Consider the following 72,089-nt stretch of genomic DNA (forward strand, 5'->3'; position numbering starts at 1 on the left):
CATGAAATAGATTTCAACCTGCGAGGCTCTTTTGTCACTCCATCCTAGAATGGGGCTGGCTCTGTGACATAGAAGTTTGGGACCTCTGAGTGAGTGGGAGATACTCGAAGAAAGAGAGTGCAGTCCTGAAGCAATTATTAAGTGCTCCAAAATTGAAAACCAGTGTGATTGTGTACAGATAGCCTGATGTTGGCCATATAGCAGAGAGGTTAATGTGCAGCTCAGTCTGAGCCTGGGTGAAGGTGTGCAATAGTAAAGAGTCTCTTCTATGTGGGATTTTGATCATGAGCTCTTTCTGTCTCATAATAGGGACACCATTGTTGAGCTATGCCTGTGTTCCTAGTAAAGTGATCACCTGAATATTCTTTTAAATGGATTGGCTGTGATTACCTTAACTTCAGAGGAGATGATAAATCAGCACTGGATTGAGTGGCTGAAAAAGTCGCATGAGGTGTTATTCTGTCTTCACTAATAGAGGGCCAACTGGAGTATGCTGACTTGGCTACCTGACAGGCCCACATATGCATTCTCATGGGTGTGAGACACAACTTGCTGTACCTCAGAAACAGTGTAGACAAGTGATCAGTAGCAATGTGATTGTTGTTCTTGTCTGACGAGATGCAAAGACATCATGTACTTTCCCCTCTTCTGTCCACGTTATTAAGATTTGAGGAGAGGGTGGTTGGTCCCAATAACGTGTTCAGTGTGCCATAGGCACTATATGTGTGATTTAATCTCTCTCATCAATTTTGGAACTAAACACAACTCATACAGATAATCAGGCCTGGTCTGGCCTTCCAGGATACCAGAGGTTTTCCCCTCTGTAACATAGGGCCTTTGTTTCTGTGCGGAGGGATACAGTAGATTGCATCACACATTTCCGAGCCCTGCTGCACATGTGAGAGGGGCTTGTTTGAATTGATTTAAAAAGTGGAAGCCAGAAACGAATCCTAATGAATCTATAAAAAAAGAAACAGAATCAAGCCAGCACCGCTCCTCGAAATGATATATGGCTTAGCAATTTTTATTTATTTATTTAATTAATTTTATTTGATTTAATTGCATAACAATTTTTACAAAACAGCAAATAGGTGCCAAAAGGTAAATAAAAGGAAAAGAAATCCGTCCTCCTAATTCGTAACTTAGCAGTTCCAATTTGTGTTGGTTTGGTTACACTGATTGTCCTTCATTTACTTGGTCTGGCCGCCTTCCAAGTTTCTTACGCCAGGCCAATTTGTTTAAAAAATAGAGCCACTGCGATTGACCATTTTGTGTTTTCGCCGCTCATTAATCCAGTCCACCATGAATCCTCATCTAAGGTTCTTCCTTACTCAAAAATTTTCATGAGGTAGGTTTCTCTAGCTCCTTGTGTACAGGGACACTTCAATAGTAAGTGGAGTATTGTCTCTTGCTGCGGGGTCTCGCAGAATCAACATGCGTTCGTAGGGGATTCCCCTCTGATAGCCATGATTTCGTTTGTCCGTATCAGGTTCAGTTTGGCTATGAAGAAAATTATTCCCAAGTTATTATCTGGGTATTTCTTCAGGTATACTCTTGTCTCATTCGGTGGATCGGTAGGTTATTTGTCACTAAGTAAGTAGCTGCCTTTTCTAACGTTTTGATCCAGTCTAATTCCATCACTTTTTTCCAGACTTTGACTGGCTTACCAACGAGACACTCTTTCGTCATTGCTATTTCGTCCAGGAGGCCACCAATTTGTTTTCCACATAAACATTTAATTCTGAGACAGGGACTGCAAGTGAGGATTTGGGTGTGGCATGCTGTGCTGTGCTGTCCATGCCTGCCCACTATGCCCATTCCCCTAGCACGACCTGGGGCTTCCACTCTTCCTTACTCTCCCTGGAGTCCTAACGAGATGACAACTGCAGGACAGAGAAGACGGGAGGGAGAGTCAAACGGCTCATGCAGCAGACGTCAGTCGGGATGTCAGTCTTTCTCAATCTTGCTAACTGCGATCAGCTGCCTAATCTCTTCGCTGGGGACAAGTGGGCACCACATATCAGAGCTACAGTGGCTGATTTATAACATGTTAGGATGGCTGTGTTGCACATTAGAAGAGAAGGGCAGCATGCTTAGCATTTACAAACTAATGAGCCTGCAATGCAACTCTGTTGGACATTAGCAATAGAAAATCAATACAGACTGCACCCTGCAGTGGCCTGACCTCAGTCTGGAAAATCCAAGAACACCAGGTGCAATGACATGAGGCCATTCCTTACCTTTTAACATGATCAGATACTGTATGCCTTTCTCTTGCAAAAGAAAAAGTGGTATTATGAAGTTTGAATCCCTACATGTGTTCCTGCTACAGAGATAGCATATTGTTTGTTCATGTTGTCAGTTTACCTGTAGTGATTGGATCTGGTGGCGTTTGGGACTGGCCTTTAGGGAAATTAGTATGTTCTCAGACAAGTGCATCTGACGGCAAGGCATGAGTGGCTTTGTTTGCCATTCCAGCAAAACGCAGGCCATTCCAGCGTTCATTTGGAACTCGTTTTAACAACCCTGTTGCAGAGACATGCGGGAGAGCACACATGCGCAAGGGGGAACACGGAAGGATACTATATATCTATCTATTAGATTCTTATATTGCACCAAACACCCGTGGGCTTCAAGGCTCTCACAAAACAGTTACAACAAAGAACAAAAAGCAGTTATCAGGAGAAGGAGACTGCATAGATAGAGTGCAGCAAAGTCATAGCCCAGGTCAAACAAATACGTTTTAAGTTGTTTCTTGAATTGGGCAGTTGATTTGCAATCCTTAAGAACAGAGGGGAGCTGATTCCCGAGATCCGGACCCAGGCATGAAAGCCTGAGCCATCAATCCTCTTCAACAGAACTTGTGGTTGCTGTAGAAGAATGTCTTTGTTGGAACAAAGGGCTCGCCAAAAGGGAACTCTGGTAATTCTGGCTGACGGGTAAGTTGGAGCTTTACCTGTCAGGCAGTTATGAACTAACATGGCGCCTTTGAATCTGATTCTCTGACTGACAGGCAACCAGTGTAGTCTTCTGCGAGCATCAGTGATATGGGTGCGTCGGCCAAGGCCGCAGACAGCTCGGACTGCTCCATTTTGGATCACCTGTAGGTTTTTGACATTTTCCTAGGCAGAGCCAATAAGCAGGCTATTGCAGTGATCTCATTTGGAATTGAAAATGGCAGCCACAATCATAGCCCGATTGGTCTCAGGAAGGTATGGACGAATTTGCTACAAGTAGGTATAGAAGGAGCGTGACGATTTGAGGTAGAGAACATGTTTCTTAAATGAAAGATGTGAGTCAAAATAGACCCCTAATGTTTTGACATGATCAGAAACCTTAATGATGTTACCTGCAATGTAAAAACTACTGTAAGATGAGTCAAGATGATTAAGATTTGCCGGTGTACCCAGGATAAGCAATTCGATTTTCTTGTTGTTAAGGGCCAAGGAATTTTCAGCCATCCAAGATTGTATGGCACGGAAAATGGCATAACCATACTGCGAGAGAGAAAAGCGAGATGGAGAAAGTGCCCGTTCCCTGCGCTCCTTTTATACATTTAGTTCATGGACTTCTTTTTTGGCTTTGTAATAAAGTACACCTGCCATCATATAACCACTGCTTCACTGCCTTCATTTTCCCAAATAATTGGCGACGAGGACCAGGAGCAGACCCATATACCCATGATGCAGGATGCAACACCACGTAACCTTTCCCAGTCTCCAGGAAGACCTGCAATCCATGACCTCAAAGGGAGCTGCTGTTCACCACTTACCACAATGCTGTTGGGGGCACTGACTACTCCCCAGCCAGAAAAAGGGCCATGTTGCCATAGGAGTGCAGGTCAGAGAATGTTTGCAGTGCTAAACCACGAAGTGACAGAAGATTAAGACGATGACGTGTTTAAAGAGGCGATTAGGCGCATAGTGAGGAGATTATCCAACAATGGAAACACTGTGCTGCACAGGATAACATTTTACACCTGGAAGCAAGAAGCTATGGAGCCGGTGGACGATTACGCCATGAGTATGAGAGAGCTGGCGGCTTTCTGTGACTTTGGGAATCACACCAAGAGCATGATTTGCGACATGCTGGTGGTCCTCACCAATTTGAGGATAGTACAGGACAAGTTCATAGTGGAAAAGGAGTTTGCACTTCAAACCAATCCAATTGCCAGAGCCGTTGAGGAAACCTCAAGCAGGCACTCGACATCTAGTCAACAATAGAGACTACCCCGGTCGAGGCAAGGAATGTTCAAACTGTAAGAGAATAGGTCACATAGCAATTGCCTGCAGATGGAGAAATAATAAAATCATAGTGCTAGAGGCAAGTGGTGATGCGTGGAGTGATGAATCGTCAAAGGAATACAGGCCAACCAATATCATGGTTACCAGCTCCACCGCGAGGAGAGACCACAATGGATGATCAGAGTTGATGATAATGAGACCAGGGTCATGGCGGACTCTGGTTCCTATCTAACGTTTTGTCCATTCGCACTTAGAAGGAGATGGTGGGTAAGGACAATGACGAGGTGCTCAAAATGAAACTTACTGGGATACATCAGAAGCACCATTGAGTTCAAAGGGAGGAAAACACACACCAAAGTGTACTTCGCTGATGAAGGTCCAGCAGTGTTAGGGTGGGATGACCAGGCTAGGTTAGAAATAAAACTCGACCCCAGCACAGATGATCAAGTTCTATCAATTATAGTGGAAGGAGCATCGGTAGTGAAACAGAACTTTCCGATGTTGTTCTCCAAGACTTCCTAACAACCTGTCAGCAGTGCTAAATTGGAGCAGGTAAGATGAAAAGCTCCATTCAAATTAATTGGACAGCCACATCTGCTTCTTCTGTAGTTCTTGTGCATCAAATAACGTGTGCAGATCCTGACCCCCGTTGATAGTTGATGCATTGTGGTGTGGGAGGTGTGTTGGTGTCTGAGGTGACTGGATGTCTGATGCTGTGTTAGGTAGCCTTTTACATTTGAACATTACACTGAACCTTATAAGTAAAGCACCCCTTCAGAGTGCTCCTGGACATGGAGGCCAGTGAATGAGACTGCACCCTGTCTAACGACACTGTCAGCACATAGAGTGAGTGTGCTAAGGGTGCCTGAAGTGAGGCAGAAGCACAGAAAATAAACACTAAGTCTCAGTGTTAGGAATGATATCCCTAAGGTGCACCCCACCAAACCTTTTGCTTTTGTTTGGCTTACCTAACCTGACATTTTCCAGTGGAGCACAGTCTTCCGCTGCACTTCTCTGGGCTTTTGCCCATTTGTTATTGGGAAACTGACACGTCCTGCAGGCTGTCAGTCCTGGGAAACTATGTTTCCCTTAGTCTTTGACTATGTGCCATTTCTTGGTAACTTTCTATCTGTGTGCCAAGTACCTTACAGTAGTGCGCATAGAGGTCCTTTTGTTTTATGGCACTAGTCACGCTCTAAGGATTTTTTTGGTGTTTGTAAAAGTGTGCCTAGGATGAATTGGTGGCAGCAGTTTACTTTTAAAGTATTTTTACTTCATTTTTATGGACCATACCGCGTTTACCACATTTAGCCTAAAACTGTGGCCAGTGCCTTAAATGACCATGCCACAAAGTCTTTTGTCCTATCCTTTGGCCATTTTGTTGCTTTTGTCCCTTTGCCTTCCCCCAGGTTGAGAGACCCAGGTATTCCCCATTTGGGCATGCAGCCCCCCACGAAAACCACAACCTTTGCAGGATCCTGCATGTCACGTGTGCTAGTGCTCAGGAAGAGGGTTGGGACTGTCTGGTCCCAATACACACTACTGGTGCCAGCATGTCTGGTAGGCCTGAATGACTGGAATCACTGTGAGCCACGATTGGCCCATGTCTGGCGTGCATGCAAGAGAGCAGATCTTCCATCGGCTATCAGAGATTTGAGCACAAACCAAATCTTGGATAAGAGAAGGGGATTTGCATCCATTCCAGGTCAATCTACTGAGGTTCACACCAAACCAAATCAGGAGCCAAGTATCCTTAACAAGAGAGCAGACTCAAGGAAACGCCTGTGACGTGCTTGGAAGGTTTAGCACCCTGATCCCACTTTGGAGTAGTGGGAACAACTGCTCTCAGCTTCTCCTACTTACCCTCGAAAAGAGCCTCTTCAGAAGTGTTCCTGGCTGACCAGCTCAAGCCCAGGGTATCGCAAAGGAATGCTGCTTTTCTGAGTTGAGGCTCGAGACTCTGGGAATCACTAACGTTTGGTCCTCGGCCCTCTCCTGCCAAAACTTGTTGTCCTTGCTCCTCAGGGTCACGATTTAGTGTGCCATGCCGCAAGCATTTGCGGTCCTTGCATCACCTCACTGTGGTGACCATCACTGAAAGTGCATGCCGTTCTTCCATACCGTGTCCTAAAACGTGCTGCACTGGAACTATCCTTCTTCCTCCTTCGAGAGCTGAGTAAAGGCTACTGTCCCGCCATGGATGATCATCCCGTCCGGAAGCCACTGAGAGCCAGAGGGTCCTGAAACTGCAGGGTTAACACCTACAGGAAAAGTGGGCTAGACTGCCAAAGCTTGGTCCAGACTGTGTCGAGGGTCAGTGAGTACTTGTCTAACTTACCGGTGGGCTGCTGGCACATCTATCCCTTTTTATGCACGAGTGCCCCTCAAAAGACACTCACCTTGGCTGGGATAGCCTGTGCTCCCGAGCTATTACCGAACTCCAAAAGTAACTCCACGCTCTATCCACAAGGGTAGACCCTCCTCTAGGAGTAGGAACAAGTTCTTCATCACCTCAAGCCCCTTCCGAAGCAGCTACAGCCCCTTGAAGAGAACCCACTTTTTCGTTTACGCACAACCGTGCATTGTTAACGAACGACTGTACTTTGAGCGCCAGACTCCTCACTTCGTAGGGCTGGACTACATAAGTTAGGGATTGTTGATGAAGGATTGCCTAAACTGATATATGGGTTGATTTAACGCTTTCTGTTACAGGTTGTGGTTATTTTTCCCCCCCATCATCAGCCTTAGGCTAATTGCATTATTGTATATATGTTACATAGTGAATAAGCGTGTGTGGTAATTGTTTTATTGATAACTCTGGTTTAATTGTATTTTTGTTATAAACGCCTACAATAAATGTCTTTTTGATACACATCTGTCTAAGGGCAATCTATGCAGTTTTACTGTGGGTGCTTATTGTGGGTATCCGATCACTATCACCCCTCCTGAGACTTAGTCTTCACTGCCTGCCAAGCTACTGTAGATTGGTCTTGTTTGTCCAAATGGTTCCCCTGTTCCACTAAACTAGGGTGGCCTTCTAAACTTCAGCCCTCCAGGTCAGAGTTTAGAAATCCATTGTAAAACTTAGGAACCACAAGGCTTTGCTACAGGTAAGTACTGGTACTGTATTAGTAATTGCATGCTCATATTGATGTTTGGCAGTGCTACAGAGAAGTAATGGTGATGTAATTTTAATGTATGCTTGGGCTACAGATAATCACCTGACCTGTACTATTAATGTATGTCAGTGCCAGAGAGAATTACTGGTGCTTTTCTATGAATGCATGCCAGTGCTACATAGAAGTACCAGTGCTGTACTATTAATGCATGGCAGGGCTACAGAGAAATACCTTTCCTGTACTATTAATATATGTCAATGCTATAGAAAATTACCAGTGATGCTCTTTTAATGTATCGCAGTGGTACCAAGAAGAACCAGTGCTGTACTATTAATGTGCTGCAATGCCAGAGAGACTTACCTTTGATGTACTATTAATGTATGGCAGTACATAATAGTACATATTACGTACTATTCAAACATCAAACCTACAAGAAAATATAACCTGAAGAAATCCCTCTAGAATTGACACTGGAGAGAAGAGAACATCTAATAAACAAGCCCATTTAGTGACAGGCTTTACACATTGCCAAACAGAAAATGAGAGGTACATATTCATTTAGCTAAACCAAATCTTTTATAGGCAAGCATACATGTGCTTTAAACAAGCATGGTAACAGTTTGCATCAGCTTAAGAATTACAGAAAAGGGTGAGTAGAGTTATAAAGCACAGTAGTGCTGCCAGTTCACATTGGCCAAACACATTGCATGAGAGTTCCACCTCCAGACAGCTTTTTCTCTCTCTCACTCTGAGCATGAAATAACAAGCAGGCTTTTATGGAACCACACACACACATATTATATACATTATATATTGCATTTGGAATATAATCATGTGTTTTTTAGCTTAATTAGAATAATGACATTTTAGTTAGAAAAGACTGTAGTGAAGTGGGAGAATGGAAGACCAGGCTCCCGTCCTTCACCTCTCGCGCTTGGCCTAGAGGGTCACGGCCCAGACACCCGCCGCGAGAAGAGTTTGTCCATTTACCAGACAACCAGGTACCCTGGTACAGGAACATACGGATGTGTCCATCTGCCTGCCCAGCAGCCCGCACTGGCCATGCCGACACCTGCGGCTCGGATCAGCTAGACTAAAATCCACACGTCGTTAGAGATGCCATGACGACCTAGACAACGGGAAGCACATCTGTACAAATATACACACTGAACATTTCCACACCAATCTACACGAAGAACATACTCAGTGCTCTGACGTAGGCGACAGGCATATTCACGGACGTGCATCTTTATTATTTTTACATAGGCTTCCAGAATGCAGAAACGCAAGACGCATCATGAACTCATCTATAACGCTTGCTCACGCTTCTCTTGAAACCCGTTACCACCATGAGAGGTATAATGGAAACACGATACTGGTCATGGAAATATATGCTATTATAACCTAAAAGCACCTATGCACCAAACGGACTATTTATGCACCAGGCCCGAGTAGGCCTCAACCAAGAGCTCCCGTGGACATTAACAAAGCAAGAGTCAGGTTGCTGATCCTGCAGAAAGAACCCGGTGGAGCAACCAGCCAAGGTCGCAATGTTGCAAACCCACATTCCAAGAACAAATCATCAAAGGCACGATGTTGCAACCTCGCACTCCGCGCCCCAACGATAAAGTCACGCCGGCAAATTAAACCAGACGCACCGTAGAAAAAACAATATTAATTGTGCAGAATTCTGCCTCTTTCACGGTCCCTCCCCACGTGACCAAGCCGAACTTGACGAGATGCCAAAACCCAGGAGAGAAAAGGCGTCTGGGTCCCTCGCTACGAGACACAGGCCGATACACTTGAAAGGATCAATGGACATCTGCTACAGTGGGAGCGGTCAGCCTTCCACCTATGAATAAATCCTCACATTGTCTGCACGTACCCATATTGAAACATTGTTGCAATCACAGGTACACCGAGAGCTGGGAACAACGGTGGTCCCAGGCTGGGAAGCTCACGAGTGCACCAATCAGAACATGGGGCTCTTATCTCAGACGTCAGTAATATTAGCCAATCCTCAGGAGTCTTCATGTAACAATTCTTATGTATCTAATTGTAGGGACAACCCAGATATACCACCTGACTACACCTTGTCCACTAATATCATTCTCTATATGTGTACTATACTAACCCTACCACTCGAGCAACCAATTAAGAGTGGCGATAGGTTTTTTGTTAACTTTCTGAAGTGACGCAAGTAGCGCGTCATAATGCAGTAAAAAGGGCCTGCGAGCCCCACGATTGTGTGTGTGTCAGGACGAACGCGTACGCTCCTTGACCCATCCCTGCCGTTTTGTATAAATAAACAGCAGAGTCACCTTGCTCCTTGTGTGTGTCTCATACTCTATCTCATCTGGGATATACGGGAGGAGTTGGGGCCTCCCTGCCCGGAGGTCTGCGGACGGCCCGGCCGACCCCGGCAGAATTTCCCCCCGACAGTAGGAAGAGCATTCATTATTTCAGTTTAGCTAACTGCAACACACACACAGGCCAGAGTTGAGTCAATTTCTCTTCAAGTACACAATCCTTCTTTTAGAGCAAGATAATATACAATTAATTGCAGAGCTTGCAACATTGCATAGATAAGCGTAATGTTGCACGGGCATTGACAGTGCAACAATTGAGAATTAAAACAGCCCTTTCCCACAGCAGTTTAGCTCCCACTAGTGAGCGATAAATGCAACTTTAAAAAAGTAAGTCACCGTGGAGGCAAGTATAGGACATGGTGCATTGATTAGCTGAGATCACGTAAGCTTGTCAAGTCACAGCTAAGAGGAATTGTAACAAATTATTTTCTCAGTCTAGAAACCTGATTGCTGTGTTCTGGCAGACAAAGGGAATGGCCAGACATGTTCATAGGGATAGAATGAGCACAGTACCACACCACAATCTATGGACTAAATAAGAATGTGTTCAAGCTTTTTTCCTAACAGATTGTTATACAAAACCATTATTTACAGCACACACTGTAAAGAGATAGTAGGAAACACAGAAACCAGCACATGAATTCTGTAGTAATAAAAGACAACCTATGACGTCACACCATACAAAAGTAACATTATATATACTACTGGCATTAACCAGGAGCCTAAGAGCTATGAACTAATTCACATATAAGACACGTTGTTTGAATGCATTAGGAAAATGAAGCCATTTTGTGATTATGTGCACTGAACTAGCATATTCATATGTGTATGGATGAGCCAAGTTCACTGGCAGCTAAGCCCTGCATGTAAAGTGAGAGAAAGGACAAATATGACTCATGGCAATAGGAAAACAGTGTGCAAGTAACGTTTCCACCAAGCAGAGTGACAAAATGCAACATAGATTTTAATGCCAAGAATAGTATTTTTGGTGCTCACCTGAACAGGAGTCCGGACCGAACTAAACATTTATATTTTATGTGTCAGAAGGATTACATCACACACAGATAATTGTTTCTAACAACTTTATTAATTCCACTCAACTGTCTCGCCTACTGAGGTAACCAATGGAAATTGCATTCTAACTAGCTACATGTGTCTAATGTTGTTCAACCAATTCTAACTCATGTGAAACAAAATTACTTCATTAGAGAAGAAATAACCTGCACATCCGATGTTGAACCACATGTTTAGAATAGGCCAATGAAAATGTATAATGAGTTGAACCATTTATATCATTATTTACAGCAGCTAATCAAGAAGACGCAGTGCTCAAAATTGTTGCTTTTTTGCTTTCCGTAAAACTTAATATAAACCTGTACTCACACCATTACAAGTTGAATGACTGTGCATATTGCCCTGCTTAAACTGTTTGCAATACTTTCTTTTTATTTTTCTTGTATCCTGTGCGTTGCATTTTTTGGCTGCTTGAGTACCTTTATTGACAGAAGAAAGGACCTTTATCATTCATTTTGGTTTGTGCAGTACGGAAACCAGATTGTCCCGGAAATTCTGCTGGCTCCTCCGCTGTACTTTGGTGACAAGTTAAGCCCACCTGGAGAAGACAGAAAACTGAGAAGTACTTGAGAAGGAATTGCAAATGCCTCTTTTTGGCAAAAGGCCAGCCTGGCCAGTCCAGGTCCACAGTTTGCTCCGCAGAGTGCAGGTCTTCTTGAGGGGAGTGGCAGTCCAGGAGATTTTGATTAACCTCAGCAAGCCAGTGCACTATATACAAGAACTGCAAAGATAGAGTGAGTATAAATGGGGAAGAAGAGTGGATGCTGATGTGTGTGATGAGATTTAGTTTGGCCAACATATTTTCTCATCTTTTTATTTTAAGTAGAAGAATAAGAGTATGACTCTTGTAGCTGGCAGTTGTGGTACCATGCCAAATAATTGTGAAGTGAAGACTACACATCCCTTTGTAAAGGAGGGAGAGGGACAACATTTTTTAGAAAACAGTGGGAGGTCCTCTAGTTAAGGGCAGGGACCTTACCCTCCACCTAGAGTTAAGGGGGTGTGAGATAGACAATAGTGGCAGGTCCTGCTGTAGCGAGCAAGAATACAACTCTCCAGCTGTGGTAAACAGTGTGAGGCAGGTAGCAGTATAACATTTTTAGAATTGTGATTTTATAGTTCTTAATTTTTGCATTGTATATTTTGTACGTAGTGTTGACTGCAGACTGAAAAATTGGTGGTGAAAATGTTTAATGTGGGATAAGATTGGGATGGAGCTGAATTGTGGGAGGTGTGGGTGTACGTTTTGGTAATCTTATGGTATTGCGCAAGAGTGCTTTATGATTTTGAATTCTGGTAATGGTTTTTGATATTGCTGATTCTAAGATTATAAAGACTCAGAAGGCCGTGTGGACAATGCAGAGTGTTTTGAACTTAATCCTCGCAGGCACTGGAAGCCAGTGCATAGATATTAATCCTGGAGAGATACAATGCCTGTGCTTGAGGCCACAGACAAGTCTCGCAGTCCTGTTCTGGATGAGTTGCAGAGGGCGGAGTGTAGAAGCAGGCAGATTTAGAAATAGGCTATTGCAATAGTCCAGCTTAGAGAGAACCAGAGCTCTGGAGACATTGAGCTTCTGGGGGAAGGAGAGGAACGGAAGAATACCTCTAAGGAGGTGCAGCGGGTAGTGTGACTTCTTAGAATCATCAGAGATGTGAGGAGAGAAGAAGAGTGTGGAGTCGAAGATGACCCCAAGGTTGTTAGCCTCACAGGTGGGAACAAGGAGAGGGCCAAGAAAGGCCAGCCAGAGAGTGACAGGAAAGGAGGGAGAGGGTGTGCTGATGAGGAGAATCTCGGTCTTACTGGCATTAAGGCAGAGATCATTAGCGGCACACCACTCCTGGATGGGGGACCGACAGTCAGAGATGAGAGAGGGAGAAGAGGTGGCTGAGGGTAGCCAGAAAATGAGCGGATTGTCAGCCGCATAGCACTGGAAGTTGGGGAAGAGCACAGCAATGCGGCGGCTAGGAAGTGCCAGGTATTGGTTGAACAGCCAGGGAGAGAGGTTAGACCCCTGGGGAACAACACAGGTAGAGATAAAGATAGAGAAGAGGAAGGGCCCAAGTTGAATCTGGGAGGGTTGATCAGAGAGGAAAGAGGTTTAGAAACATTTAGAAACAAGCCCTATGAAAAGAGTAAATACACCCTTTGAAAAATAAGGTTTAGTAATAATGAATCTAGAAGACAAAGCATGTAAAATTTGAGAAGCAGTGGTACACAGAGGAAAAGAAGAATTGCGCAGGGCAACTCAGGTAAGGGAGGGGCTATGTCTAATAGGGAAAACTGAGACTTGAACAGCAGGGGAAGTGCTATTGAAAATGCATAGGACAGTAATTAAAGATGTGCAAGCAGAAATTGAGGAAACCAGATAAGCACAATTTGGGAGCAAGCAGGTATTGGGGCAGACATACCCTGGTAGATCTGATTTAGGTGCTTTCAATAGCAGGAACAATGAAGCATAATAAAGAACTTGCAGTTTATGTTCAGTTCAGGAATTATAGCGAGAGAAGACAGGGGAACATAGCAATAGGATACAGCATTCTTTTTTTTACCATGTATTAAGGTAGGGCCTACCCACTGAAGTACAAACAGAGCCAGGTAGAATTGTGGGCAGGGAAGCAAAGGCGGAGGGAGAAATACAAGGGCATATAGTGCATTTCATTTTTTTGTAAAGTGAAAGTGCAGTTGAAGAGAAGCACAGAGAATGGAAGCTAAATATGTATGGAGGCAGCAGTAGTAACAAACCGCAACTTAATGCAATTCAGGACATTACACAGTAAGCTACAGCCCAGGCAACTTCAGTACCACAGGAACAGAATATTCTACCACAAGGAACACTTGGACACTACATAACAGCCACTATTAAAAGCAGCAATACTTCCCCTCTTTTAAGAAACAACGCCTATACACAATAGGACAGCCCATGGCAGGCATTGATTTGCTCAGTCCTGGGGAAATTATAAGGGGGTTTTCACAAAAGATGTACCCGGCAGTATAGGAAATAAGGAAATAGTGGAACCATCATTGTACAGAACTGATACACCAGTGAATATGTCAGGGAGGGGTCTCTTAAAAATCTCAATAAGACCATTTCATTCACTGACATAGGAATTGTGCTTTTTTACATCAGGCATGCATTACATCAGAGTAGCCATGGTGCAGGCACTGTGCAGCACTAACACAATCAGAGCATTACCATTATATGCAGAACTATTTGCATATGCATTTACCATTTTGTTTGGCTATGATATTTCGCTTGCAAGTAAATTTGCTATTTAGATCATTAGTACCACATGAGGAAGTCCCAGGAACAATTTTCACTTTAAACATTGATGTAGTAATAATGAGGAAGACACAATCATTGTAAAAAGCACAGATAAGGAAGGGATGGAGTGGAGAAGTGTATCATGCAAAGACCTTACACTACCACAGAAAGAAAGTACTGATGAACAGCTATTTGCACATTTGGACACAGATGGAGAAGTAGCCTTTACACATTGGAATACCCTGTAATTTAGTTATGCAACACGGGCAAATCCTACAAACAGTAATGACAACAACCATTCCATCAACACAACCACACGAGGACTTAGCACGAGCACCTAGAAGACTGAGGACAAGCAATCCACATGACGTAGTTCGACTGACCAGCATAGGGGCCATGAAAATGAAAACATAAAACAGTTACCATACTCCCTAGAGTAAAAGCAATACCCATTATACAAAGAAGCAGGTGTAGGAATGCATGACGCAATCAAAGCACTGATTGACCAAGGCATTGCTGTGCCTTTAGACTCACCGTAGAGCACAGTAATATACCCATTGAAGCATCGAAAGGGGGATCATGGAGATTCATTCAGAATCTTCACTCTCTGAACGGCATAGTGGAAGCAGAATATACATTAGTCCCAAATGCTGCAGCAATACTATGCAAACCTGCCTGCGAATACAGTCTACTTCCCTGTATTAAACTTCAGTAACGCATTCTTCACCATACCATTACATCAAGACTCAGAATGCTTGACAGCATTTTTTCAATCATAGACAAGAGATTCCAGAGCTGGTTACCTCAGGAGTACTGTGAGTGTCCCAATATCCTCAACAGGTTCTTCCAGATGGACTTAGGGAATTTCAACATGGACAGTACGCTATTACATTATGTAGATGACTAATTAGCATACAGAACCACAGAAGGACAGTGCAGAAATGACACCATACAACTCCTGTCAATAATAGCAAATCAACGATACAGGTTGGACGGAGACGAATTACAATACTGCCAGAAAGAAATTGTATGCATAGGACATATGATATATGCAATATGAAAAAAGATATGTACAGACAGAGCCACAGCAACGAGAAAACACACAGCAGTGCAAACAATGAGAGAGATAAAGCAATTCATAGAACTATGCAATAATTGCCACATGGGGGGTTCAATTGTTTGACACATGTTAGATCCCTATTGCAGACACACCATTTATTAAAACACAATAAAGCATATTAGACAGTACAATCCGATAGACTAGCATATTACATTTCATCATATATCAACAATACAGAATACATTAAGTTCTATTTCATATCCCTCTACTCGAAGACACATATTATTCTAAAACATTTATTCATAACATAACATATCCGGGAATCAATTTAATTTAGCTATTAGGGATTGCTCTCTTCCATATATATATAAGGCTGCACCAATGTAAACCATGTTTTCCGCCATGTAGGTGGTTGACCAAAACTGGTCAGATGCAATCATTCTAAGATCACTCACAAACTTTCCGTAACCCTTATGATACCATTCTTGTAAATTATCACATCCTGTGAGTATGTGTCTAATAGATTCTACCTCCCTACAACAATATCTACATGATCTTTCCTCCCTGGGTATATCACACCAGGCACATGTGTACTCATTACAAGGTAATATATTAAACCTAAGGAGGTTTATACATCTCACCAAATTTCTATTTCCGGTCTTTAATAAGTAAGTTTGGGGTATTGTAGGTTTTATCCCTTGGAGTGTGTAGAACTCATATTGTTTCTTTTGGGCCCGGCAAGACAGGTTATTATACATATCCCATTCAAAAGCTTTCTTTTTAAGATGTTTATACATAAAATGAATTTCCCCTAAGTGTACGGGAAACTTCATATTTATTTCTTTAAGAAAGGAGAGTGTGGTATCTTTCAAATTGGTCATATATGCATTCAATTTATCTCTCCTATACGTATTTTTGCTAATAAGGCTCATTAAGCTCTCTCCATTCCTGTCTACCAACACAATCTTTACATAGACACATGTTAGATCTGTATTGCAGACACATAAGGAAACACAGAAGATAAAGGATACAATTGTATGGACAGAGGAAATGGTGGAAAGCTTTGAAGATTTCAAAATCTCAGTTAGCAGTATGCCTGTATTAGCAACACCTGCTTATAGAAAGCAATATCACCTACCTTTACATACAAATGGCCAAATAATTACAGCAGAACTGACACAAAGATCATAACAGAAAGATAAATGGTTAGCATTTATAGTGGCCTCCTAGTGCAAAAAGTCCTTATAAGTAAAGTATTTTCCAACCTTAAGAGAGACAAATCCACACTCACCACACAGAGAGTAAGTATTCATGAGGTATTATTAACAAACACAGCTATCATCCTAGTGAGACATCACACTGTTAACTCAGCAACTACACTGCCATCCTAATAGGACCAGACGACAAAGATCATTATTGTCTAGCATTTGAGGGAAAGCTAGATGAATTCAGCAGGATTAGTGAAGAAACCCTTGGGTCATCACGTATAGACAAGGAAAGTGAACAAAGGCACATGGACGCAGCAGTAGTGAAATATGTGAAGGACTGGGAGGAAGGAGTTCAGATAACCATACAGTAGAAATTGCCCTCACATTATTTAGCACAACCAGCATAATTCATTGTACTCATTGAATCAGTTGAAATGACAGAATATGAATAAGTTATAGTGATTATGGATATATGTAATGTACAATACATTCAGGCTGATCAAGCTGAAATAATAGGGATATGAAAGAGCAGATGAGTCCCCAGTTCAGTGTGCAATTTGTATTAACAAGATCAATTGTGGTATTAAAGGGCTCTGCCCATGTAACATTCATATACTTGGTCAACACACTTTAAAAGGAACAAGCTTAGCGTTGCGTGAGAATGCAGCTGCATATGCAGCCACAAAACAGAGAAAATAAAAGTATCAGTTGCACAGCCCAACAGCGAAAGTTACTAAAAGCATAGGTATGAATTATCAAATGAGTATATAATTGCATTTGAGGAAAAGAACCCAAGCAGAGGACAAATGTGTATGTGAAAAGAGAGGGTGTGTGCCATCACCCACCAAAACTTTCTGACGCCAACGCAGTACAGGAATAGGGAATTCATGTAATATGTATGTCAAGGGCATGTCAATCTGTGCAAGTTACTTTCTTTACAGATAAAGAGTACTCCCAGAGGAAGGGCACCGACATGGTACCACATCAGCTACAACAGAACAATAGGGAAAAGACAAGTACAACACCTCAACTTGGATGCAGAACCATCTCCAACATCAGAATTAGCAACACAGGTTGACTAACCTCCACATTATTAGAGGATGAAAGTGATACTCTTTGGACTACTGTCAACATGGAGAACGTTCAAGAAAATGCAGTAGAAATGTGAAAATGTGCTTACAGTAATAGGCTGTCTGTCTTTCTCTTTCTTCTTTCTATCTTTTTAGTAGAGTTATTGAGGTTAGAGCCTAATGACACTAGGCAAAATGTGTCCCTTGAATGTACAATTTGCTCCTAGCTACACATGTGCAAGTGTGAATGTGCAAATTATTCCTAGATACACATTTCCGACTTGAACATTATTTTACTATATATATTATATATATATATATATAGTAACTTAGATTGTAGCCTTCCTATGCGCTCTTCTTCATTTGACAGCTGGTGCTAATGGACTAGAGCGGGCTAGGCTCACAATATAACAAATTGGAAGATTTACACAACAGTCAGGGATGGTTTACCAACTGTACACGTGAAACCAGAAAAAAATGCCCAAGCACACAAGACCAAACTATGTTTCTGTTAATCCTTTTTATTCACGTTACAAACGTGCATAATACATGGTATTAAAAGCATACATTACCAAATTTGGCAGACCAGGTGTTATGCAACACTCACCCAAAGCGGGTGGAAAATACCACGCGTTCCGCTCAACTTGCAAGTTTCCTCAGACTAGTAATGATTACATTTGTTCATTCTCTCACGTTTTTATTTCAGAGTAAACTGAATGGCACCCTCCGCCTCACTGCACTTTGCATGTCATATGACTAACGTGCTGTTCAAGCCATCAAGCACTCTATGGCACCTTCAGTAATGAAAACCGCCATGTTGGAATGTCTTAGAATCTTACATCTACAATGAGAGACTCATTTGAATATATTCTAAATAACTAATGTTACCCAACAACGCCACAATGTGCAATACAAAACTACTGCCTGTCATTCAATTTTAATTAATAACATACATAAAATTACAAATTACATTATTGCGCTAATGCGCTCTTTAGTTTTTCATTCGTTGCACTGGCTCAGAATAAATTCCTATCACTTCGACAGTTAAACCCCAAAGTGCGTGAATGTTACGTTTGGAAAAAACTGCAGCTATCAACTCTCGACCAATATGCCCAGCAGTCAAATGCTACCAACACTTCATTGTATTATTCCCTCAGTAGGTCTTCCCATAATATACACTTGGTAATACTGCAATCAGCATAGGTTGTATCATGACCACTCTAACGGGAGTTCACCATTTAAAGTTATGCATAATGTATCTATCCCTATTCCAGCTCTACATCTATTCTATTCAACGTTCTGAGATTAAGAACTGACTTGAGATGCAGGAATAATGTTCAAAAACCACAAACATAATTTAATGCAAATTCTGCCATACATATAGTAGTAGATTTGTTAACATTCTACCAGATTTAAATACTCCACAAATGCACTAAAAGACAGAGTTCAGTCTAAATATGGCAGCACATTGTAGTATTACACTTTTTAGTTTGTTTTTGTGGTGCAAGTTCCACTGAGTTGCTAAAAATACTCTGAATCATAAAACAACTGGATTCAGTAATCTGAATATACCTTGTGCAAATATCGCAATTTTGGATTAGTGCAAAACCTGCTAGTGGAATATGTTTTCTTGTGCAAATTCCACTAAAGTAGTGATCAGTGCATTAGATTGTAAACAAAACAGCTTCACCAATGTGAATGACATTAGTGATAGCTAAAGTGCAAATGCTCAATATAAGATGATACAACCTGTTTCATATATTCGAAGTGAGTAAAAATATGAGAGTTGGTTGATCTTTAGAGATATATACATTACAAATTATTATTATTTTTTATTATTATGAGATTTATTCACCGAGGTGATTTTTACAAGGGACAATTAATGAATCTTGAGCGTTCAAAGAAGAGAAAAGAAGAAAGTAGAACTAGAAGTAGAAGTAAAAAAAAGGATAATCATCACTTTAAAACACAAAAACTCCAGCTTAACAAGAACTGGCACACTCTGAATCGTGGAAGTTCATAAATTCTGGTGGGCTCTAGCCCTCTGGCAAGAGCTCTGTTGCTTTGTCTTTAAAGATTAGATCTAAAATGTTAGTCACTGCTATCGCCTATGATGGTCTGAGGCCCCCAATTAACCGTTCCCACCACAATTCCTCTTCTGTCAAATAAGCTTTCTCCAAGTGGTGGACCAAGTATGGAGTTCTGTAAAGACTTGTTCCTGGGCACGATAACAAGAGGTGCTGCAGCGTTTCTATAGTTGACTCTGAGTTACAGAAACAACAACTGTTAGAAACAGAGGCTCTTCTTACAAAAAGGATCTTATTTGAAGGTAAAAGGATCAATCAGGCTCGGAGCAGTGTTGATCTCATTTTCCTATTTGGATGTTTTGTGAGAAATGGTTGAACCTCATTGAGTTTTCTGATCGTTGGAGGCAGATGCTTGGTCAGTTTGTAAATTGATGCTTTCTCTAGAGTGGCAATCCAATCTAGTTCGTCTAGCAATTTGAACATTTTGGTTTGATTTGAAACTAATTCCTCAACTGAACTGCCACAATCTTCTAGGATGTGAATACATCTGTACTCCCAAGAGGTCAACATTGTACATGTACCTTATCTGAGCTCTTCTCAGACCAGGGAAAAGATCATTGGGCTAGATGGATCTTTGATTTTCCGGTACAGCATTACAGTAGCTCTAGTTAACATTGCCACTAAGGAAGATAGTGAAAGTTCTCGTCTAATCAGCGCTATCGGCATGGATTTCGGAAGATTAAGGACTGATCGCCAAAACAAACTTTCCAATCTAGGCCATATTAAGTCTGGGAGAGATGGCATTGCATCAGCTCCATAAGTGATTGTGGGAATTACTTTCCCCCAATAGAACTTGAGTAGTGGCAACAGTAAAAAGCAACCATATTTCATGTCTAGGACTTTTGCCTGCGAGATGAGATTTCTCATTTATGCATGCACATTACACATACATTGTAGTGCCTTTTCCTTTTCAGAACACAGTACATTTGATACAGTCTATTACAATAAACCTAACTCTTAAACACATGCCTTTCAGTAGGACTTCTCTAATCCCAATCTGTAAGTCAAGGAAAGCGAGATTTGTCAAACTATGGTCATCATCCTCATCTCCATGATATTATTTTGGTACAAAAGGCCAAGTAATTGCTACATGCTCTGTGGCCCTCTCGCAAAATTAAAAGATTTTCTTTACAGTACTGAGAGAGAATGCAACTGCTTGGTGGAAAAATGAAAGCTGCCAAACAGATGAACAACCACGGGTAGGAAAACACAGGAGCAGGTACCCTGCAAACACACACATTTAAACTTCCAATAACCCTTTGGACCCAACCCAATGGCCCTACCAATTACCTTGAATGTTACATACATGCCAGAGTTGAGTCCGTTTCTCTTCAAGCACACAATCCTTTTTGCAGAGCAAGATACAAGACACTTAATTGCAGAGCTTGGAACTTCACATAGTTAAGCCTGTTGTTGGACAGGAATTGGCAGTGCAACAATTAAGAATTAAAACAGCTCCTTCTCACATGAGTTTAGCTCCCAGTAGTGAGCAATAAATGCAACTTTAGAAAATACAGTGACCCCAGGGGCAAGGACAGGACATGATGCACTGATTAGCTGAGATGACGTAAACTTGTCAAGTCCCAGCCAAATCTTAGAGCAATTATAGAATTATAACAAATTGTGCTCTCAGGCTAGAAACCTGAATGCTGTGTTCTTGCAGACAAAGGGAACAGCCAGGCATGCTCATAGGTATAGAATGAGCACAGTATCACACCGCCATCTGTGGACTAAATAAACATGTGTTAGAGGTCCTTTTCCTAACAGATTGTTATGCAGACACCATTATTTACAGGACAGACTGTCAAAAGATAGTGGGAAACACAGACACCTCCACATGAATGCTGTATTAATAAAAGACAACATGTGATGTCACACCATACAGAATTAACATTATTTATACCATTAGCATTAGCCAGGAACATAAGGGCAATGCAGTAATTCACATGTAAGACACTCTGTTCGAATTCATTAGGAAAATGAAGCCATTTTGTGATTATGTGCAACGAACTAGCACATTCCTATATGTATGAATGAGCCAAGTTCACTGGCAGCTAAGCCCTGCATGTAAAGTCAGAGACAGGATAAAGATGTCTCATGGGGATAGGAAAACAGCGTGCAAGTAACATTTCCACCAAACAGAGTTACAAAATACAATATAGATTTTAATGCCAAGAATAGTATTTTAGGTGACAACCTGAAGTGGAGTCCGGACAGAACTAAAATGTTATGTGTCACATGGATTACATCACACACAGATAATTGGTTCTAACAAATGTATTCATACCACTCCACTCTCACGCCTACTGAGGCAACCAATGGAAATTGCATTCTAACTAGCTACATATGTCTAATGTTTTTCAACCAATCCTAACTCATGTGAAACAAAATGACTTCATTAAAAAAAGAGCTAAGCTGCACATCTGATATTGAACCACATGTTTTGAATAGGCCAATGAAAATGTATAATGAGTTGAACCATTTATATAATTATTTACACCAGCCTATCAAGAACACAGAGTGCTCAAAACTTTTTTGCTTTCTGTAAAACTTAATATCAACATGTACTTACACCATTACAAGTTGATTGTCTGAGGAAAAGTCCCTGCTTAAGTAGTTTGCAATACATTTTCTGATTTTTCTTATATCCTGTGCATTGCATTTTTTGGCTGTTTGAGTACCTTTATTGGAAGAAGAAACAACCTTTACCATACAGGCTACTGTATTGCCTTCTCCGACACCAGGTAAAGTCAGTGATGAAATTATACAAGTAGAATACTCTTTTAGGAGCTCAATGGCCCTCATTACAAGTTTGGAGTTAGCCATGCCTGTAATACAGGCAGACTACCGCCAAACTTGCAAAGAAATCTGGCACCCGCAAATGGGCAATTACCGTGGTATTCCGGCCCCGCCATTCCCAGTAATTGCCCTTACATGGCTGCTGAAATCGGGTGATCCCCATTCCCATTTGAGCCCCACTGGGCTCAAATGGGAATGGGGATGCCTGTGGCACAGGCACCAATCATTACGGTGCCTGTCTAAAGGCATACTGTGCTCATGGGTGCCTTTCATTCCGCCAGGTCAGACCTGATGTAATGAATGGCAGCCGCGAGCACAACTCTGAGTACCATTGTACCGGACCGGCAAACTCTTAATGAGGCCAATTTAATGTTTAAATATTTGTATGTGCGTGAAAGACAATGATTTCAAATGTTATGATTGCAGGAAAGATATTGACAACCTGAAATATATTTTGCATCTTAGATGCCACCTCTAAAAATGTCAATCATTAAGTTAGAGAACTTCAATAGGCAATACAACATTTGAATTATTAGAATGCCAGAGTAATCAGAAGTTGATGACTGTGGAGTATGTGTTGAAAAGCCTTTTAGGGATTTGCTACAGATAACATTTTCCCCTATGTTTAAAGTCGATAAGGCTCATAGACTTCTTTGAAGATGTTTTTTGGGGTATGTAAAAGGATATTAAAAGCCGAGGGACATAATCAACAGATCAATTCAGAAGATTGCCAAAAGTTAATTATCAAAGGAGCACAAATGCTGCAAATCTTATGGAAGCAATTGATCTTCCATTTTGATTTACTTCTTGATATAATCATTTATTGTCCGATATTCGTTCTATATCATATCAGCTGTGTTGCTTAACTGCTGGTCTAAATGAATGCATTGTTGTGTTGCTATGATCCTAATGAACTTTTTTTTACATTCTTTGCAGTTCAGGTAAAAATGGATTTGGTATTTTAAAGTATGGGTTGTAGTTCTTGTTTTTTTGAGCAATGATTTCTTTACCTCTCGTGCAAGAGGGAATTTTTTGTTGGTGTGGTCTTACTTCATGTTGTGATAACTAAAGAGGAAATGCACATTTGGTGTTAAAAATAAATAATACTGTTTGATTTATGTTTTAACCATTCATTGCAATAGTTTAAATCAATGTGAGGAAGCTGCAAGTTTAGAATATATTTATGCAGAAATGCACAATGCATCTGTCCTACAGACATAGTGACCTTCAATAGAGAATAAGTGATGTGCAAATCACATAGACAGGGATGTGTAGATTTAACACAATTCAGCACAGGAAATGGAACAAAGAGAAAGGTATGCGTTTCATGACATGTAAAAGGGAAAAAGAAATTTGGTAAAACAAGGCGAAAACCACTTTTGTTAAATGTCAGTTTTATCCTTTTGTTTCAATAGCATTTTCGGTGTATGGGAGAATGTTCTAGTCTTATTATACAGTTACACATGGATGTAAAATGCTTCTGTTCTACAGCCTGACTATGAACAACAGGGTGCTAGTTGGCTTTGGATTGTCATATTTTAAGCCCTTTCATACTTATGAGTGAGATCTAACTGGAGGGGAGCAAGGCATGTCTGTGATCAATCAACCTGAAGAGCAGTAATGAGTACTTAGCTGGGAGCATAGAAAGGCATAGGTCTATTTTTACAGTGTATCTTTTGAAGTTTTGAAGTTAGATCCGTGGTCAGAAAAACTCAAGTTGGCTAGTGTGACATAAAACTCCATTGCTTATTTAATCCAGTGTGTAGGGTGCAAAACGCTTACATTGTATTAAATTAACATGTTTTTCTCTCTCTTTGTCTTTCTGAGGTTTCTATGAAGAATAGTCCAACTCACATTCTTAATGTCATGTCCTAAGCAGGAAAATGTATTCACAAAAGAGATATATTCTTCCTGTGGGTAATGTTGTAGCAATTTATAAATATTTGTTGTCTGAATTTCTATTATGTTTCGACAACATAAAAATTGCCAGGTGGCAATTTGGTGCATGCAATCAAATGCAACACATTGGTGGATGCAGAGTTAAAATAACCCCATATTTTGCAAATTTGGTTTATTTGTAGTATGTTGATTTCTTCCATTTTCAGGACATGAGCAATGGTTTTACATTTCTTATTTGGGGGGTGGGTGTGTGCTATATTTACCTAGTAAGTCAAAGGTGAAAATAAAGCAAGGATTGCATTTACCTATAGGTGCCTCCAACTGCACTTTAGTTTTGTTTGTGAATCTGATTTTTACAATAATTGTTTTCAAATAGTTAGGTTTTCTGAAGGCTAGAAATGAGGCCTAAATCCTAATATTAAAAAGAATAAAACAGAAACAACCAATACTATTTGTTTGGCTAACATGCAATTCCTACATCACTTTTTTTTCATATGTTACCTTTCTCACCCGTCCCTTGCTCTTGTCTTTTCCTCTTAGCCGCCATCCTCTGCTACCAAATTGAAGTGGAATTTAGAAACCAGAGGTTGGCTCGAGGAAAATCCTCTGTGCCAAGAACCGGAGGAGTCCAGAAATGTGACAAATTGCTGCTTTTATAAATACATCGCCAAAAAAAGGGAAAGCCACACAGAATATTGCAGTTCCAATGGGTTCTCAACTCATTACACGCTTGTAGTGAGGTTTTAAGTTGATGTGACATCACAACCAAAATCCACATTCCTGGGCTCTAGGCGAGAAGTGATTGGGTGAACAATATAGATATGTGCACATCCTATAGGACACAGATAATCTGATTGGTCTAGCCACATTGGGTAGCTCCGCCTAGCACCACCCACAGTAGGCCAGCATGAGCCTTGTCAACTTGGGAAATGTACCAACATGTGAGCAAAAATGATGGGTGGGGATAATGGCCTCAGAGTACCACCTGTTTCCCACTAATGTTACCACTTCACTGACTCCTGAGGCCCTGATCGACATTGCAGTCTCTTACTTCATGCTGTGTTACATTTTTGCATCTTCTGTCTTCAGTTTAACGGGAACAACAGTTCCTTCTTGTCTCGGATGAATTGGCCTTGTTGCCCAGGTTCAGACCACGTGTTTAGGGACCATAAAATTGATTTTCTTGCTTGCATTTATGAAGAATATCAGCTCCCAGCCCTTGCAGGTGTTTTATCTTTTCTGCTGACTCAAACACTCTCTGCCAGTGCCCTTGGCAGGGTGGCGCACAGTGACTGCACTGCCACCTCTGCTTTGCGTATCTCGGGGAAATCAGTCGGTTAGGCCTCAACCTGTATTTTAAATCTGCACAACTTAACTACATCTTAACTAAGGTTTTTTTCAGTGAATATTGATATAAACAACAGCAATCAGATTCTAGTATACTCCTGCTTCTCAAGCTATGAAATTAAATGAATAATGAAAATGTATAATCATACTAAACCCCAAGTCGACTGTGAACCTACTTTTAGTTTTAGTTACCAGATTTTCTGCTTGAAAAATAATGCAATACCAAGTCTTAGTCATGCAACAGATAGCCATTTTATTTAGAATGGTCTCTGATTTGGGCCTACCCAATGGCACCATAAGTGACATACACCCCTGTCACAGAAGGTTCTCCTACAGGTGTCTTGTTTTGTAAGCATTGTTCCTAAAACTAAATGCTTCTGGGCCACATGGCTTCCTTCAGAAGATCTTTTAGCGTGTGCCTGTGTGACTGCCTAGCCTCTGAAACCTTTTTTACTGAAATCCTCAAGGACTGGTGCTATCACAGATATGCAACACATTTATGCACTATTTACAGTTCGACATATTTATACATATTCAATGAAAGGTTGACCATTGCAGTATTTGTACAGGTCAAAGGTCAGGACCGGCATGAGGGTGATACCAACAGACAGCTTGGGTGCTCATTACAGGGAAAAGAGATACATTTTCATGCTAGTCTTGAAAGCAGATACACCATGGATGAACTTGATGCCACAGGTAGAGGGTCCCAGTGAGGGATAGGGGTAAGTAGGGGGATAGAAAAAGATGTAGAGAAAGGAGGATAAAGAACAGACAGATTGGCAAGGGTTTGGAGTCTCAGAGAGCAAGGAGGCTGAGCAATGAGGGAGGGGTTTATCGGGTATGGGGTGACTAGCGCATGGATCTATTTGTAGACAAGAAGAAGGAATTTAAGGAGAGGGACATTTTGCAAGAACAGCCACCCCGGTGTGTGTGCAGAGGTGGGTGAGGATAAAGAGGGTGTGGGTAGCAAATTTGAGCACCTCGTCAAGTTGTGCTAAGGATTGAAAAAGGAGTCTCATGAGGTGGCTGGAACAGCAGTCCAACCTGTTGAGGGTAAGGCAGGAGATAAGACTTTTAGAGAAGTAGAAGGCAAAAAAGGGCATTTTTGAGGATATTTAGAAGGTTAGAACCTGGCAGTTGCACCAGTAACGGTAATTAATTGATGGCGTTTCAAACAACTTGAAAAGAGAAACCCCATATTCTGTAGCATGGGGGTGGAGTGAGGTTGACAGAAGGAATGGATAGAGGAGGCAAAAGCGAGAGTAGCTATGAGGCTTCAGAATCTGAGATGTTGCACACCACAGATTTACAGAAGTTAAGCATCAGACAGCAAATTACCGATCCAGTAGCTTGTGACATTCAAGCAGTCACTAATGTGGGAATAAAATACCAGGTAATAAGAGGAAAAGGAAAACATAAATGAGTGTATTTTATAAACAAAGAAATGATACAAGATCACAACTGTGTAGATGAGCTTGCCAAGATGCTAGTAAATAGTGGAACAATTCATATTTTCTCATACAGATTTTGTTATTTCTCCTTTCTGAAAGAGCCTGCTACCCCCTCAGCTCACATTTCTAAATTTACAGACTGAGCTCTTGAAAAGACCAGGGGCCAGATTACAGAAACTTTGCGCCATTGCAAGTGCAAAGTGTGCACAGTATTAGCACTAGGGCAAATTTTGCCCTATTTTTAAATACACTGGGACACATTAAAAAAAATCATAGCACCTCGACAAGTGCAGATTGGCATATTAAAAGCACCAGGGCAAAAATTGCCCTTGTGCAAAAAAAGATGCATTCTCACTACATTTTTGCTCCAGAGCAAACTTTGCCCTGATGCAAAAATGCATAAAAAATGTAGCTGTTTAGCAAGGCAATTTTAGTCCTGGTACTTTTAATATGCCAAACAGCATTTGTCAAGGTGCAATGTTTTTTTTCATGTGTCCCAGTGTTTTTAAGAAATAGGGCAACCTACTGCTAATACCGTGCAAACTTTGCAATTGCACCAGTGCAAAGTTTCTATAGTCTGGCCCCAGAAAGCCAATTGTGCTTGTTTTTCAGCTATTAGATTTTAATCCGTCATTCATAGTAAGAGATCTTGAAACAGACAAGAAGACCCTTTAAAGCACAAAACAATCATCGACTGTTCCAGAACCACTGAATTTTCTCAACGTGTTTAATCATCTAATATGATCTTACAATTAATTACAACTCATATGAATGGGCAGACTGTCCTGTTTCATCGCTAACACAGTGAACAATTTCCTTTTGTACGTGTTCAACGTTGTAAAATACAGGACATTATTATTTCGTTATTCCACTCTTTTAATGCAATGCAGAATTTTATTTGAGGCAATGCAACCTGTCCGAAAATGCATATTCTTATTGTTAATATACTTGCTGCATTTTCATGATCAATTTCGTTGCACGACGCCACCTGGCTGCCTAGCCATCTGCTGCGTTCCTTCTGGACAGCGCATGTAAACAGGTTCACAATGTCAACCTCAAACAATAAATCAGAAGCCATGGCGAGCCTCCACGAGCTGAACTCTGTGATTTATTTAAAGCCTAGCAGCTATCAAATGATTGCTTTTTCTTACCACCTTCAACAAAGGCGATATTTGTTTTGTGTTAAACAAGAACATCAGCAGTTATAAAAAAGAAAAGAGTTTAGAGCCTCCATTATGTTGACTGTGGCCTGCAAGGTCGTCAATTAACTGCCTCCCCATAAGGGCCATACAGCTGAGCGTGATCGCCCACTTACTTTCCAAGGACATCTGTCTTTTCTGATAGCGCTTTTCGGCCTGTCTCTCCTACAAATCTTTTAATTCTATTATCGGTTAGTGATACATTTTCGGTGAAACTTCACTTCTATGTTTGAAAAGTTGCATGGCAACTTTGGGGACGCAAATAATGTTTTGGACGAAAACCAAAGGCAGTGTTCATCGCCTGCGGTCACCCTTTTTTCAGGGTTTGAAGCTGCATCAGATAGGGGGTGGCGGTTATGATGGGGTGGTGCCACACCCAGTCTGAAGTGGTTACCATGCTTATACTCATTTATTAATATCATGACCACTTTTCCGTGTCTCATATATATTTAATTCACTACCCAATGCCTCCAATACCAAGACATTGTTCAAATTAATTATCCTGCCCTTATGTTTGAAATAGCTGATTTCTACGACTTTGGCTCAAAAATGGACCAATGAAAACTCTCAGATGTATCCTCGCTCTGCGTTTTATCCCTCTCGCTGTAATCTAGGTTTTTCCATTAAAGTCCATAATTCGAAACAGTGATTACTCTACCATACAGTCTCGGATTCAACTGCATTTTCCCCTCACTGGGATCGGATCCCCTGCACACAATAACCCACTGCCAGCCATACTTCCAAAGTATTCTGATTTGTTTCTCCAGTCTCCTTCCCCTGCCACATTTTTCTGCAACTTCAGTCCTACCCAGGACCGGCCTTAAGGGCAGCAGGACCCTGGGCTAAAAAGGCGTTGGAAGGGGGTGGGGCCAGGATGGGCAATTCTTTTTTTTTTGTTTAACATCCTCGCCTGCATCCTTGAGAGTCCCTGGACTGAAAAGTACTAAGGCCCTGATTCATCTCTGATGCCTGATGACATCTCTGATGTCTCTAAAAAGTCAAACTTCCTACTGCACCTCCTCAGAGGTAAATTGCCTTTCCTCTCCTTCCCCCAGAAGCTCATGGTCTTCCAAGCTCTGGTTCTCTCTAGGTTGGACTATTGTAACAGCCTCTTCCTAAATCTACCTGCCTCTACAGTCCACCATCTGCAACTAACCCAGAACAAGACTGCAAGACTTTTCCTTGGCCTCAAGCCCTGGGATCTTATCTCTCCAGCTCTGAAATCTCTCCATTGGCTCCAAGCGGATGCATTGATTAAATTTAAAACCCTCTGAATTGTTCATAAGAGTTTCTGGGGGCTGGGTCCAAAATACCTACAGCTATCCCTCTGTAAATACCACCCCTCTCGAGCTCTTCACTCCTCTACCTCTAACTCCCTCAGGGTCAGTCGTTTTTCAAAGAAATGAGCTGGGGTAGATTTCTGTCTTTGGCTGGGGCCTCCCTCTGGAACAGCCTCCCTGCCACTTTAAAACTTGAGGAGACCGTCTCCGGTTCCGGAAGCACCTCAAGACCTTCCTCTTTGCTTCTGCTTTCACTGCCCCTCTCCCCTGCTGATCTGCTCTATCTTGGCACCGTGCAGCTGGCCACCCTCTGTCCTCTGTGCCCAGGTACCTGCTCACCCTGTCACCCTCTCGTACTTCCTCCGGGCCACCCCTTGCACTGGGATCTGTAACTGTACCCATACAGTCCCGTCACCCCCTTTTTTCTTCCTGCACTTATCAGACCTACCATGTCTGCTGCCTTAAACCCAGCACTTGCCAATTTACGGCTGCACTACCACTGTTTGTTGCCTTTACTATTTATTTTGTATTATTTATCTGTTTCTCCTTTGCTCCGCACTCTCCATTTCTCCCCCCTTCCATGCACTTTTCCCCTCCCCCTCTCCCATGCACTTGCGCGTTCTCAATGTCACTGGGCCTAGTAATATATTTGTTTTGTTCTCCCCTGTTCCCCTTCCCTTGCCTTGTCGCGCTCTGAAACACTTGTTTACGAGCGCGATAGAAATAAAATATCAATATCAATATCAGTAGAATTGTTTGCCTGCTGATAAGTGACATTGTGCACTTTTCAGTACGCAAAACTCCTTTTACCAATTAATGGATCAGACTTTGCGTGACTTTCTGTGACTTTGCGCAGGTCCGTTTCGACTTTGTGCTCATTCGAGCGCTTTACTCGACACACCACTCAAGTGTGCGACAGGCCACCGCAAAGAAACAAATAGGGGGCAGAACATGCATCTTTCCCATTCTCTGCGAAAAATAGGAAGAATAAGGAATAACGTGGGCGAGTTGAGGGATCTGCTACGCAAAGAAACTGAATGCCCAGTCAAGCACAAACCTTACAGAATTCATGTATTAGAATGCGCACCTTCACATTGGGAAAAGTCACATGCAACCCTTGTGATCTTACCGCCTCATGATTGTAGATGTGAAGTGCACCGCGCACAGGAACCAACATGTATAAAGTATGCAATGCATACCATTCAAATGTCGCTCAACCAGGATGAATGCAGGTGCACTGGGAGCAATCGTACATGTCCATAGAAGGAAGAGGAGGAAGATGGTGAGGGTCAAGATGCTCCTGCCATGTACTATGCTCTTTGGGATGCCAGGCAACCAAGTGAATGCAAGGTAAAGGTTCCCACCTCATGTCATCCTAGACCTGGTCAGGTAGTGGGAGGAAGACATTGCATCACCCATGATCTGCCCCATGCCCTCACATTGGAGAAGGTGCTGACAACACTAAATTTCCTAGCCACATGCTTCTTTCAGCACACCACTGCCATTGCTGGGGCCATATAGCAGGCCATGCAATCCCTGTGCCTACACCAAGTATTGGGCTGCATCAAAGCAAGTGATTGTGTGTGTAGGCACATTTACATGCCACACACACTGCACACAAGGCAAAGAGTGTGCCAGGAGTTCTATGCCATATCACACTTCCCATGGGAACTCAGAGCCATTGATTGTATCCATGCCACACTAGATCCCCCCCAGCCCCCGATTGACGGACACATTCACCACAACCAGAAGCATTGGCATTCAATCAATGTCTAGGTCATCTGTGACACATAGTCATCATGCATGCTAATGCCAATTTCCCTGGAAGCACACATGACAGCTTCATTTACTGCCAGTCACCACTGTACCAGGCACTGGCATCGGGAACCTTTGGCCACACTTGGCTCATCATTGTGTATCAACTGTCATGCACATGCATGCAGGTATGTGGCACACTGAATAAAAGACCATGACAACCAATGCCAACAACCATTTAGACATTTGCACGGGACAGTGCCTACCCGCTCTCAATATTCCTGCTCACACCATTCTGGACTCCTGCCACACCAGCCAACAACTCAGCATACATAGCCACTAGGAGCATAGTGGAGTGCACATTTGGGTGATCAAGTCACATTTCTGCTGCCTTGACTACTCTGGCAGCGTTTTGCATGGCCCACCAGTAGTATGCAAAATCATCATGGCAGCGTGTGTCCTGTACAATATTGCCACACAGAATGGCATACCAGTGGAGAAGCAGTAGGAACATCGTCCTCAGCCATAGCCACCACCTATGCCCTTGCTCGGCCAAAGGGCACACAGAGAGTCTGCATGCAATCAGCTCGTGCAAATCTCATACTTTACATGAATACTAGCCCCTGTGGAGCACACACAGTGATGCCACATTCCTGGTGCCCTTCACTGATGAATCAGGGCCAATCCACCATGCCCATAACAACAATCTGAGAATGTGTGTCTGGACGAGGCAAACTGTGTCCAAAGCCATTAAATAGACTGCACCAACCACTGACACAGTCATAGCAAGTGGAAACAACAGTATACATGTTGCTCACACCAAAGCACACAACACAATCAACAAAATCCCTTACAATGTTCACATGCCGCCCGCAACTATTGTGCATGCAGACCCCCACCACACACAGAAGAACACAAGTAGGAAGGGACAGCACAACATGTGAGCAGTAACTAACACTAGTGTGGGCTGCCCTGGCCACCCTAGGCATGTCTTTCAGCAATATACAGGTGGAGTGGTCACCCCATTCCCTGACAAGAATGATGCACACAATACACATCTACATCTAAAAAGGCATACAGACTGAGAAAATTGCAAGCTCACTTCAAGAAATATGCACATCTCACCTCACATCTTTCCCCTTGCGAGCCTGCTCCAGCGTTACCCAGGAATGTATCCATTCTACAATCCGTAGGTGTCCAAACCAGCCTACACTGCTGAGGTGTTACATGCATGCATCCTGCAGCACTGTTCCCTTGAATAGCAGCAACCATCTCCCCTTGTGGCAGGCCTCCATAGAGAAAAATAACACATGGTCAGAGCAGGTAAAACATCCATGCACCTAATGACACCTCACCCTGTGCCCCCCAAATGCCATGCAACGAATGCAAGCAATGACTCACCAGCCTCCAATGCACCTGCTCACAGCGGGCTAATGCAATTAAAAACACCCCACACATTGACATCATCTCCACCCACAACACCTCCACTGTCTGCCCCGCTGAGTGTCATGCTGTGAAGGACCAGGCTCCGCTTACCCCCTGTTCCAGTGAGGGGGCATTGTGATCCTTTAGATCAGGCTGCAGTCAGAATGACACTGGGAGAACTACTAACTAGAGATCACTGAGATATTGGAAACCCAGGATCTCCTTGAAAGCCCTCCCAATGCCATGATGAGTCTTTCCCAGGTTAATGTGCAATTAGAACAGTGTAGGAAACATTGGCTAGGGTGTCAATGATGGAGGGTCCAAGATGACTGCAGGCACACTTCCCAGCAATTACAGGGAAAACAGGAACCGGGAGAAGGGAGTTGGGCAAACAGGCAGAGTCAAAGAGGAAGGCAGGACACGGAGGAAATTGGCAGAAAAGAGGCAAGAACAAGAGAAAGGCATGAGAAACTTGAGATCCAGGATACTGGCACACAAAAGAGAGCAGGGAACACGCAAGAGGAAAGGAAGGCAGAGCCCAGAGGGACTGGAATGAATGGGGATTAATGATCTGGGAACTGAAGAGAGAATTGAGATGCACTGAGAAGCTGTCAACAGGTTTCTAAATAGTTGCTGGGGTACCGTGCATGGAACGTGTCACCATGGCAAACAACAACACCTGTCCTTTGGCCTGTGCCTGGTGTCCAGGGGCGTGACCTCCACCCTGTTGCGGTTGGACAAGCATGGCAGCCCCACATGTCGTGCAATGCTGGGCTGGGTGTGGAGTTTCTGGGGAGTGCACCCCCAGACACAGAGCAGAATGCCAGGAGTGGACCACCAGCATGAGTAGACACACCATGAAAAGATGAGAAAATGTGAATGCTGTGTGGCAGGCATGACAAATGTAAAAACTGCAAGCAATGACTCGCCAGCCTTCCATCACCATGTGTTCCCGCACCCATGCAGTCGGACCTGCTCACCTGTAGCCAACACAATAAAAAACACCCCACAGAGCGACAACCTCCCTGCCACCAATGATACCGCAATGTTTGCCCTCCTGAGCACCAGGCAAAAACTGCAAGAAGAACAAGTTATGGAAACAAAAGTCATGCAATACATTCAGGAGGAGTGAACATGCAGAAACACAACAATAAACAACAAGTGACTTGCATGGGGAAAACAGGTAAAAGCTGTCAGGGGTCCACATTTGCAAACCAGTACAAACCTAGATGGACCAAGTGTGCCAAACCTGTCCTGTGTAGTCATGGAGATATATGGCCAGATCTGCATGTCCTGAGGCAAGGTCATGATGAGGAGCAGCCGCGGTCTTGGTCAGGTGTGAATGAATATGTGTGTAAGATGGTTAGTTGTAGCAGGGCAGGTCATGTGAACAGATAAGGGTGTTGAGTGGGCACTAGTACAGGTTGAAGTGTAGGGTGAACATGAAGTACACCTGCAGGAACCTGTAGGATACATAGGGAGGGAGGAGAAGGGTTGTATAGGAAGTAGACTTCAGAATTGTCAGCAAGTCCAGAGTAGAACAATCCAAATGCAGAGTTCAGTTTTCCAGAGATTGGAGTCGAAGGATGAGGATGCTGTTGTAGACTGTGTCAAAGACTGCCAATGTCTCAAGGGGGATTAGTGCCGCACAGTCTCCTGAATCTGCTGTCCTTTGTGGAAGGGCAAACATATAATCAATGCAAATGCATGGATGTTCAAGGGGACATACACACACAAATATGTGGACAAACTCACATCTGCACTGACAATCACCATCCCGAAATCACATGACCCATGAAAAGCATATATGTGCCACTGCATGCCAATATTGTGGTGCACACATAAGCAAACATTAACATGATCGAGAGTGCACAACTTTACCTGCTGGAAAGCAGTCCTGATGTATTTCCTTCATCACCTCCACCGAACACTGTTCCTTTGCATTTGTGAATGGAGGGCCAGTGCCCAGCAAGGTGACCTGATCTGACTTGACTTCTAGCCTTTCTTCCTCCCCACTCTCCTCACCTGTGTCGTAATTTTTCAAATCTTCAGGGCTGAGGTGGCGACGTGTGAGGTAATTTGTCTCCTTTTTAGATGAAGGGTGCCTGCCACGAGAGGAAGCCACAGTGAATGCTCTGAAACCAGCAGTCCTGAGGCTCAGTTCCCGTAGTCAGGCCGGTAAGGGAAAAATCCAATGGGGCAGAAAAAACCCTTATGCTGCGATGCTGCGATGGAGAGTTCCAGAGAGGTCGAATGTCTGGTAACAGCTGATGGAGCTGGCAGGAGGAGTCCGAAGAGGAGTTGGAAGGAGGTCCCGTAACAGAATCTCAGGAGTGCTAGACAGATGCACTGAGATAAACAATGTATCACAAGAAGAGAGGGGATAGAAGGTGGAAGGTGTAAGCAGGAGAAAAGGCTCACCGCAGAGTAGCCGAGCAGGCAGGGTAGCAGCCGGAGAGAAGGTAAGGAGGAAATAAAAGGAAGGAGGAATGCAAGAGGCGCGAACCAGAGGAAAAGGAGAACGGCTAAGTAGAAGCCGAGAAAGTGGAAAACTAGCGTTTTACCCAAAGAGAAGCGTTAGCCTAAATTTGGGGGTTGCAACGCAATGGTCGCCGGAAGAGGAGTGAATTAGTACCTCCCGGCGGCCGCCATTTTAGGAAACAACTAGACCTGCACAGCACGTACGATAAAAACGTGCTGGAACTGGTGGTATTGGCATCTGCGCCGGAGCTGCCAACGCGGAAGTAACCGCCAATCAGGTCGGCGTATGACACAAGGGGAAATGGGGACAAGGGAGATTAAAGGGTGCTGGGTGGTCCTCTCATGGAGTCGTGTCACTGGATGAGCCAGTATCCCTGCAACAACATGGGACTTTGCATTTCCCCAGCTATAGCAGCAGATCATGCAGACTTCACATATGTTCCACAATTTTCTGACTGATCTTTACATGGACATGTGATCCTGTTGCAGTCAAGTGAACCATGGCAGTTGACACCCTGTGCATGGCTGCATGTCAGCCTTTCAATCATATTGTAACGCTCACCTGACTCCCAGGGAGGCGCTGGCCTGGTTCACGCTGCTGTGACCTCTTCTAAGGTGATGCGCAGGGTTCGGAAGACGGACTGGACCGGGCCCCCAAATCTGGCTTGTCTGGCTCGCAGAAGTATCCTTCTGTAGGCAAAAATAGGGGATTAACTGTCTGCGGGGTAATGCAATCAGCCCCCCACTTTCCCCTCTCACCCTCCTCGAAACCCTTCTGTGATTCCTCGTAGCGTCTCACCTTAGGGTCTGGAAGGACGAGCTCTCCATCCTGCTTCTGATGCAGGGGCGCGTTGGTATCCAGTTACTTCACTGGATTTTCGGATTGGTGAGAACCAAACTTGCTTGGCTTCCAGGTAAGTTTTTTGATAAGAGGTTCCCCTTGTGTCCATGCATTAATGTACTAATGCTAGTGTCTTTTTCCCCATAGAGGCTGGGGTACGGAATGCTGGGGAACAGGCACCGACCCGAGATGAGAGGTGAAATCCTTGTAGAAATCAGATAAGTCTTTAATGAGCGTTTTTTGGTAATGTCTTTTCATTCGCTCATTAACGCTAATGTCTCTTTTTTCCCCTTAGGGGCCGGGGTCTGGAAATGTCAGGATGCGGCGCGGACCCGAAATGAAGAGGGAATGAATCAACAGGTAAGTCTTAACATGGAGATTTAGCTTTCCTTATTCCCTACTCTCTCTCACCTTTTGTTCTGGTCTTTTTCTCCCTAGGCGCTGGGGCGTGACTGCGAATCCGGATGATCGCTGCTGAACATGGAGGCGCCCTGTAAAGGTGAGTGGAATGCGGCGCTGCAGCGATAGACGCGATGAGCTTTTAAATAAAAGTCTTCCTTTTCAGGATTGTCGGCGAGATGTCTCCGGGATGCGGATTTAGCAGGTAAGGACTTTTCCTTCTTCTGTTCTCTTCTTCTCTTCCTTTGCAGGTGATCCAGGATGCTGGCATGCGTGGCACAAGTCAGGATGCAGGAGCAGACACGGTGAGCGTCCAGCTGCTAGATGCAGAACAACGCGAAGCACGTGTGGCTGTTCGGGTGGAGTTTAAATAGCTTTGGAAGAAGTTCCAGGCATGTATCCTTCCTCCAATCAGGTATGTATCCTTCCCCAACCACGCCCGGATGGTAAATTAGTCCCACAGGTAAAGTAGTTCCTTTCAGGCCTCAACGAGGCCAGGATCCTGCAGCATGGTCTGCATCAGGTAAGTGCACCCAAGCACTTCCATAATGAGCCTGGCGCCTATGGCGCCAGGACTGATGTCTTTTATGAGCCTGGCGCCATAGGCCCCTATATGGGGTTGCTGGGTCCTTCCTTGGGGACTGGATGTCCACTTTCGGGGACGCAGGGCTTGATCCGGCTCCCCAGGAGTGGGCATCATGACAGCACTCCCCCCCAAGGCCCCTCCCAAGGTTGTTCCCTCCGGGGGTTTTGGTTTGTCTGGGAAGAGTCGGTGGAATTTCCTGACTAGACGAGGTGCATGCACATGGTCGCTGGGTTCCCACGACCTCTCCTGAGGTCCGTACCCCTTCCAATCAATTAGGTAGAACAGTTTTGACCTAAACATTTTTGAGTCTAAAATGTTCTTCACTTCGAATTCGGGCTCCCCATCTATTAGAATAGGTTCTGGAGGTTTGAGTAGTCGGGTTCCGGGTACCACTGGTTTCAAAAGTGACACATGAAAAACAGGGTGAATTTGCATACTAGCTGGTAAATCAAGTTTAACAGCCACTGGGTTAATTATTGCCGTAATAGAATAAGGTCCCAGATATTTTGGGTTAAAAGTTCGAGGCCCTTTGAGTGGTAAATGTCTGGTAGCTAACCACACTTGATCCCCAATCTGATACGGAGGTGCTTCACTCCGATGTAGATCAGCATTCTCCTTGTATTTTCTCTTGGCTTGTTGTAAATGCGTAGTTGCCTCTTTGAAGGCTTGTGTAATTGTAGAATGCAGATGTTCTACTGCAGGCATTCCGAGGTTCTGAGGTGAGTCAAGGTTTGAGGTTCGTGGGTGATGCCCAAACAAAGTATAAAAAGGACTGTGGCCAGTTCCAGAGTGTACCGAATTATTGTATGCGTATTCGGCTATCCAAAGAATGTCTTTCCAGTTGCTTTCAGATTGCTGTAACATACACCGTAAGTATTGCTCAAGGGTCTGATTTGTCCTCTCGGTCTGACCATCGGTCTGAGGGTGGTGACTGGTCGATAATCTTACGTCGATCTGCGCCATTTGACAACATTTGCGCCAGAAGTGGGAAATGAATTGGCTTCCCCGGTCAGAGATTAGTATAGATGGGAATCCATGTAGCCGAACAATATATTCGAGGAATTCTTTGGCTAGGACAGAAGCTGAAGGTAAACCTTTCAAAGGAATAAAGTGGGCCATTTTGGAAAACAAATCCACAATTACCAGAATAGTATTGTACCCCGAACAAGGAGGCAGGTCCGTAATAAAATCCATTGATAGGGTGTGCCAGGGTGCTGGCGGTATGTCTAGAGGTTGAAGGAGACTGGCTGGTCTTTTCTTTTGACTTTTATTTTGGGCGCAAACACCACAGGACATCACAAAAGATTTAACATCTTTTCGCCAAGAGGGCCACCAAAATTGTTGTTTCACCTTTTCCTCTGTCTTGGCAATACCGGGGTGTCCCTCTATTAATGCATCATGATAATCGGAAATAACTAGTTTGTGTAATTCCTTATGTGGCAGGAATAAGCGTCCTTGGAAATAAGGTAAACCATTATCTATGGTAAAGTCTGATCCCTTTTGTATCCAATCCTGTAAGGTTGTAGTGTCCAGGAGTTGTTTCACTCTGGCTTGAATGTCTTCAAGCGTCTGTAACAAAGTCATGCCTAGAATCCTCTGTTCGGGAATTATTGGTACTGTTTCTGAGTTTGTATCTGATTCTCCCATTCCAATTCGGGATAAGGCGTCTGCTTTGCCATTCTTGCAGCCAGGTCGATAGGTAATCACGAAATCAAATTCAGCGAAAAACAAAGCCCATCGGAGCTGCCGTGATGACTGAGCCTTGGCGGTTTTCAAATACTGTAAATTCCGGTGATCAGTGATCACTGTGATGGTATGTCGAGCGCCAAGCAGATAATGCCGCCAGGCTTTAAAAGCGGACTTAATGGCTAACAGTTCTTTGTCCGTGATTGCATAATTAACCTCGGGTGCCGTGAATTTTCTGGACCAAAATGCTACGGGATGCAGTTGGTTGGTTTCGGGATCTCTTTGGGACAGGACAGCTCCCATGGCTAGGCTGGATGCGCCAGTTTTGACGACATAAGAGAGATCTGGACGCGGGTGTTTCAATATAGGTGAGGAGGTAAACTGAGCTTTTAAATCCTGAAAGGCCTGCTCGGCTTCTTCAGACCATTCAAAACGTTTATTTTTCCTCAAGAGTGCAGTAATGGGTTGTACCACGTGTGAAAATTCCGGGATAAACCTGCGATAGAAATTGGCAAAGCCGAGCATGCTTTGAACCCCTTTTACAGAGCTAGGTGATGGCCATTTGAGGATGGCATCCACTTTTCTTGAATCCATTCGGACTCCTTTGGGTGTCAGGATGAAACCTAGAAACTCGACTTCTGTGGTATGGAAAACACATTTCTCCAATTTAGCAAATAGTTGTGTTGGCGCAGTTTTTCAAGTACTGCCCTGACGTGTTTTCTGTGATCAGATTCCGAAGAGGAGTACACCAGAATGTCATCGATATATACGACAACACAAACATCGATGAGTTCCCGAAGGACATCATTCATGAAGTATTGGAAGGCAGCCGGTGCGTTACACAATCCGAAAGGCATCACCTGGTACTCGAATAATCTGTATTTAGTACGGAAGGCAGTTTTCCATTCGTCGCCTTCTTTAACTCGTACCAGATGATAAGCCCCCCGGAGATCTAACTTGGTGTATATGCAAGCGTCCTTCACCTGGTCAAGGAGTTCAGGGATCAGAGGCAGAGGATAACGGTTTTTAACCGTTATCTGGTTCAATGCGCGGTAATCGATACAAGTTCTAAGGTCGCCTTCTTTTTTGGACACGAAGAACAAAGCCGAGGATGCCGGGGACTTTGACGGGCGAATAAAACCATTAGCTAGGTATGATCCAAATATTGTCTCAAATGCAGATTCTCAGGTTCGGTAAGGGCATAAATCCTGCTACAAGGGGGTTGTGCACCGGGCACCAGATCGATTTGGCAATCGTACGATGTGTGAGGAGGTAACGTGTTTGCCTGTTCCTTTTGGAAGACGTCCTGAAAGTCTTGGTATTCCAGAGGTAGTTGCATGGAGGCAGAGGTTACAGATGCTAGATTAATCTTCAAGTTTTCTGGGTAGCAGGTTTGTGTACAATCCAGGAAGGTTATTCTCTTAGCTCGCCAATCAATTTGAGGATTATGTGTCTCTAACCAAGGGATTCCAAGAATAACCTGAAACTGTGGAGCCTTGATTACATCAAACACAACACCCTCCCGATGGCCGTCGGGACCTATAAGAGTCACCTCAGTAGTGGAATGTGTTACCGGTCCAGAGGAAATTTCAGTTCCATCGACTGTGGTGATGACATCTTTGCTGGTTTTAGGACGGAGAGGGAGGTTAATCCTAGAGAACAATTCACGATCCACATAGTTTCCAATAGCCCCACTATCGATGTATGCCTTTATTGCATGCAACCGCTTAGGCTGTTCTGGATCTACGAGAACCATTGGCACAATGAAATGCGAGGTCTGAGAGTTAGTTTTCAAGCTCAGCAAGCGGACCCTACACTTGTCGGGCGGAGTCGTTTCCCGAAACAGAGTCTTCATGGTTTTTATCAGCGGCTCCTACCGCCTTTCGGGGCGGTTTTGCCAGGCATTCTCGTAGAAAGTGTCCAGAATTCCCACAATAAAGACATAATTTTAACTGCCGCCTCCTTTCACGTTCCTTTTGAGTTAAGGGTCCTTTAACCCCTCCAATTTGCATAGGCTCAGAGACATCAACTCCCTTGGGATTAGCATGGGTCTTGACCAACACCCGGGTCTCAAACCTGGACCGATCTGCTTTTCTGTTTTGAAGTCTGTGATCCAATCGGACCACTAAGTCTATATACTCTGTGCATTCTTGGGGCGGATTTACAACTTGGGCCTTAAGTTCTCCGCGTAGGCCTCGATAAAACAACGTGACTCTTTTATCCTCTGGCCATCCCGTTTCCACAATTAGTCTATTAAAGGTTGCAATATAGGATAGGAGGTCCTGATTGCCCTGTCGCAGGGATAGAAGTTTGTCATCCAGAGCCTGCCCCTGAGAGTGTCGAGCAAATAACCTTTCCATGCTTGCATGAAACCTTTGAAAATCACAGAGAATCGGGTCATCTTGAGTAACCAGTGGAACTGACCAATCGGCAGCGCAGCCGCTGAGATATGACAATACAAAGGCTACCTTGGTCTGATCATTAGGGAAGGCCCCAGGTCTGCATAGGAAGTGCAAACAACACTGATTCATGAATACAGCAAATCGTTTGGGGTCCCCAGCAAAGCGTTCGGGTGGGGCCAGCGGCATGTTTCCAGGTAGATTAATCTGCACAGGGTTACTGGAAACCACAGGAGCGGGGTTCCCTCCGGAACCGGGTAGAGGAGTTTGCCCAGCTTGACCTTGCAAAAGCTGTCTGGCCAGGTCATCAGTTCTTTCCTTTGATATTATTAATTCCCTCCTGAGGGCATTAGTCTCTTGACGAGCGGCATGTACTTCGGCCCGTAATTCCCCCAGTAATTGGGCCAACTGATCAGTCTCAGAACTTTCCATAGCGCCTGGGTGGGAATTTGTAGGAAGGCTTCACGTTCTGTAATGCTCACCTGACTCCCACGGAGGCGCTGGCCTGGTTCGCGCTGCTGTGACCTCTTCTAAGGTGATGCGCAGGGTTCGGAAGACGGACTGGACCGGGCCCCCAAATCTGGCTTGTCTGGCTCGCAGAAGTATCCTTCTGTAGGCGAAAATAGGGGATTAACTGTCTGCGGGGTAATGCAATCAGCCTCCCACTTTCCCCTCTCACCCTCCTCGAAACCCTTCTGTGATTCCTCGTAGCGTCTCACCTTAGGGTCTGGAAGGACAAGCTCTCCATCCTGCTTCTGATGCAGGGGCGCGTTGGTATCCAGTTACTTCGCTGGATTTTCGGATTGGTGAGAACCAAACTTGCTTGGCTTCCAGGTAAGTTTTTTGATAAAAGGTTTCCCTTGTGTCCATGCATTAATGTACTAATGCTAGTGTCTTTTTCCCCATAGGGGCCGGGGTACGGAATGCCGGGGAACAGGCACCGACCCGAGATGAGAGGTGAAATCCTTGTAGAAATCAGGTAAGTCTTTAATGAGCGTTTTTTGGTAATGTCTTTTCATTCGCTCATTAACGCTAATGTCTCTTTTTTCCCCTTAGGGGCCGGGGTCCGGAAATGCCAGGATGCGGCGTGGACCCGAAATGAAGAGGGAATGAATCAACAGGTAAGTCTTAACATGGAGATTTAGCTTTCCTTATTCGCTTCTCTCTCTCACCTTTTGTTCTGGTCTTTTTCTCCCTAGGCGCTGGGGCGTGACTGCGAATCCGGATGATCGCTGCTGAACATGGAGGCGCCCTGTAAAGGTGAGTGGAATGCGGCGCTGCAGCGATAGACGCGATGAGCTTTTAAATAAAAGTCTTCCTTTTCAGGATTGTCGGCGAGATGTCTCCGGGATGCGGATTTAGCAGGTAAGGACTTTTCCTTCTTCTGTTCTCTTCTTCTCTTCCTTTGCAGGTGATCCAGGATGCTGGCAGGCGTGGCAGAAGTCAGGATGCAGGAGCAGACACGGTGAGCGTCCAGCTGCTAGATGCAGAACAACGCGAAGCACGTGTGGCTGTTCGGGTGGGGTTTAAATAGCTTTGGCGAGAAGTTCCAGGCATGTATCCTTCCTCCAATCAGGTATGTATCCTTCCCCGACCACGCCCGGATGGTAAATTAGTCCCACAGGTAAAGTAGTTCCTTTCAGGCCTCAAGGAGGCCGGGATCAGGCAGCATGGTCTGCATCAGGTAAGTGCACCCAAGCACTTCCATAATGAGCCGGCGCCTATGGCGCCAGGACTGATGTCTTTTATGAGCCTGGCGCCATAGGCACCAGGACACTGTCCCAAGGGCCCCATATGGGGTTGCTGGGTCCTTCCTTGGGGACTGGATGTCTGCTTTCGGGGACGCAGGGCTTGAACCGGCTCCCCGGGAGCGGGCATCATGACACATATATGCCTCGAGAGGGCAACAACACATTTCTCAATAACATCACTATTCAACATGTAAATCATTTCCTGTTCTTTCTTGAACAGTCTAATCTCCAATCTTTGTGCATTACCCCCTTTGAAGGCAATTATATATATTAATGAATTGATGATTGTATGCAATGACAATGTTTTGCTTCACTAATTTCTTTTCTGTAACAAGTGTCATTCATTGGTTTTGACAAATTCCTATTAGAATAGCTTTTTATACTTGTTTTTTTTTGTAACTAGCAATAAAAGTGCAATTGAATGTATAGTGATTTAATATTTATTAGCCATTTATTTACATTTAATAAAATACCATTGTTGATTTCTTAGAAAATTCTGCTATTAATGGCTACCCTAGAAAGCAGAGCCTGTTACCTCTAGCTCTATCTTAATTTATAGCTATTTTTTATCCTTCCCGTACCTAGGGAGAGTTTGCACTCCAAACAGTTGCTTGCACAGTGTTAACCGGGATTCCTCTGATATTTAGAGGGTGATCTTACACCCATGACCACCGCAAACATGGGGCTTACCACTCACTGGACGTGTGAAACCTGTCTCAACTCTGAGGACTCAATGGCCTCTTCTGGCCTGCCCATTGGGGCACCCTCCATGTCCCTCCATGTGTTAGCCACACCTGTTTCAACATCCTCACTTGCAGAGTCAGAAGAGTCAGAAACACGACTGAGGATTGCCTGTTGCACCTGTGGATGTTCATGGCGTACGACACCACCGCCTCCACTGGTGACTGACATAGGACCACCTCCTCTGCATCCACTGCATCATCACCTGCTCATAGACAGACAACATGTTGAGTCATGAGTACCTTGCCAAACATGCAAATGTGCATTCAAATGCATATAAACACAAAATGGCTGGGCACCCATGCATCACACATTGTGACATGGCACACTGTGAGCTGCATGCTGCAGATTAATATTATTACACAATTATACCCAACATGTATTTTTTTCTTTTGTTTTACTTGTTTCAATGTGTATATATATATATGTATAAGAATACCACAAAAAGCGTAAACGCTGCAAGGTTTGGGCCATACATTATGGGAGAGCCACATTATGTGTTCCAAAGGATGGATAATCAAGTTCTGAATGGGATGGAGGACTTCTACATGGCATACATCGATGACATTGCAGTGTGCATCCCTACTTGAAAAGAACATGTTAACCACTTAGGATATGTTTTGCAGGCTCTTGAGCAGGCCCAGCTGACCATAAAGTCTATTAAATGTCAAATTGGTCAGAGTAAAGTGGTCTACCTTGGACATGAGGTAGGAGGAGGCGTAATCAGGCCATTGCCTAGCAATGTACAAGCTGTACAAAACTGGGCTACCCCTACTACTCAAACCCTGGTGAGAGCCGTCCTAGGCCTCACTGGTTACTATAGGTACTTCATAGATAACTATGGGACCAAAGCTTCTCACTTGAATGTAGTCCTCTCTCCCAAATTCCCTAAAAAGGTCCGGTGGAATGAGGAGTGCACTCAAGCTTTTAAAATACTAAAGAAATGAATATAACCAAACCTTCATTGTGCAGACAGATGCTTCAAATACAGGTATAGGTGCAGTCCTTAGTCAACTGGATGAGAAAGGTAGGGAGCACCCCATTTGCTTCATCAGCAGGAAGCTGAAGGAACCAGAAATGAGGTGGGCAACCATTGAGCTTGAGTGCTTTGCTATATTTAGTGGTCACTGAAAAAGTTTAGACCATACTTGTATGGCTCTACTTTTGTGATTCAGACTGACCACCAACCCTTGTGATGGTTGATGCAAATGAAAGGGGAAAAACCCAAAACTACTGAGATGGTCAATCAGCCTGCAAGGGTTAGATTGTACCATTGAACACAGGTCTGTGTGTCACGGCCAAAATTGCTGATGGTCTCTCCAGGATGTTTGACTGACTGGAGTAAGGAGATTCATCCAGGAGTGGATTAATCCTCCTGTCCCTTAGTCTAGGGGGGGGGGGGGCGAGTCTTAGGGAAAATTCTCAACATGTGCCAATTTCCCTTACCTTTTGAGACCCTCAGCAACTTTGCTGGATTTCTAGGATTTGATTTTTTTTACCTGGAAAGAGTGTGAGCCTTTTTTCCACTTTTTCATGTATTTTGATGTGTGTTTTACTTTTGTGTTCTTTGGTTATGGAGTTTTAACACTGCTCCATAGGCATCATCTTTTTCTGTGTGTCACACAGCACGTTTAGTGCCGTGGCACAGGGTTGTTTTTCAGACTTCACAAGGTTTAAATACCTTCTCTGTGACTGACTACTGTCTCCCAGAGCATGTAAAGTTAAATTGACTTTACTAGTCTCTTTACATTTCCTGACCGAGCACACACTATCTTCCCATAGAGTGAGTGCTGGAGGGGTTGCCTAGCTTCCCCAGAGTCAAAACACTCATGTAACAGTAAAATGTTACCCTTTCCTACTTTAAATGGCTGATGGCAGTGGTTTAGATCAAACTACCATGATTTTTCCTGACCGCTAACAACGGTAGCTAAAAATCAGGTCAGCCATGTTTTTCAATATGGCGCCCAAGACCTATATGTAAAAATAGACTCCGGTCATCTTTTTTCACCATTTCTTTTAGGAAAGGTCCTTCTTGAGTTTGTCTCTGCGCGCCAAACCAGGTTTGGTCCCTTTGTTTGTTGGCCTTTGGCGGGCTTCAGCCCTGAAGCCCTCCTCTGGTGCCTGAGTGTCTGGGGTGGACAGCATGTGAGGGAGGTGCCAGAAACTCCCTGTGCTTAGTCTCCTAGGAGACCTGAATGCACTCTGGCATGATTGACCAGCTGGCTGTCTGGCAAGGACAGCCACCTTGCTGTGTAAGTGACAGCCAGGCTGGAATGAATGGGGGAAAACTGTTTAAAAGTAGGACTCTGGGACTTGGAAAGCAGACTCGACCACTAGAACGAAAGAACCGAAGAGGAGAGGAAGGAAGAGGACTGCGGCAACTCTTGGACGACCGGTGAAGCCTTGCTGCAGATCCGAATTGCCTGAAACTCTGACGACAGAGAAGCCCTTCAAGGTTAACTTCTTCCCTTGAGTTTGGTGGGACCAAACAACTCACAAGCCACCTAGACACCGTCCCCAACTGGTTGAATTTTCATCAGAGTGTTGATGAAAACCGGATAGCCAGAAGAAGGGAAACCAGCTGGTTGACTTTAAGGCTCTCACACATTCAACCGACGTCTTGATACAGCTTTTGGCCTCTTCCATGTGCAGTGCAGGAAATTCCCGACATCCTCCTTCTTGTACCCACGACTAAAGCTCAGGAACGAGATCTACTCGAATTGCCAGGAACAACTGCCCCTGCTACAACTTTCTTCATTAACAAGGTACTGTGCAAACGTGGTCCGGAAATATTTGCGGCCATCGAGAAAGTGCATGAAACTTTCCTCAATTACGAAAGCTTGTCCTTCCCTTAACATTCGTCAAACTTTACGCCTAGCCAAATTCTTCTAATTTCCGTGGCAAAGACTTAACCATTACTTACCAGAACTGTGCTATCCTACACAAAAGACTCTGAATCATTGACTTTGGCCCAGGCCTATTCAGAAGAATTGCTGGTTGTATTTAACTGGAATCCCTTGCCCTGCCTATGAATGTTTGTGGGCTGTCTTTTACTATAACCTTGTCTTTTTCCCCGTTTATTAAGTATCTGAAGTGCCATTTTGCTCCCACTTCAATTGGGGCTAAACTTGTTCATTTACTCTGTGATATTACTTTGTGTGATATTGAGCTGCTTATGCTAGTGTAACATTTTCTAACTGACTGAGTAAATAAAGGTATATTCTTTTACCAAGAAACCTTGAGTAAGTGTATATTTGAATCACTATATTTGTTGGTCCTTTGTGTAACTTGTTCTACTGCTCACTCAACTCTTGAGATAAGTCTGGCTGCTCAGCCACTGCTACCACATAACTGTGTAGTACAGGCTTGTACCAAAGGTGAAATTGTACTTACACTTGTAGTCTTAATTGCATGTAGTGTTCTCCAAGGGTACTGCATGTGATTCTGCCTAACAGTCATATGTTAACCTACTTCTTTGCTCTCTGATTTGTAGGTGATACTGTCCTTGTATAGCTCCAAACAAGCAAATTGTCCTTGACAGGTTGCCACCAGACGCTCCTTTCATGTGTTTCCTTTTTACAAAAAAATACACTGCTAGCGAATGTTGTTAGACCCACGGCATAATATCTCTGTGTGTGTCCAAATAAAAAAAGTGGTACAGACACGAGTGAGCATAAGGTATGCAGTTTCACTGTAGGATTTGCCTTCCCTTTTCGTCTTGTACTTTATGTCTGCATTTGCAGGCGCTGTGGAAGAATGACAACAAAACGAAGTACAATCACAGTTGCAATTTACGGGGAATGGTGGAGACATACCATGGTAATGGCGTGTGATTACTGCCGTCACAAACCTCCATACAATGCACACAGAGAAAGTGTGCAGTGCAGTAAATGTATAATTATGCATACAGAACTGCAGCTTAATACATTTTTCTAGTAATACTCATGAGATGTAAAGTTGTACTTACATAACTTCAGCAAAATCCATGCTTCTATTAGGTGTGGGACAAATTGCAATGTATGGTGTGTGGAATCATTGCAGACTAACTTTGGGGCACATGGGCAGAACAACTGCAGTGTAAGTTATGTATCCTTTTATTCTAAAATTCCATACAATGTCTGCCCTTGGACCTACTCATGCTTTCTACTCAAAGCTGCTTTACAATGCGCATTTGTCCTGTTGAAGGAGAGGTATGTTAGGTTTCGGTTTCCGGAGATGATGCTGGAAAAAAAAAAAATTCAGTCTGCAACGTGTTTCGATTGTACCATGCAGTTCAGAATGTTGGTGGTGTCATTACGGTGCAGTAAGTGTGACGTATAAGTAGAGATGATGGTGCCGTACACATGCTGCCTTGTATGCATAGATGGAAAGATACATAAAATGTGCTTTTACTGTTCCTAAGGAACATTTATATGTGCAGTGTGTTTCGAGCCGCCGAGGGAGGATGGCACACTGTGTGTGCATTGCCTCAGCACACGTGGGTGGCTGGACCATCATACGCAGTTTGATGTGTTGCAGCGTGAACATGTTTGGGGCTGTCATTGATGAAGAAAATGAATTACCACATGCATCCTTCAAACATTGGAAGGGGGTTATGGTGTGCAAAAGGTGTTTACATTATACAATAAAAAAGGGAAACAGAAGTTTAAAAATGTAAAGATTAATGCAGTACCATGTGCTGCCGTGAAATCTGTGGTGGATACCTTCTTTTGATATGGTGTGCATAACAATGAAGATGACCTAATGGCCTAAACGGTGCCAGTGGAATGTAAGGAGCCAAATGTTGCAGCAGGTAGGACAGTTACATAAGATGTACGGATGCATTGATCATTTTGCATTGTTGTGATTGTGCAGATTATCGGGTAGGTTGCCGTAGTGTAGTGCACTCAGTGTGTCCACTTATTATAGGCTTTGTTGAACAGTGTACATAGGAAACAGGTTATCTATGATGTTTGTATGAATAGTTGTACAGTGCAGCGGTAGTTGTGGGCAGGGTCTGCAATTTGAATCCATGGCTGGAGCCCCTACACTGTACGGGGTGTAGTGAAGTGTGTAGGGCACAGACACAAGGTGTGTAGTGTACTGTAGGTGTGCATTTCAAATTGCAGCATTGCTATATTCCTGGCAGAAATAAGTGCACACAATGCACTGTGGACATAGTAGAGAAGTATGATAGCACTAATTGCATACTTACTGTTTGGCTTGGGGAGGGCCTGTGCTGTTTGTTCTGTATGGATTGTGACATGTTGTACTCATTGTTGCTCCAATATCGGTGGGAAAGGAGAACTGAACATATTAGAGCAGGCATTTCATCACTTTGTAGTCCAGTACATTGCATATATTCATTTACTTTGTGGACCCTCATAACTAGTACTTTATGAGTACTGTGCTTTGAACCATTGTACTGTGCAATGTGTGCAGTTCCTGTGTTTCTTTGCATAATCATTGGGTCTGTGGGGAAAAGAAATCCATACTGGATAAAAAAAAATAATCTTCCAACTATCTTTGCTGCTATGCTGCACAATTATATACAGTAACATTTGGAGTGGCTATAGAACTTTTTAAGGTGTACTCTTGAAGTAGGAGGAAATGTAATGGTTTACGCTTTCTGCCCTATACATGTTGGTAGGGTGGTTGGCTTTGTATAGCAGTTGGTGTTTTGTAAATGTTTACTTGGTTCGTTTTTGGTAGCACTCTTTCTTGATGCGTTTGGTTGCTGTTGGTGGTTTGCACGTATTATGCCTTTTGTACTGTGCTACTGCATTATTGTGATGGTAGCTACGTACCTGTTGGCGTACTGTAACTGTGCTACTTTAAGAAGTGTTTGAGGATATTTTCTTAGCACAGTTGTTGTTGAAGGTTGAGTTGTGTTGTTTTGATGCTGCAAATAACATTGTAGTATTCTGGTTGCAGTTAGATACCAGGTGACGTATTCAAACTGTTTACCGTGTCCCATTCCTAAGCAGTACATTTACAAGCTTGTACATTCCTATTACAACTTTCATATCTGTGTACATTCTGAAGTGGTAGTCTCCCATTATGGGTTTATGTAGTGATAGTTGCATATGTCTTGCAGTTGTATGAGTATTCTTAGAGAATAGGTGACACATCAGCATACTTGGTGGTTTCAGAGGTTACTGAGGAGAGTTTTGAACACTCGTACTTAGTAGTTTCCCTTTTACGTATCCTGTGGAAAATACAGCGACTGTGATTTCTGTACATGTACTGTTTGTGTGAGTGTACTCATTATGTTAATTGGGGATAAAATTGTCCAAAACACACTGTAATGCATTTCTTCAATGTTTGCTGTATGCTAAGTGGCTTTAGGTAGACAGTGTAGAAGGAATTGTTTTTTAGTGCACTTAGGAACGTACTGTTTGGTGCTGGGGAGTAAGGTATAGTAGGTGTGTCCATTAATGACTACATTTTGGCTTCAAGTAGATTAAGTAGGTGTTTGCAAGATTTGCAGGTAATCTCTGCTTTGGAATGATGGAAGTATCATTGCATTCCCACCATGACCATTGCTTTCTAATGTATGCAGTATAGTGTCCTCCACTGGTTGTATCACCTGTGTGGTAGATTATGGGTACTATTGTGAAGGTTTTCTTGCCAAGTGAGACCTGTCCGTGCGTGAAGGCAGTACGTTTGCAGTTGTTTTTGGTTCCATCAGCATTGTATCTTAAGAGCATTAATATTACATATTGATTATGTGAGTCTATACGTAGCGTCAAACGATTATCAGAATTGAACGATGTACACAATATGCTATGGTTTGCATTTTGCACCAGTTGCTGAAATGGAATGGAGTCACAGTTGGGTATTGCTACATACACGAAGCATTCGTTAGGGACTTGTTCCTGAATTACATGGTTTCAGAGGCTGTATGTATGTTTCCACATGTAGGAAATGTGAAAGATTTCATTGATAAGTATGTTTTTCCTTTCCAGTATTTGTAATAAGTACAATAGAAATTCCTGTGGATCTTCTTGTCGGTTTAACATGAATTTCACTGTTCCAGCACAGTAGTCCAATTCTTGTCTTATTCCAGAGACACTGTAAATGTTGTCAGGATTACTTACTGCATTTCTGTGAAGGACGAGTATTTGCAAACACAACTGGTCTGTGCCATTAAAATAAATGTGTTCAACAATTGCAGGAATTTGGAATAGAACATTCGTTGTTACATTTGCATAGCAATGAACACCTGTTGTATTGGACAATTTGAATGGACCAGGTACTTCTGTGTCTGAGTACTTTGATGGAAGGGTACATGGTTTCTTTGAAGAGGCACATTTTTGTGTGTGGAGTTGGGTATGTCTTGTCTTGTGTACTCCTTTTGTCTGTGCTTTTGGTAGTTGATGTAGTATGAGCTGATTTAAATTTCTTTACTAGTAGTGTTGCCAAATCATTTACAACTTCTGATTGCATGAGCCTTCTTTTCAAACCTTTTGGGTTTCTGAGGAACAGGTACATGTTCAGATGGGGTGTGTACAGTGCACATAGTCTATTGTACTCTATGATGCAAGGAATGTCTGTGCTGAATGCATTTGCATCAAAATTCACTAGATACAGTCCTTCCAGTGTATGTAGCCATGACAGTGCTACGTAACTCATGCCTTCTTGAAGACTGTGCTGCCAATATCAATCAATGATTGATCTAAGGTTAGACCTTGCACTTTATGAATAGTTACTGCATAAGCTCGCGACAGAGAAAACTGTTCTCTGCGTACATACATGTCTTTGAAAAGAAGGAATTATGCCATTGTGCGTACTATCTTTTTAACTTCTGAAAGTTTGTCAAACTGGATGTTCACAAACTGAATGCTGTTGTTCTGTGGGTATGTCTGGAAGCCAACAGCTGTACTAAGTGCTCCATTAACTAACCCTTTCTCTACGTCAAGGTTACACTTCAGCATTACTCTACAGTTGACACATAATGTTAAAATGTTCTCCAAACCTGCTTTGTTGGAGATAGAGTTTTCTAAAGTATGTAGTCGTGCTATACCTTGTTGACACATTGGTATTGTCATACCGTGTACGTCCAGTTTGTTTGGGTATGAATTTGGGGGAGTGGTAGTTTTTCTTTTTTCAGCATTGTTGCATTGAATTGTGCACAGTTTGCTAGAGTTGGCATTAGGGACATACAGTTGCCATTTTTGTGAACTAATTGTTCCATGACATCAGTAGCACATGTGTTACACCCGTACAGCTCATGGATGCATCTAGTATTGAGGGTAGAATGCGACTTCTTTGTTAGCACACCAATCCATATGTTTTTTTTTAAATGTTGGCGTAGGTGAGTTCTGAAGACTGCTGCATGTTTTGAGTTAGTTCTCTGTGTTGGAAATGTTGCCAGAGATTTACATTTCAAATGCTTCCAAGACTTTTACGGCACACTTTGTGTCCCAAGGTTTTGAAGATATGTTCACCTTTCACTGGTATTGATTGAAGAAGATCTCCGAAAACAATTACATGTTTTCCTCTAAAGAGTTCTTTGTAGTCTGTTTTGAGGACCTCTTGCAATATGAGGTGAATCAAAGCCAACATTAGTTTGGAGACCATGCTCACCTCATCTATTAGCAGCATTTTCATTTGTTTCAAAACTCTGCGTAGCTCCATAGCAGATTCTGCTGAAAGTTTATAGTACTCTAATTTGTTTTGATGTTCTACTGGAAGGAGTAGCAATCTGCGTAGAGTAACTCCACCCATGTTCTAGGCAGTCAAACCTGTAGGGGCCGTTACAACAGCTGAAAGGTTGTTGTTTGTTAATTGTTGGATGTATTTACTGATAATAATTATTAAGAATGTTTTCCCTGACCCAGCTTCACCACTTACATACAGCAGTACAGGTTTGTAGTTGTCATAGGTGCAAGTTTTACTTTCGTGCTGTAGACCATGTTAAATTTGTTCATGTACTTCTAGAAAAATGGTATGCTGCTCATTGTTCAGTTCGGATTTCAGTACAGCCAACTTTTCTGCAGATTGCTCATACTGAAACATGGTGGTGGTTACTTCCGTCATGGATAATTCTGCCTCATTTGCTATCAGTGTTTGTCCTAGTGGTTCTTGGCTGCCTGTTACAGAAGGTTCACTGCTCTCAGAAATGTCTACATTTAGTTGTGCTTGAAGTTCTTCTTCTTGTTGGCGTTCTTTGCCCAATATGCTTCTGTACCGTGGAAAGTTTTCATCTGTGATTGTACTTTCACTTGCATTGAAAGCATCTTCATAGGAGGCGTGGTTGCATAATAAATCTTCACTTCTCCATGGTTTGAAAAGTTGCAGTAGACACATGTAGTACAGTTCTTTGAGTTAAGGAGTTTTGAATGACAATTGCATATGATTAATTAGGCATTTGGTAAGCTTCACCAGGCTGCTTCACAACTTTCCACTCTGTATCTATTTTTTTCTCATCTGGTTTAATGTTAATTTTGTATGCAAAGTTTTGGGCTATCTGGTACAGACACGAGGCTTCTAATGCAATACTCCTGTTTGGGTAGTATGTGTCCAATAAATTGTTCTTCAAAATGTCATAGCTGTTGGGATTGCTTTTGGCTAGTGTTTCTATGTCTTCGTATGATTTAAGTACTCTTTTTCTGGATACAGCAGGACCAAGGCTTAGCCACACTATGTTTTTAGATTTCCCATATAAGGCTGTGCCGGTTAAACGGTCTGCAGCTTCGTAGCAGCTGCATTCTCTGTGCGACAGTATTTTTGTGCAAAAGCTGTGCAATTTTTGTACCAGTGTTTTGTCAGATGATATGTCATCCCAGAGGTCTTTGAGCTCTGTTTTCTCTGCTTTGGTTAAGTAGGCTGTGACATATCGTGCAACTGCAGTGAAATTGTCTGCAACATTAGCATTCCATAGGAGGGCAATTATTGCATTGTAATCATTGATGTACTTTGATGCTTCATTCATTTCTATGCAGTATGTGTTCTTAGGACTGCAAAGTTCTCCTGGTGTATTCATGTGTACACCTGTTTTGATTTTGTTTGCAAAGGAACGTGTGTAACTCTTCCCAAATGCATCCTCTGCACAACTTAAAGGGACAAACATTGTGGGTGGGCCAAGGCTGCATTGCATGCACTGTACATCTGCATGCCATCGGAACCAGTACTCTTTCGTACCACGCATGTTAGTCAAGAGATTTGTCATACTTGACTGTAAAACTTTTTCCTCCTCTTGCACCTTTTGAAGCAGCTGTGTAGCAGACATGTTTTGGAAATGGGAACCTGTTTTCAATGTGTGGGCAACTCCATAGCATAGTGTTGCCAGTTCACTTTCAAAGCGGTGGTGGAATATGTACTCCACATTCTGTCTAAATATTGGTTCTTCAGAATACATTTGTAAACAGCGGTATTCTAATGCTGTTATTTGTTGGCATCTTTCATCATACCCTCCACCTTTTCCAGTTGGGAAGAGTAGAGGAAAGGCTTGACTTCTACACATTTTTCCCATATACTGATTGGCGCTCCTTTGGCTTGCCTCATTTGATAAGTTTCTAGTGCATTGTCTATGGTGTCTTTGGAGCACAGTGGGTGAATTGTATAGTGGTCTAAAATATTGGAGGCAGCACTAGGATCTAGATGTTCAAATTGGCCAGTTGTTGAGGAGTCCTGAATTATTTAGGTTGTTTATTTCAGGTTTTCTTCAACGTTTATTTCCTTGTAGTATTCATTGTTTTGATTAAGGTATTGCAAGGCTTCCCTAACTTTGCTTAAGTCCACTAGTTGCTGCTAAATTCTTTTGTCTTTTGTAGGTACGCCATTAACCAGGATAATCAAAGATTCTTCTATTGGCCTTTGCACCCGTAGATTGTCTACCTTTTCTTTGAGGCCTTATGGTAAATAAACTACTTTCCCACAAATGCCTCTCAGTAATTCGGTGGGAGGCATTTTTGCAGTTTTCGGGTGAAGTCATATTATTGCTTGAAATGGGTGCACTGTTTGGATTATAATGCTCTCATTCAAATTAAGCTGCTGCAGTGCGTTTGGCAGTGGAAATACTTCCAAATTATTGCTGATTGCACGTGAAGGCTTTTGGTTATGGTCAAGATTTGCAGTCCAGTATGTGCACAGTATGGAGGTGTTCGTAATTTCGTATTTGTTTTCAGCTATAAGGTACAGAGTTAATTGAAACCATTGGGATTCCTCATTGCCTTCTATTTTCTGCATTATATTGACAGATTTGGTGCTCTTTCTCTAGAAAGTTCTACAACAACACACACATACCTGGTCTGGCATTTCAGCAGATGTGCTTTTGAACTTTCGTATTTCTTTTCTATATGTGTGATATAACAAGTTGATAGCTGCACTGTTGTCAGTACTGTTGTCTGACAATGCTGGAGTTTGTAAGTGCTCTTCAGCTGCATAATATTTCCTTTGCATGTGCTCTATTTCTTCATGCACTTGTTTGGCTGGATCTGTAGGAGAATATCATTGCTAAAGCTGGACTTTTTGCATAGTAGTTTGTAAACTAGATTTCTGACTGTTGAATGGTGGGTTGCTAACATTTTGATACAGTGGAATGGCAAGTAAGTCCAGAAATACAGGCTAAGGAATGTCCTCTTATTCCCGTGTAGTTGTGCACTGGACAGGAGTGCATAGTTTGTAGTATTTTTATTTTTATTTTCTCGTTGCCTTTGGCATACTAATTGAGGAATTGCTGCAAAGATTTGATTAGGCATTGGCGAACGTTACACATTGATGTGCAGGGCCATTTGTAGGTGAGGCATGTTGGTTTGATGGAATGGAGAGTGACATCTAAGTTGGATGGGGATATTTCTGAAAGCAGTGTTTCTTCTTCCATTATGGTATTGTGTATATTTTCATACCCTCGTCCACTCCGATGTAAGGCAAATTGGTTTGTTTGCTCTTGTTTGTACGATTTTTCATTAGTATGGCTCTGTGTTGGTGGTGTGACTCCACTCACTTGTACAGGTGTGGGCAAAGGTGTCTATGCTGATATTGCATTTATTGTGAAGTAGTGCTTGTAATTTATTAATTAATCTTGTTAGTGGTTTCATTCTGTTTAAAATTACTATGAACAATTTCCGTTTCACAATCATTGCACTGTCTACAAGAGCTTCCAGGATGAATTTTCTGCATTAGTTTTTGAGGGTTGAATGTGATTTCTACCCTCTATTTATAAGGTTCTGAAGGCTCTGTGGTGGAACATCTTTTGTCAAATTAAATTTTTGGAATGCTTACTTTGTGGTTACATTACTATTTGTACGTGCTCTGTTAGTAGTTATGCGTGTTGCACAGTTTTTAGAACTTTTCTTTTCATTCTCACATTTTGACAGATGAACTACACTGTCTTTACTGGTAGATGCATCTGTTTCCCTTAATGACTGGATTAGCTCTTCTCTTTCAACTTTCTGTATAAGTTCTGCTTGCAGTGGATGGCTAATTTCTTTTTGTTTTTAGGTTGCATGGCTCTATTTCTGCGTTGCTTTCTATGGAGTGGCAGTTTGTATGGCCTTGTGTAGTAGGTGTTGGCGATCAAAGGGAAGTGTGGGTGTGCATATTTTCAAATGTATACTGTGCAATGTGCATGAGTGAGTCAATAGGAGGATAGGTGTATAATGGAAGTGTGTCACTGTGTAATGGCCTCAAACTTTCGGTTGGGTACACTGTCTTACTGTAGAGGTGGCATGTGGGACAATGAAGTACATACTGGTGGATTGCTGCAAATCTATATGCTACAATACTACAACAGTGCAGTCTTCTAGTATGATGTACAACAGTATGATGGTATTGTACTTACTGTGCTACTTGGTGAAAGTAGGTTTATTGTAGGTTGTATTCTGAAGTGCCCACGTCAGTGGCTTTCCGGAGACAGGTGGGTACTGCATCTGTATGATAAGATGGTAAGAAAATATGTTGGCTAATGGCATAGTGCTTACATTTGTGCAATACATTCTTTAAAACTCTGGGGGATGGCTTGGCAGGCAGAGCAAGTGTATGTGTATAAATGCATGGCTTACGATATGACTGGGGACTTGGGAGCATAAGCATGTTTGTGAAGCTGGCAGGTGGATTATTTGGGAGTGTATTGTATGACATCTTATTGGACACGTGTGTGTTTTAGTGATGGAGTATTTGCTTTCAAAATGGAGTACTGCGCATTGTGGCAGGATCACACAAAGGTGCGGGAAGATGTACAGAGTGCAAAACAGAATGTTTTTGTGTGTGCATTTGCATGTACTTCTCTTGCATTCATATGCTTGGTACATGAGTGGAGTGATTGTTTCCAGTCTTTAATTTCCTTATGCTCATTTATGAATGTTACTGCTGTCAATGCAGACATATATTTTTTTCTTTCGTAAGTAATGTTGTACTCTTTGAAGTGTGAGAGGTAAGTGGCAGGAAACTGTTTTAATGCATGCAATGTATGCACTTGGCTTACTTTGGTGGGATAAATTGCCTGATATTTTTGTGTGCGATTTGTACATATTTGATAGGAGGTGCGTTAATGGGGGAAAGCATCGTAAAAATTACGGACCAAAAGAACAGAGTAGCCGTTTGCATATAACAATAGCTGCTATGGGCAAATGCCAACTTTGCAGCCACCTACCACTGTAGAAGCTATTTAATGGTAGGTGATGGGAAAAATAAAAGTATGAATGTCGAGTATGTTATGGCGATTCAGTGCCAGGTACGCTGTTGGTACGAACGTATAACACAGTTGCAAATGTACTGTACAAAATGTAGTAATACCTACAAGGCGTGTTGACGGGTAAGGATGCCGATGTATGTGGATGCAGAATGCGTAAATCGTTTTACCGTATTTTCCCGTGCAGGTGCTTTTGATTTACAGGACACTTCATCTCTGCGTGTTTAACGGTTGGTATTGACTGTTCAACAGAGGTGATAGCGTTAGATACAGAATTCTTGGATGTAATTGGTGGATGCGTATGAGACCGTTTAACAGTGGCCAATGAGGGAGTTCTGGGAAAAGACTACTGGAAAGGGAGGAAGGATTGGCCCTGCTGTACTGTAGCATGGCCCTCGTGGGAGTCAGGGAAAGCGTACATGCTACATGCTGGCCTTCTTCATATGTTTGCCATGGAAATGGGACTACAGCTTATCAAATAAGGTGTATGACTGCTTTTCTGTTCCATGGTAAGATGTTCTTCTGTGCCCATGAGAACCTTAGTGCTTCCAGTGTGATGTTTGTCAGTGGAGTTGATATTTTTTTTCGTCTACTAAAATTAGTCTTCTGTTCTACAATGTACAATGTACGTTGCAGACACTTGTATAATAATTTAAGGAGGAAAAACAGACAGCAATCCCCAACAACGACCACACAAAAAGGTGTTTCATTACACATCGCTTTACAAAAATTTAAATAAAACACTTTTCACAACTACCAACAAAGCGTCCATTCTCTATCGGGCTTCAAATGTGTTTGCGAAGCCCCCCCACCCCCAAACACACAGGACACTATGTTCACGAAAGCCGCAGCATTTGGAGGTCTGCATCATCAATTGTGATGCCATCTTTCATGTCCTAAGTGTTAGTGTTAGAAGTGCACGTTGGTGGTGTAAGTTATGGTTGCTTAGCTTACCATAACGGGCGAATTTCTGTTTTTTTTGGTTTTACTTGTAACCATAACGTCCATTTAACAACATTTTATCATTGAATTTCATAGGTTTTTGTTAGTGCAACTTAACCATAACGTCCCTTTAACAATGTTTATTCAGTGAATTTCATGGGTTTTTACCAGTGCATGCTATTTTCCTACAATTTACTAATATCATACCTACCCAATATAGCAATATTTGTGGCCAATTTACAAAGTGTCACCTTAAAACTCTGCCATTTTCCACCTTCTAGCATCAGTTGTAACTCTTCTATACAATTTTTGCAACTATTTCAACTGATTTTGCATCCGTAGACGTCTACGAACATCTGACTTCATTGCGGACCGTCCGGACAGTGCCATACGCTGGCGCGCGGCATGATGACGTGTCCGAGAACCCATCTGCACTTCACAATAAGATCTGTGCTTCATGAACAGTTTGGAACTGCATTTACTAGTGATCTAAGAACTTTCAACTTTAAAATTTCCCTTGCACAGCTCCTACACCTATTCCTACTTATTATCCATTAACAATTTAGTACACAGTAATATTTCAGCAAAACTGCTATTTATCTTAAAAATGGCATCAGCTAATGCCATCCCTCCTCCCCAAGAGCCACCGCCACCACCAGCTGGAGGACCTTCAAAGCAAAAAACGCGCAGTACTTCCTAGACAATGAAGAGGACCAAGAAGATGCGGTAGAGGAAGTGCCTACCACTAGCACCCTGAGAGAATCATGGGTGTGGCAGTTCTTTATCACTGTTGGGAATGTACAAAAGGCAAAATCTACCAAAGTAAAATGTACAAAGTGCACATTTGTATTCAGTCGCGGAATCCCCGGACAGTAATCCTTCGGGACCACCTCCATGTGCTGCCACACCAAATCCAATGACCGCAATGCTCTCAGAAAGGTTGTTCCTTTCTTAGCAAGTAGGAGGCTGTCCTACCGACCTCATCTTCCTAAACCAATACTGTAACCACACAGCCTACTTCTGTGGGACACAAAATCCCACCAGCTACCTTGCAAGCAACAAAAGAGGCTCTTGATCCATTTTTTTCAAAGACAACAGTCCTTTGTACATACTACAACAAAACATTCTGCCGAGGGAAGCACTTTCGAAGTGCTTTTGAAGATGTAATCAAGGAGCATGAGAAACACTCTCCCCTACTTTAGAAATAACACACACGCAACATTTTCCCCTGTCCATCTGTCCCTCCATATTAGTGTTTGGTGCCTCTTCCCTCATTTCCCTCCCCACCTTTCGTTCTAAGCTCTCCTGCCAAAACAAAAACAAAAATACATCCAAAAACAACAAAAGAAATGTTCCTTTAGGAACCACCGTTCAAAGTTAAAAAATAGAACTAAAAAAAATATATAGGCCCTCATTACAAGTCAGGCGGTGGACCATGGTGCTATTAGCACCATGGTCCATGCCGGATTCCGCCATGGTGGATGGCGGAATTACCGCCCCATTCCAAGGTGAGTGGTGTGGTAATTCCCCATTCACCATTTGCCCTTCCCCATTCCCATTTTTGCCCCATAGGGCATAATGGGGATGGGGAAGGCGCTAATTACGGCACCGTAAATTACGGTGCCGTAATTAGTACCAAGGTCGCTTAGCGCCTTGGACTTTAACGCCTGCAAAAAGCAGGCGTTAAAGTGTGAATCAGGCGTTAAGTGTTAACGGCGCCGACGGCGCTGTTAAACCCTTAATGCCTGACTTGTAATGAGGGCCATAGACTCCATCTACGTGACGGATTGGCTGGTGGGAAAATGTGAAATGCATCGGTTTTCCTGAAATGCCTGCCATTTTGGATTTGCTGACTTTTTTGGGGTCCGCGGACAGCGCGGTAAAAACATAATTTTTTTTAATTTTTAAAAGCAGCATTTCACTTGTCAAAAGCAGCATTTCACTTGTCAAACTCAACAAACAATCTCTGGGGATATGGGGGGATGAGGATTGGATTGCATATGGCCATAAGAAGCCAAAAAATGTGTTGTTTCACCCCCCAAAAGTCCGCAAACACTCCAGATATCCTGGGGCAGTCCTGTGGTGTTCGTGGACATTTTCAGATGTCCTAGGACATCTATAACTATTTCTGCATTACAGGGTTGCGGAAAAGCAGTTTTTGGGTGGCTTATAACTTTTGCGCCACTCAGTGAAACTGCATATAATTTTGCAATTGTATTCTAGGACTAATCATTTATGGATTTGCAAAGATTTGGGGGATTCTGTCAAGAGGGGGCAAAATTAGAGGAGGGGTCCCAAAATATTGTAAAGGCATATAAATGTGTCATTTGACGAATCTGCACAATATATCACAAAACGATGTTGGATCTAGATATAAATGGTTTTCTAAAGTTTGGTGGGATTTTCTCAAGAGGGGGCGAAATTAGAGGGGGTCTCAACATTTTTAGATGGCTTATAACTTTGTTGCTATTTGACGAATGTGGACAAAGGTTTTGAGAAAGATTATAGACCCAACCTTCAATGTTTGTGTAAAGACTGAATGGATTTTGTCAAGGGGGGAGGAGGGGTTAAGTTATATGACTATTGTATGTACATACATTTTGACACTTTTTAAAAAATAAAACATGGGCAGATTTCGAGCAAACTCATGAGGAGCGTTGGCAAGGACATTAAAGCATGGTTTTGCAAATGTGCCCATGTTTTATTTTTTGACAAGTGGAATAATGTAGGTACAAAAAATAGTCATATACCTTTGGTGACTGAGGTATAGCCTGTGGCTGTGGGCAGTTGCCAGATTGTCTGGGTCATGGCATAAGTCATGACGCAGACAATCTGGCTACTTTCCATTACCGCTAGGGACAAAAAATGCTGTTAAAGAGGCTATGTCTACCAGGGATCGGCTATGTGCTAAAGTTATTTGAAGGTAGGATAGGTTTGAAAGGGAAAAAAGTGCTTGTGGTAATATGTTCATAGGGTATTGCAGGCTGCCATGGCAAGGGAAGAGGGGCTGTGTATGGAGCCCTACCTTCTCTTTCCATGTTGGCTGTCTTGGAAAAGGATTTTCCTTCCTACAGCGGGAAGCCTGCGGCGTCCCGCTGTAGGAAGAATAGTCCTTGCTTCTCACAGCGGGATGCCGCTTTTCCGGGGCTGCAATGGACGATATTGGTCCGTAGTCCTCCTTATTTATGTATTTATTTATAACGCATCAATGCCCGCAGACATCAGGCTGTGTGGTTACAGTATTTGTTAAAGAAGATGAGGTGGAGGAAAACAGTTTGCTGAGAAAGGAACAACCTTTCTGAGAGCTTTGCGGTCATTGGATTTGGTTTAGTGGCGCATGGAGGTGGTCCTGTAGGAGTACTGTCCAGGTAGTCTGCGACTGAGTACAAAATTGCACTCAGTGCATTTCACTTTGGTAGCTTTAGCCTTTGGTACACTCCCAATAGTAGCAAAGAATTGGCACACCCATGATTCGATCTTGGTGCTAGAAGTAGGCACTTACTCTACCTCATCTTCTTGGTCCTCTTCATTGTCTTTGAAAGTACTGCACTTTTTTTGTTGTGAAGGTCCTCCAGCTGGTGGTGGTGGCTCTTGGGGAGGAGGGATGAAAATAACTGATGCCATTTTTAAGATAAATGGCAGTTTTGATAAAATTCTTCCAAGTATGCACTGGGTACTAGATTGGTAATGGATAGTGAGTACGAAATGGTGTAGGAGGTGTGCAAGAGAAATTTTGAAGTTGAAAGTTCCTAGGTCAGTAGAAAATGCAGTTCTGAACTGTCTGCAAAAAACGGATCTTATTGTGAAGTGCGGACGGGTTCTCGGACATGTCATCATGCCGCGCGCCAGCGTATGGTCATGTGGCACTGTCCGGAAGGTCCGGAAGGTCCGTAATACGTCAGATGTTCGTAGATGTTTAAGGATGCAAAACTAATTTAAATAGTTGCAAAAAGTATATAGAAGTGTTGAAAATGATTTCAGAAGGTGGTAAATGGCAGAGTTTTAAGGTGGCACTTTGTAAATTGGACACAAATATTATTATTATTTTTTTCTTTTAATAGTTCATTACAAACTTTTAAAATACAGAATTTAAAATACAGAGATTCCACAGTAAAAAAGACAAAGAAAAAAAGGAAAAGTAGACAGGCAAACTTGGAAAAAGAGTGAATAAGCGTGGTTCTTCCGCTTAGTCAAAAAATAAAAAATCGTACTATTTCAAATGGTCCAAGAAGCTAATGTAAGGATAAACTGGGATGGTAGAAGGATAGATGGAATGACACCCTTCATCCGGATTCACATGTTATTTCTCTTCGTTGTTTAAACACTTTTCCAAGTTCTCCAAAAAGAATGTTAGTGCAAAAGTTACTTGTTTGATATCTCCTTGGTGGAGCAGACTCCACACTATTTCTGAGCTTCGGCATGCTGCCAAGACATTTACCTTTTTAAGAATGGCTTGCCTTAGTCCGTCGAACTTTGGACATATCAGGACGAGATGTTTTAGGGTTTCTTTGTCTTTTTTTACAAAACCGGCATTCATCATCGATTATTACTGATTTGTTCCAGATGTTTGTTTTTTCCTTAGTGCGGTACAAATTTAGGCGAAACAGCATAAAAGATCTTCTTTTATGATTGGAAGGGAAGAGTTCCAAATATTTAGGAAGTTTCAAGGATTGTCGAGCTTCTATGGGAGCGTTCTTCATGCAACGGTGTGCTCTTCTCTGTTCCGACGTTTCAGTCCAGTCTTGGTCCCATAGTTTTTTTAAAATATTGTTTGGGTTGTTAGTTAGTGTGTATAGATCCGTTGCCAGATCGCTTAGAATTTTTGCGCATGATTCTTTCCACATCGTCAGTATAGATGTTGATTGGACTGCCCCACAGGGATTTAGAATTTGGAACTGCGGGACGAAGTCGGCTCCCATAATTTTCCGATATAAGGTTAAAGTGCTCCATTGTATTTGGGCATTTATCGAGACCAACCCAAGTTCGTACCGGAGACACGCAATCGGAGCTCCTTTTGGTAACCGTAAGATCTTGGACCAAAAATTGTTTTCGCACCAAGGCCAGATGGTATGTGAGCATCCAAGCATCGTTTCCACTCAAAATATTAACGATGGAATGACTTTCATTCGATAAAAGTCCATGACCGGTTTCAAACTGAACTTCCCATATTTGTTGTTGATCACAGCTCCTTGAGCTGTTAGCATTCTGCATTTTCGTCTGATCCTTTGCTTCATTGGCTCATCGTTTATGTTTGAGCTGATTGTTACTCCCAAGTACTGCACTTGGGTCGCTTGGGCTATTAGCTTGTTTCCGATGTACCATTTCGGTTCTTTATTCCTCTTCTTTGTCCTTAGATTCTGAAAAGTTAGGATCTCCGTTTTAGATGGGTTAATTGTTAGGCCATTTTTTTCCATATACAGCTCTAGGGCTATTAGCTTTCACTGCAGACCAATTGGAGGCTGATCTAAAATAACCATGTCATCTGCCTAGGCCATGTGGTGCAGCCCTCTCTCATCTATCTTCGGCGGGAAGGAGCGGACTTCCGACAGGTCTTTATCCACATCTGAGATTAAGAAATTAAAGTGAGTTGCCCCCAATGGGCAGCCCTGCTTGACCCCTCTTGATGTTAAGATTGGAGAGGAGAGAAAACCCACCTGGTTCAGCCTTATGCGAATTAATGTATCCGAATGTAGATCGTGTATTGGTGTCAACAGATTTCCTGGGCAACCATGGTGCCCAGGTTTTCTCCATAGGATTTTTCGGTCTACACTGTCAAAAGCACAGGCCAAATCAACAAATGCCACATAAACCTTCTTGTTGTTTTTAATCGCCTCCATTTTCAAGATGTTAAGCATCAACAGATTCAAGGCACAGCCAACTCCTTTCACGAATCCCGTTTGCCGGATGTCGAAGTTGTTGGAATCGTGTATCCATTTGGTCAGATGATTTAATATCTGACTTGCAAAAATTTTCCCAAGGACATCTAGGAGAGCGATTGGCCTAAAGTTTCCCGGCTGGCTTCTATCTCCTTTTTTGAATATTGGCACTATGATGCCTGTCCTCCATGACATTGGAACTCTTTGTTTTTTTTTTTATATTTCGAAAGAGGTTGAAGCAAAACTTGACCAGGCCTCCGGATGTTCTTTTAAAAGATGATTTGTGAGCCCATCGGGCCCTGGGGCTCTTGATGTACTGAGTTTGTGTATATTCTTGAGTATATCTTGTTCGGAGATTAGGAGCACCCAATCTTTTTTTATCAACTGTTAATTCATATCCAATAGCTGTTTGTTTTGCAAACAGACCTGAGAAATGTTTAATCCAACGGGCCTCTGGGACAAGACTTGAAAGGAGCGCTTTTTGTGGAGCTTCTGTTTTATTTATGACTTCCCAGTATTTTGCTAGATTTCTGTTGTTCATAAGTTTTAACACTGCCTCGGCATCTTCTTGTAGCATGTTCTGTTTGTGAAGTTTTAGCCATGTTTTGTAGGTTTTTTTGATTTTATCGAATTCCAGCCATCATTCTTGGGTTCCTTTTTTTTGCAATTGTCGTCGTGTTTTCCTCAATTCTCGCTTCTTTGCCACTATCTTTGGATCAAACTTATGCTTATGGTTCAGTTTGTTCTTTAGCGGGCCACGCACCGTCTCTGAGTATTGCTCAAACATTGTTAGATATTCTTCGTTTGTGTCCAAATCCTCTTTGTATGTATTTTCCAGGATAGAGGACATTTTGTTGATTTTTCCTTCGTTCCATCGAATCCTGTTTCGCCCTGGTTCAACCGTAATCAGGGTTTGCCAATGATCCCTCATTGTTCTTTGGATTCCATCTATAGTCGCTATCACCAGATTGTGATCACTTTGTGGCATTTCTACTATGTTTAGGCTAGAGACTTGTTCAAGGATTGAGTTTGCGACATAAAAGTAGTCCAAGATTGAGTGGTGCTTTCCATTACTCCATGTAAATTGTGGAGGTATATCCCCGTTTGTGTTTCCATTCAATAGGGCCATTCTTCTTACGTCCATTTCTTCGACTCATGCCGTTTTTATCTTAAAGGCATCTTTGGACACAACTGGGTTAGAGGCAATTTGATTAGAACCCACTAGATGAAGAGAGGGTATGTTCAAGTCACCACATAAGATTATATGAGGTTTTCCTTCGTCACTCTGCAACGAGTCAATTAGATCGCATGTTTGGTCAAGAAAGTCTGATTCGTCATTGACATTGTGTTGCCAATAGAGATTGATAATGGCGAATTGTTCTTTTTTGCCATTTTTGGCAGATCCAACCTCAATCCAAGACACTTGAACGTATGGCGAAATAATTTTAGAGGTTCTCATGGTTATCGAAGTTCCACTCTTGGTTAGTGTAATTAAGCCTGCTTTTGGTCGTCCTTTCTTTAATTTCACTGCTGGATTAAAGGCGATTTCATAATTTGTCACAACAGGGCATTCTACAACCCATGTTTCCTGAAGACAGATTACGTCCAACTGCCTGAGTTCATTTGGGAATGTATTAAAAAGATACGCAAATCCTCGGGTGTTCCATGACCCTATCCTTAGGGTCTGATCCGGCCGCTCCTTCCGGCATTATTTATCTGAGTTGGTATTTAGGACACTCGGTAACCACGCCCAGGAGTCTTTCTCCATTGGGACACCCACTTGCTTTGCATCTGTAAGTTCTGTATCAGTGATTGCTTCAGCTGCAAACGTAATTTGAATTACGTCACGGTCTTCTGATCTCTGGCTTTTTCCCTGACATATTTGTCTTTCGTTTGCAGCGATTGCACGGTCAGAGGTTTCCAATTTCTCCTGTTGATGATGGTTATCGAGTTGTCGGGAGGTCTGAACTTGTTCCATAGATTTTTTTGTCCAGTTATTTCTGGAGTTCGCATTCAGACTGTAGGATGCTCTCCTTCTCTCTCTTGAAATTCAGACAGATCGAAACCTAGGCAATTCAAGTCCGAGCTATTCGACAGCAACAAATCTCTCACAATTCTTGAGTGTATATGGAGTTTTACTACATCCATTAGATTTTCGTTAACAAATTCCACTGTCCTAATGTCTTCAGAAGCAATTGATCTCAATTGTGGTATATGATTAAACAGTTGGAAAACAGTTCTACGATTTAAAATTAACTCATCTTTTCCTTTTAGGATCTGCTCTAACATCAGACAGTAATTTGCTGCCTTTATCGTTTTTGTTACTGGTTGTTTTGTTTTTTGTGTTTTTGCGATCCATTTTTGCTTTGAGTGCGAATTTTCATCTATTTCGCGTTCAGTTTTGTTCAGCATAATACCACTTATTTGCTGTTCTTCATTTACACGGCCCAAATCGTTAGTATTTGCCAAATATAGAGCTGCCTTTTTTTTTCCTTCTATTATATTTAGACGCTCACTTAAGGTCAAATAAATAGGTTCTGAAGGCAGTTTGCTACTATGATTTGGTATTGAAGTATTGGGTTCTGGGAGCTGCTTAATAATTTCGCACCTTCTTCCTGTTCTCCCACAATCCCTTCCAGTAGAATGAGCACTTTCCTGAGGTTCCGCCACCAGTTTAGGAAGCTTGACGCCCGTAGGTTCGGGCTGGTTCGAGGCTCTCTGTTTTTCACTAGCTTCTCCTTGGTTGTCTTCATATATGGAAAGGTTTATTAGTTCAGCGATATCGACATCTTCTGTGGGATCGTCTTCTGGGGTCGCTGAAGAATCAGTGACGTGGGCAGCAGCTTCCCCAGACGTGCTCGGTTGAGCGGCTGATTCTAAAGCAGCATTCAATTTGATTGGAAGTGCAGCCTCAGATTCTAGTCTCGTCTGTAACAAGGCATTTAAGGTCTTCACGTTCCTTAGGAATTTGCTTGAGCCCCAGGCTTGGAGGTTTTTTCGTTTGATTATATTTTTGGATTTCCGTTGTTGTTTTTGGCAGACTTTTTTTGTATTTCCTGTCTCCATCCCATCATTTTCGCCTTGGATAGGTTTTTGGAAAATTGGAAAAGTAGGTTGACTTTTCTCCAATACTTTATCAAGACAAGGTTCCAAGGGGATCTCAGTAGCAGTTGTTTTTTGAGGGGGCACGAGTGGTTGAACGTCGGTAGAGGGCGAACTTTCACAGGACAAATCAGTCGACTCTCCAGAATCCAGTTGGGGATTTACCAGGCCGGTATCGTTAGACACGATTGTGTTATTAAACCATTTATTCACAATTAATTCTGGCATATCCATTTGGACTTCTCGAGTAATAGCATTGCAGCTTCTCTGCAGGGTAACCTCAACGTCTATGGCGTTAGAAAGTACCACATCACCTGTTGCCTCTTGTCTTAGATTTTTGACGGGTTTCGGCTCGAAACGTGCTTGTGAGCCAACTTTTTGACTTTGCTCGTCACCGTTTTGCAAGAAAGGCAAATTTTGTGTTTGGTAACTTTTCACAATTGATACGGTTTCTCTAGCTACCTCCACGAAAAGGCGTTTATCTTCAGCGTTTGTTTTTAGCTGCTCTCTGATTAACTCCATAAATGTACCACAGGCCTTTGTATCATTTTTCGAATTGGTTTTTAGTCCTTTAATTTCGTCTTCACAACTTTTCATCTTCGCATTTAGTAAAGCTAACAACGCATTTTGATCTCGGCATGCCTCATTCAACTGTTCGTAAAGTTTGATTAAAGGTGCAACTGTTATTGTCAGGGCCGATGTTAAGTTAGGTCGAAGTTCATTGATTACTTGTTCAATGAAATTAAAACATTGTTGCCCATTTTTGTCGCCTTTATCTTGGGTACTAAATCTGTCAGTCTCAAGTTGAGACATCCGTCCATTTATTTTTTGGTTCGTATGATTTGACGAATCGGAATCTGACGAACTTGTCTCAGAGCTAGAGGGAGAACTTGGACGGAGACCTCTCTTTGTGGTTGTTTGCAGGCAATTACCTGTTTCCTGGTCCGAGCATAACCGTTTCTGTGATAACGGAATTGATCCATGAAAACTATGCTCCATCCTTCTACGCTTCAGTTGCTGAAATGAGTTTATCATGGGCCTCTGAGCAAGGCTTAGTATAACAGGTTGTTTAGCCACTAGATTTTCAGGCGAGGTTACACATGATTGTGGTTTTAAGTTTTCCAACATAGATGAAATGTTTTGTTTTTGTCTGGTTTGAGCAGCGGCCATTGATTGATTCATTACTCTTAGATCTTCAATCAGTTTGTCAGCAACACTCAGAGAATCTCGACGTTTTTTTGTAGCGTCGCCAGGATTCTGACTTTGTACATCGGGCGAATGTGGGCTAGTAATCAAGAACTTCGTAGGCAGAAAAAGACCTTCGGAGCGTTGCTGTGTTTGTACAGGTGCCTCAAAAACTTCCTCCAGAGCAACGGTCAACGCCCCCTCAGGCAGGTGATTGTTTAATTTTTGCAGTGTTTCTGGGTCACTAGGATTATGATAGGTTACTTTATAATCGACATCGCGACCTAAACTCTCGGTTTTATTTCTTGCCTTGTTTATAAGTATTTTTTGCGCTAAATTGAACAATGAGCTTATTTTGCCAACAGGACTATCATCAGGACTACTAAAATAGATTTCTTTTAAATCCATGTTATTTTTGCCACTTAGATTGTTAGCCGAGTCTCCAGGTTCACATGCACAAAAACATACGTCGGCATTTGATAATTTGGGGGTAGATGCAAAAGTCATAGGAAGTTTGTTTTCGGTTGCAATGCAACCCTTATTGTTTTGCTCCACCAGCATAACTTGACCGGCTGAGTTTAAGTGTTTTTCCGAAATGCACTGACAGTGTTTACATTTAGTGAGCGTTGACATTCCCACACTCCCAAGTTGACTTACGTGTGGTGTGCACAGGGTCTCATGAGGATGCTCAGCAGCGGCACACATGTTGGAAGAGGAGGAAGTCCACCACATTTTCGAAAGGTGTGCTGCTTTACGCTTCGCTCCCCCAGCGAACACAGCAAACACACTCAGCTCACTCCACCTCAGCTCTGCCGAGGGGTGAGTGTTTATAGCTCCGCCTGGCAAGTTCAAAGGAAATGAAGACAGACTCCGGTCTGGGTCTTCAAATACACGGCAGCAATTCCACTGGAAAATGAAAGTTACAGAGCAGCAAACACACTCAGCTCACTCCGCCTCGGCTCTGCCAAGGGGTGGGTGTTTATAGCTCCGCCTGGCAAGTTCAAAGGAAATGAAGACAGACTCCGGTCTGGGTCTTCAAATACACGGCAGCAATTCCACTGGAAAATGAAAGTTACAGAGCAGCAAACACACTCAGCTCACTCACTTATTTGGTAAGTATGATATTAGTAAGTTGTAGGAAAATAGCATGCAATGGTAAAAACCCATGAAATTCACTGAAAAAACTTAAAGGGACACTATGGTTAAGTTGCACTAATAAAAACCTGTGAAATTCAATTAAAAAACTTTGTTAAGGAGACGTTATGGTTAAGTTGCACTAATAAAAACCTATGAAATTCTGTAAAAAAAATTTGTTAAAAGGACGTTATGGTTACAAGTAAAATCGGAAAACCCTGAAATTCGCCAGTTATGGTAAGCTAAGCAGCCATAAGTCCACCACCGTGCACTACTAAGACTAACACCAAGGACATCAAAGATGACATAATAAATATTGGCCTGGGCAGAAGCCAGGTTGTCACTCAGCTTCTGTTTGGTCCTTTGCGTGAGGTTGTTGATCCACTTCTGGGCCTCTGTAGCAGTGCGCCTCTCCACACCACAGGCATTGATGAGGTGCGTGACATGCTGCCACTGCGCCATATACTGGGTGGGAGAATAGGTGCTGCCCACCAAGTTATACATCTCAGAATGCTAATACGTCACATAATCTGTGAGGTTCTGAAGATCCTCATCAGTGAAGCACTTCTTCCTAGATGGAAACTTCTCCTGTGCCTGCTCTTGGGGTGGAGCCTCTTCCTGCCCTGCCTGCAGGGCATCCCCTCTTAGATCTAGTGGCCCTTGGTGGTTCTTGCAACCTCTCAGCCTCCGACCATGTCCATGTACAGGTTCCGGGTCACTTGTGGGCTGATGCACACCACGTCCTCCTAGATCTGGGTCACACGTCTCCTCAACATGTCCCTGTCTTCTCCCTTTCGATTTTTTGTCATTCACACACATTGGGCCTCCTTGCGTGGCCGGCGGTAGAACCCACCGCTAGGAGGCAGGCTACCACCAACCCTGTAACACAGTTTATGCTGCCTGACATTCCAGTGCCATCGGAATATCATAAGTGGTGGTGGAACAGTAATCCCAATTCCCATGGAGTCCTGTAGGAATCCATGGGAATGGGGTCACTGAAGCACCAGCACCATTGCTAACAGTGCCTGTGCTTAAGTGAAAACACTGCCGGTAGGGCCCTCAAGTCCCGGTAGCACAGGCCTGTTGGGAGTACCGTGCCCCTGCTGGCAGACTCTTAGTTTGGCAGTCCGGAACAGGTGCTGGTACGTTGCTACCAGCACCCTTATTTTCGCACTGCCACACTTATAATGAAGCCCATGATGAAGGTAAAATGAATAAATGAAAACCACCAACCCCCAAATATGCCTCATATAAATATATGAAAGAGAACAGAATACGTGATGGACTACGTAGATGCTTGGTCCAGCAAGTTGAATGGGCTCACTCCCCATGTTACCAATATAAACTCAGAATAAATGACACATCCCAGTAGGGAATGAGACCAAGAAAACAGATTGCGAGGTTGCCAAAGTTTTATGAAAGATTCGGCATCCAGAGAACTCTGCTGCCCTCTGAGCGCTCTGGCAAACATTACAATTACCATGGATTATAAGGCAAAAAAGCATCATCAGTAATGTCAGCTATAAGGGTTACAAAATAAGATATTATTGGGTGCGAGGCGACGATGAATAGGTGTCTGTAGGTGCTGCTTCGTCAGGATTGGCTGCTCCTTTGGCATGAGGTTCTGCTGGCCTTGTCCGGCGTGATGAGAGTCGGGTCAAGCTGGAGATGCGGTTGAAACTATTTAAACTGGCATGAACAATTCTTCTTGGCATATAATAAAAAATGAACATCAATATACCTTTGAGTAAATCTTAGAGGCTTACAAGTTGTACATATATAACTACATCATTCCACATTGGGTCATTCTTAAAGTGAAGGGTGTGGGGTCTTACTTTCTGTGATAACCTGAGGACTGGGCTGGTCTGGCACATCTGGGAGAAACGGGGTTTGGAGTGACACATGTTAGTTTAGGACAGGATATACCGTGACAGACGTTTGAGTTTATTGGGGGCACTCTAGGGTGGTCAGCACAGTGAGGGTACATGTCTGCTACATCAAGAGGATACCTTAGGAAGGCACAGGGTTACACAAGCAGTAATTTTCCAACAGTGAGGTTGAGGGATGAGGGAGCAGGTTTGTGGAGATGGATGTGCTACAAGTCATGGTTCAGGCTGGTTCACACACAGGACAGTGATCTCAGAGGAAGGATGATATGATACATAATGTTAATTGTTGCAGTTAGCTTCAGTGCATCTGTGAGAAATGGACTTGGGCTGTGCCGAAAAGGTGGGGGCGGTTGATGCTCGCTGTGCGTGGCGCTGCAGAGGGGAGAGGAGACTTCGTATTGCCGAGGTGAGTCGAGGGTACACAAAATGGAGTCCAAGTGTGTCTTGCAATAGTCCCACTTCTGCTCTGGCTGAGGCCTTATTGCTCATTGCAGCAGAAGGGCAATGTAGGAGTCCCCCACTAGTGCAAGAGCAAGCGGCTCATCTCGTGTAGAATGCATGAGGGGGGCTAATTTTCCCCTTCCTTCCTTACATTCCTCCGTTTCATTAGATCTAAAGTAACAAATTACTTTGCATCATTGTTTGCATTCCGGTAGTACTCCGCCTCCATTACTGCCTCGTCCAAAGCAGGTGTCCCTTTTATTGGCATCCAGGCCCTGCATACCCCTCTTAAACTTTTGCCCCTTGTAGCATACTCATCAGGGGTGCAGGTCATGTATATTCTCCCATCCAGATCCACCCACCCCTCCT

The sequence above is a fragment of the Ambystoma mexicanum genome, chromosome 10 (genome assembly GCF_040938575.1).
Source record: "Ambystoma mexicanum isolate Mex_15411 chromosome 10, UKY_AmexF1_1, whole genome shotgun sequence".
Taxonomy (NCBI): Eukaryota; Metazoa; Chordata; class Amphibia; order Caudata; family Ambystomatidae; genus Ambystoma; species Ambystoma mexicanum.